General features: G+C 39.9%; 1 protein-coding gene and 1 non-coding gene across 2 annotated transcripts; one reads left to right on the top strand and one right to left on the bottom strand.

Moving 5' to 3' along the window:
- The first annotated feature begins 24,039 nt into the window (after positions 1-24,039).
- Positions 24,040-24,147, top strand: LOC145151762 (small nucleolar RNA R71). Its single transcript, XR_013732318.1, has one exon. It is a non-coding gene; the product is annotated as a small nucleolar RNA R71 (small nucleolar RNA).
- A 5,089-nt stretch (positions 24,148-29,236) lies between these two features.
- On the bottom strand, positions 29,237-49,204 carry LOC145126055 (uncharacterized). Its single transcript, XM_079061456.1, has 2 exons — positions 48,173-49,204; positions 29,237-30,292 (listed from the first exon to the last, which is right to left on the bottom strand). The coding sequence occupies exons 1-2, from the start codon at positions 49,202-49,204 to the stop codon at positions 29,237-29,239; spliced, it is 2,088 nt and encodes a 695-aa protein (XP_078917582.1).
- Between the last annotated feature and the right edge of the window lie 22,885 nt (positions 49,205-72,089).

The following is a 72,089-nucleotide window of genomic DNA, read 5'->3' on the forward strand; positions in this document are numbered from 1 at the left end:
TACCGTATTTACTGGACGAGTTCGAAAAAAAAGGAGGGGTTGGTCAAGCTAAGTTCTTAGTAACGAATTTTTGTGACATTATTCTTTAAAAATACGTTGTTTTCACAAATTTAATTCGGCGTAAAAATTATTTGCTCAAACTTCGTTTGACTTATTAAATATGAATTCTGAATATATAATAAAGGTATTAAGACTGTTGTCTAGGTAGTGATTTCATTGGAGCTTCCTCGTTGTTAAATCTGACCATGTGAGAAAAAAAAGAGTGAAGTATTTTTAGTTCAAGTTTTTAAGTTTTCTTTTATTTATTTTAGTTTTTGTTCTAGGTTCTGTTAGGTCATCTACATCTTTCTGTTTGTTTATAATGTTTAATCTTTTTATTACTTGAGGGCGAGATTTGATAGATATCATTTTATGCATCTTTTAGGGTAGTTTTTATTAGCATTTTGAATCATTTTTTATGCTTTTTCATGTGCATTAGTTTAAATAATGTTCAGCTCATGTATTTCACAATAATTTTTGTACTGCTCATGTATTGGTGTTTATTTTCAGGTAATTTGAAGTGGAGTGGGAGTTTGAAAGTCTTTGGAGCACATTTGGAGCTTATTTGGAGTCAAAATGCTAAAAAAGACCAAATATAGGCTATATCTCACCAAAAACGGGTCGTTCTTCACTTACGAAACATAAACGGAGGATTTTTGATTTTTTTGGGGGCATTTTAAAATTTCGGCCCTAAAGCACGGGTCGTGCCTACCTCCATATGCCATTATTTTGGGTATTTAATCCTGCGAAGCCCAAGCACGGGCCGTGCTTCCCCAGCTTTTGATTTTTTCTGATTTGTTTTGGATTTTAAAGTTGTGATGACCTGGCATGGGCGTGCCCCCAAGCATGGATCGTGCTTACCGCCAGATGCCTTAGTTTCTGCCCAGATTGCTATATAAATACCAGATACCCTCTAAGTCGATTGGAGAGACGATTCCAGACGATGAAAAACCCTTCTAAAGGCGATTTCTACACTTTTCATCACTTTCTGAATATCTGAAGGTTGTGGATCATCTCCCACGTTTAGTTTAGTAAGATTAAGTAGTTTAATGTTTCTTTTTATTGTTCTAGATCAGAGTTTAGCCATGTTTGACTAAAAGACTAGTTTTCAGTTCTACATAGACTAGTACTTTTCATGTGATTAGTTTTCATATCTGGTTTTCTTTTTGTGTTTCTATTTAGATTTTTCGGTTTTGAGCTTAATGAACGTTTGATTTTAATTCTTATTAGTTTGATCACCTAGTTAGGGTTTTATCATTCCATTTAATCAGTTAATAGAATCTGTAATTGTTCTTGTCAACTGGTAAACGTAACAAGTATCAGCTTGGTTTCGTGTTTGGGATTTAACTCTGGTATAAACTGTAAAAATGATATCTTTACGCTTCCGAGCTTGTGAGAAGTATTGGGTATTGTGGGAATTTTACACAAATCATAAAGCTGCTTTTCTGATTTAATTAAGAGCTTGTTTAATTGACTAGTAAAAAGTTATGGTTAATTCAAACAGCTTGTTTTGGTTAACTAATTAACATAAAAGAGATTATACTAGAGCTTGTTAGTTTTTATCAATACCAACTTTGATAGAACACATTCTGAATAATCAGATCTGAACTGATTGCATGATTAGGAAAGTCGTAGCAGAACTGAAATCGTTTTTATTATTGAATTTCGATTAGTTTATTTTCACTACAGTTTTTAGTTTTAGTTTAATTTAAAAACCCTCTTTTATATTTACTGTTTCTTTGACAAGAATGTGCTTGATGCTAAAAGGCATAGACCGTTAAGCTGTGTCCCTGAGGATTTCACCCTGCTTCCCTGTGCTACATTTTTAGTGCAACCAACAGTGAAATTTTATTTGCTTAATACGCCCGCGATAGCGTGTTAAAAAAGATCCGGGCCAATTGACTTTGCCTTGTGAATTTGGCAATTCTATTTCAATAAATGATTTAGTCGATTCGGGAGCTAGCATAATTCTCATATCATACTCTTTTTATGAGAAAATAGCTCTACCAAGGTTCCAAAACACATGAATGACACTTCGAATGGTGAATCACTCAATCACTCATCCACGCGAGATTGTTGAAGATTTGTTAGTGAAAGTTGGAAATTTTATGTTTCCAGTTGACTTTGTGATTCTTGACATGAAAGAAGACGAAGACCTTCCCATAATTTTGGGAAGACCATTCTTGAGCACCGCAAGAACCCTCGTCGAAATCCATGATTCAAAGCTAACATTTCGTGTAGAAGATGAAGAAATAACTTTTGAAACGAACCAAAAAGTGAGTTATGACAAGCCAATAGATGAGGTGTTAGGGGTGAATGATTTGGAAGAATAAAATATCAACGAGTTATATGAAATAGAGAAGCTAATGGAGAAAGAGTTGAAAGCTTGGGAGAAGCCTCAAGTGGAAGAAGTAAAGTGTTCCAAGCCAAAAGCTTCAGTTCATATGACCTTTGAAGTATTCGCGTTCACTACACACAAGGTTCAAGTAGATGAAGCAAGTGAAAAAGAAAGGCTTGATTCGGGTGATGAAGAAGAAATACGCGAGAAGGAGATTGAACAAGGGAATAGTGATCCAATCATTGATAAGATAGAAGTAGAAAAAGAAGATATGAAGACACAACTTTCTAGAAAAGGTAGTTGGGTAAAACGCAAGCATGAGGAAAGTAATAATAAAAAGAAGAAAGAAAACTCGAAAAAGGCATACATAAGGCGAGTTTAAGCATACAAGAAAGTATGGAAGGAGCAAAAGGAGAAAAGGGAGATTCCACTCCTAACCGCAACAACGTAGGGCGGGAAGGAGTCCGGCTCATGACTCCTATAAAAGAAGCACTTATCGGAAGGCAACCCGACGTTTTAAGAGTTTGCAGTTTCTTTTCATTTCTTTTTAATTTTTCTTTTTGTTATTAGTTTTATTTTTGCTTAACCGAATGATGATGTGTTTCTCTAGTCCTTCGATCTTATTTTTGTAGTGTTGAAAGAAAGTGAAGCAATGAAGAAGCTTACTTGAAAAATAAGTCATGAGATTTTGGAAGATTATAATCAAAGACCACATATTTGAATAAGTGTGGGGTGCCTACCAGATGACGAGAAGTGTTTGGAAGAATTTTATAGAAATAAAAGGTCAGGAATGGTCCTTAGCCATTAAGAAGTAAAGATGCATTATATTTTGGCTCTAAAATACATTCTGAGAAGCCTCCACAACGTGTCCATCACTTCCATGCCATGACGTTTATTTTATCACGATTGAATTCTGTCATACCTACCCCCATTACATGGCTATGACTTCCACGTTGTGGCCTATGTTCAGAACACTTTTTGAAGATGGTTCTTTGGTTTATTTTTATCCGGCACATTTACATTCATGAGAAGAGGGTCCACAAGCAATGTTTTCCGGCCAATATACGATATGTCAACCACACAAGTTTCAGATTCAATCTCGCCACTACAATCCAGGGGGTGTGTGGTCCAATTTCTCCTTTTTAATTTTATGTTCTTTAATTGTTTAAGTATGCAATGGGGACATTGCATCAATTAAGTATGGGGTAAGGGGTTAAATATAGGAATGCAGGCTTACTGATGATACAAAAATGACTAGGATTTAAAAAATTATTTTAGAAAGACTTGAAATAATGGTCTAAAATTGAATCTAGTTAAAAAATTGTTGTATTGTTGTGTTGAGACCTAGGTTGCTAGTGTTGCGTGGGATGATCCGATGCGAGCTTCGATGTTTATTTGAGCCAACATATGTTCTAGTATATATGTCGCTTCCCTCTCCTAGTGAAATCATGAGACAAAAACACGACCTTTCCCAGTTTGAGGGATGTAAAAAGTTTTGCTGTGAGAAAACCTAGACCTAATAAAAAACTTACCAGTGACTGATTTTATCTCTTGGGTCCTTTCTGTCAAAATAAAGCAACTCAATTTATCATTTTTATCTATTTACTTTTCTGCATTGTTGATTCTATTTATATATAAAAATAAGTAACCGTTCAGGAATGAGACCAATCTGTGGCCTTTGGAACTCGATGAGTATTCCCCCTGGGGCATTTTCTATCCACCTAATTATAAAATCTAGGATGTATGGGAAGAAATATTATTTAAATGGGTTTTGATAGAAAGTCATGGGTCTCATTAGTGACCTAAGGGATTCTGAGTATTCCAATGAATCTTTTAGAAAGTCACGAACTAAAGTTTTAGAAAAGTTTCAACTAAGATAAAGTTTATATGTGATAATTGGAAGCTGAAATATTAAGAAAAGAAAAAAATGAAAAAAGCTCCACAAAAAGATAAAGTTGCTACAATAAAAGTGTAGTTATATTTTTAGGATAATTATATTATATAATATTTTTCATTTTTTTTGAGTCACTTGACATTTGACGATAACTTTTGAGACGAAAGGGGGTAAATAAAAAGGTATAGGAGATAAGAATGCCAAAAATGAATGTTGTTAGAATTGACTGGGAAGTGTTTATGATAATTGTGAGTATTTATGATTGGGGAGGTTTTTAGGAATTTTAGACACAAATATATTCATTGTGGTCTTGATGTAATGGATGAGCTTAAAATGGATTGTCTTGTGCGATGTTGATGGCTAGGGTTTTGATGTGATGGTATGATAATGATAAAAATCAGTTTTGGTTGGGGCAAGGAAAACGTAAGTGTGGTGTATTTTGATATTGCCATATTTATACATATTTTAGGCATTATTAAAATACATTTTTAGCTATAATTTGGTAAAATGCAAAGATATTTGGTACTTATTGAGTTAAATTACATTTTGCAGTCAAATATGACATTCTTGAAGGAAAATGACCAAAAATGACAAAAGCTGGAAACTTGGAGGTCAAAGCTAGCGGCAACATGGAAGAAGAGAAAAAGTCGTGCATAAATTGCATGCCACGAAGTGGCCACCTGTCCTGACATAGAAGCTTCCAGTGAATTGGGGCATACGTGTTTTAAGTGTTGACCACAACGTGTCATATATTCCCCACGCCGTGGCAACCATATTTTTTGGTATCTATATAAACCAGACATTAGGTCAAATTTTACAGGTTGGCTTGAGGATTAAGCTAAGGTTTATGATTGAAAACCCTTAGAAAACCCTCAGTAGTGAAGAGTTCGAATTGCATTCAAGCTTTCAACATAATTGAAGGAAGATCATCATTGGATCATTTAGTTTGCTAGATTTTACCATGTATTTTCTAGTTAACTTCGATTTCATGTTTGTTTATGTTTTAGTTATGGGCTAATCACCCCATACTTATGTTTGGTGAAGATGAACCTGAATCTTCTGTGTTGATTTCAATTACTAGATTATGTTCATTTTACTTGTGTTTGACAATAAAAAATCCTAGCATGTTGTAGTTTTAGGTTTTATTTCTTATTAATCAAGTTCTGTGTGAATGATGATCATTCTAGTTGCATGAATTTGTTACCTAAGTGCTTATGATCATTAAATAATTAGAGCTAGTGATTAATCATATCCTATGGTTAAGTAATTAAAAGATAATAACTTTAGCTATGTTACAGAACTTAATTGATCATTAATGCATGCTTGAATTGCTTGTCTTGATCCACGATAGGTAATTTATCGATTTATCATTCATAATCCAATTCATACTCATATCAATTTTGTGTTTAACTTGTGCTTGATCATTTCATGGTAATTCGTAGATTGGTACATCTAGGTATTTAATCATAATAACTAGTACTTTAAAGAATTGGTAATTAATATAATCATCCACTAGAAATCAATCATAGGAAAGGGGGAAATCGAAACTAAACATAAGTACTCTTTAATCTTGAAGTAAAAATCAATTTCTTTGCTTGTTAGTTTTAATTAAGTGATAGTAGTTTGAATTAAGTTACTAAACTTGCAAATCAGTAAAACCCCCAATTTAAAGTTTGTTTTCTGAGCTTAATGCATTAAGTTGTTTCCATCGAATCTATGAACTCCAATTCTCAGATCTCCTTCAAAATGATGTCTAGAAGGGTAAAGTTTCCAACTTTACCTTTAGGAACCATCCAAGTTGAGTAAAACCTAAACCCTAGACTCATTAGAGTGATGCTTGACCCATTAAGCCCTTAAACTCTCAAAACAAAGTCCCAATATGCAGATCTGATCCCCAAAGGCTGGAAAATCACATAAAGTTTCCAACTTTACGTGCATGCATGCAAAAAGGAACCCTAGGGCTCAAAATGGGTTTAATAAAGGACTTAATGCATAAATGGGACCTAATACCTAGTAAAGTTTGCAACTTTAAGCCAAATGAGGCCATAAAAAGGCTAGATCTTGATGGGTTTTATGTACTCTAACATTCCTATGGTGCACATACAACCCTAATGCTTTGGATCTAAGTTTTCTCTAATTATACGTGCAATATTGGTTTCCAAAGCATGAAGCCTAAACTAGCATACAAAATTTGATATATGAATCATAAAACAAGTTAGAATATTACCTTTTGATGTAGCTAGTAGAACTTTGGCCTTAAGAGAACTTAGCACCCCAAGTGTTGTGCCTCAAACAAGTCACAAACACCAATAAACAACTAGATGGATATGAGAGAGGTTTAGGAGAGTCAAAAATCGGATTCTTCTTCTTGGAATGCAAGTAGTACACGATTTTAGGCTTAGGGTTACATATATATAGTGTAGAATTCCAAGAGTCATGAGTAACCCTAATTCTTACACTTAAGCTTATGATCCATGCATTTGATTTGGACTAACACTTCATGGACTAACCCATAAGCTTAACCCATCACAAATCAATCATGGATCATTAGCCCAATCCATATGTATCAATTTAATTAGTCTCTTTTGATCACTAAATTAATTCTAATTAACTCTTGATCAATACTAATTAAATAATATGATTTCTTAATAAATATATTATACTTATAATATATTAGTAAATCATAAATAACCTCTTACTCAAATATCCATCTATCAAATTGTTCTGGTGAAGGCACCCCGAAATGGACCATGCTACTATCGGGTGAAGTACATACCAATTATAGTTATGGGCTTAGACACCTAATCCAACAGTCTCCCACTTGGATAAGTCTAATAACTATAATTGCCAATGCAACTTAAAATCTGATTAGCAATCATAGCTCTCAGAAAGCCGTTGTCATACTCTGATGCGTCCATTAGATAAGTGATCATATAATCCTCTGTTCTTCAAGATATAGTGTGGACGAAGACATGGAATAAAGTCATACTCTTTGTCCAACAATTTGTTTCCCGATTTCTGATTTTTTTGACATAGAACTTAGTTGAACATATCAATTGCGTCCTGACTGCGCCTGACACATAAGTCAAAACAAAATCATTGAGGGGCCCAAGATATCACTTTTAATCATCTTAGGATAAAAGGAACAAATAAAATTCGAATTATATGCTTGTACTAACTACTCGTTAAATCATACACACCAACACGTTTTATAACATCAAGTTACTGATGCGTTTACACACTGTCAATGTACAACCAACTCATAATCAACAACTCATATATCTTGGTTTGAAGACTATATGATATTATCATCTCACAATCACTCATGATAAATTCCATGAAGTGATTCATGTGAGTGTGGGTTTAGTCCAATACTCAAATCTTAAGATGTCCCATGCATGTAGTAGGAAGGTCTTAATGGATTAAGACCTTAGGTTAAGATCTTTCTGGACGTCCAAAGTGTTAAAGTTCGAGACTTTATGAGTCCTAGGCACATTTGGTCACTGGATCTGAGGTTTGGGCTTAAGTGCTTAAGCCATTAAGCACTTATTAGAGTTTTGGCAAAACTCACATACGCCCTGCGTAAGGTTTTGTACGCCCAGCGTACTGGGTCAATGACCCCGTTTTCCAGTCAACGCGAGACTCACGTACGCCCCGCGTAGCCTTTGGGTACGCCCATCATACGCCTTCTGTGGGCTTTTGTGATTTGGGCTTCGGGCGTTGGGCTGTTCATGGACTAGTTGGGCTTGGGCCTTTGCTGGACTTTATGGATATGGTGTTTTGGGCCAAGTCTTGATAGTGGATCTTGGAGTTGGGCCCATTTAGGAAGTTGGGCCCAATTTGGTAAATTGGGCCAATATTAGGCCCTACACATATGGACTTGTAGATCATGGATTGGTATTGGGCCTTGGCCCAAATGAGAGAAAAGGAAAATTGAACTAATATTATTTGTGGGATTCTTGGTCAAGATTAATATTCCTGTTTTTGAATTATTGCTCGCTATTTTGGGTAGCTCGGGATTTTTGGCGAGTCGGTGATTCGGGAGTTTGATTCTTCATTTCAGATCGGCTTAGCAAGGTGAGTTATCCTCACTATATCAACAGGGTCTACGGCACCAAGGCCGGCCCTTATCGGATATATATCCGGGTATTCGCTTGATACGTTTATTGATCTGTTAGATCTGCATTCTGGTAGTTAGGATGGTATTATGCTAGTGACCTGGTTTAGGTCGGTATCCTGGTATATAGGATGATGTTATGTTAGTGACCGGTTAGGTCGGTATCCTGGTTATAAGATGGTTGTTGTGTTAGTGATCTGTTAGATCGGTATGATTATCTGTTATATACATGCTAGCGTATGATATTTATGAGCACATGATTGTTGATTGGTATGGGGGTTGGGTTGAGGCGGGTCCTGCTTTGTGCTGTAGGCCAACATACCCGGGGCGGACCGGATAGACTGTAGGCCCAGGAGGGCACATAGTCAGGCCGAAGGCCCGGATAGCGGTACGGATAGGCTGAAGGCCCCGAGAGAGTGGACCAGACGTTCTGAGGCTCGGGGAGTGGACCAGATAGACTGAAGGCCCGATGCGGGCGGACCAGTCACACTGTAGACTCGAGATGCATGGCTGTTTTGTGTTTGTTATATGATATGTTATGGTTGTATGAGGTAGGTATTTTGGGGGGTAAATCACTAAGATTTCGAGCTTACTGTAATAACTGAATGGTTTTATATGATTTAAAAAGTTTTAAATTGGCTCAATTTTTATGGATGTTACAGCTGGCCCATGCGAGGCTCTCTCTCTCTCCGTGAATAACCAGTTCTCCCCTACTTGGGGTTTGAACCCTCACTAACTGACGCTCGCAATCTATCATGGCCCCATTGGGGCCCAACCAATCCATCCCGATGATCACCTTCAATCCTCGCAAAGGAATCGGAACCAAATCGATAGGAAACCTCTCCCCGAACATATTCAGAACACTCCTCCGAAATTCCCTTGCAGCACTCATGGTGCGGTCATCCGTAATCTCCACCTCGAGTGGGGAATCCAAAGTCTGCGGAGCATCATGAAACTTCTTGCTGAGCGCAAGAGATACAAACGATCGGGTAGCCCCCGAATCAAAAAGAATCTGAGCTGACAAACCATTGACCAAAAAGGTCCCTATATAAAATCATAACAACATAAGCATAATAATAAAATAAACAAGACAGAAATAGATCACATACCAGTCACGACGTGAGGCGCTGCTCGGGCCTCCTCAGTAGTCAGCTGAAATGTGCGGCTCTTCACCGCAGGAGCTTCTGCCTTGATTGGGCGGCCATCTATAATCCTCATCATGGCAGGCGCAGGCACAACCATTGCTCCTCCTCCTCTAACCAACCTCAGAAAATCGACCTTTTTATGATATGTCTAGTTGCAGTGGAAACAAATCAAGCCCTTCTTGGGGCAATCCCGACTCATGTGACCTGGCTGGCTACATGCATAACACAGCGAGTCTGCTGCTCGACAGGCTCCACTGTGCGGCTTACCGCACTTGGCACACCGGCCACGACCCTGCTGGGAGGATCAGAGGTCTTATGTGACATCCCCATTTTTACGGCCAGAAAAGACCGATTTCGTTTATGCTTTTATAATAAAATCAAAGTAATCTTTCAAAGAAAAGTGTTGCGGAATTTGTTCCCAAAACAAAATATGATAAAAATTTATCAAAGCATTTCTTAAAGAAATGTATTTTCATTACATTACAAAACTCGGGATGTCATTGTCAATAAAGATCAAAACCATAAACAAAAGATCATAGGCCACAAAACAAAATTGGCCTCAAAACAATATAGGCCTTACAACATTCTATTTATTTTATACTGGCCTATGAATCCATAATCTCTCGTTAGATAATCCAACTATGCTTTTGTCACTACCTGTAATACAAGAAACTGAGTGGGTCAGGCTGGGGAGCTTGGTGAGCATATAGGGTTTTCAATCCACAATAATAAGTTCATTATTTATTTTCATCAAATCATTAACCCGATTACCCATTCCCGTTATCCTCACTTTACGTCCCTAATGCATCTACTCTAAGGGACCTAGCCTAAGGATTTTTTTCATGGTGACAACACTGCTTAGGGGATTCCTCAGCAATAAATGTGAATAAGGAAACCATGGGGGGATGGAGTACATCTGGTGAACACTTAGTTCAAAAACACCTACAGGTTGCGAGCCTGCTAGCGTTCCACTGGACTGCCTAGAATAGTTCGTGGTCGTCATCTATACTCCGCTAGATGACTAGATCATCGTAAACATCGAGGCCACTCATCATTTTATCACGCATCCACTATTTCGTTTACCCATGTTCTACCCAACATATTTGTAGATAAAAAAAATACATACATAGTTTAAATCTGAAGAAAAAGGCTCAGATCTGAAAACCAAATACATCTACAGTTTAGATCTGAAGAAAAGGCTCAGATCTGAAAGCAAAATACATCCACAGTTTAGATCTGAAGAAAAAGGCTCAGATCTGAAAACAAAATACATCTACAGTTTAGATCTGAAGAAAAAGTTTAGATCATAAAGAAAAATTTAGATCTGAAGGAAAAAGTCTAGATCTGAAGGAAAAAGTTCATATCTGAAAAGAAAGAGGTTCAAATCTTTCATCCAGTATACATCTCAAGTAAACAGATAATATATACACATAGCACATAATTTATATAAAATACTTCATATCTATGTGTAAGATGAAAGTGACTATACACTCACCTGATAAAGAGTGATTCGGACAGCACTTCGCTTCTTAAAACAATCTTCTTTGACGAAACCGAGAGGTTTGCTTGAAAACCGGGCTCTGTGCGGGCAGAGTTTTAAACCGAAAAACTCTTTTTCTCGGAGCGTTCGGGCTTTCTTCTACTGCTAGGGAGGTTTCCTAGGCTCTGGGGGTGTTTTGGAAGGCTAAAGAGAGAGTAGATAGAGAAAGATAGTTGAAAATGTGAGGAAAATGGGGCTGCACCTCGCACCCTTTTATAAGCCGAGGCCGAGGACTACATTGGGCGTACTTCCGAGGTATGTTGGGCGTACACCAAGGTTCGCACGTACGTGTTGGAGTCTCGGTGGTGTATCGTGGCTAATTTCGAACCGCAGGAGAAGTTGAACCGCTGAGCGTACCTTCGGTGTACGCGGGGCGTACTTGGTACGCGAGGCGTCTGAAGGTCAACGCGGGGCGTAGCCTCGCATCCAGCTTCGCAATTTGCACCTCCGACTTCTAAAATTCGTAACTTTCGCATATGAGCTCCTTTTTTGACGTTCTTTATATCCACGCGTAGGCGGGACCGTACTCTACAACTTTCGTTTAGACTCTGTCGTCTAATTTTGATTCTATTTTTAAAGTTATATTTTTAACAGGCCGGGACAATAAAGTGCGTTAAAAATTCATAACTTCTTCATCCGACATCCGTTTTTGTCTGTCTTTTTACCGCTAAGCTACTATTAACGAGACCTTCAATTCTCGTTTAGGTTGTGTCGGCTAAAAATCGCTCGGTCTAATATTCAAACTTCGGGCTGCATACTGCTAAGTCAGATTTGAGCGTTCTTTTTATGCACACTCTTGGTTTAACAAACCTACGACTTTCGTTTAGATCACTAAGGCTAAAAAGTCCTCTATCGTAAATTCACTATTTACGTCACGTAGAGTCGTGCCGGTTCTGTCGCGAAACTTTGACATGCAATAACTTCTTCGTTATAACTCGGATTTCGGCGTTGTTTATATCTTCGGAATCCTTGTCACGACCACTACAACTTTCTTTATCGATATCAAGCTTATCTAACATTTTATTTTTGACGCTTATTTTTTATCCTTTATTTATTATATTATTATAAACAAGTAATAAGCACACAAAAGCACATAATTGACATAATATTCAAATAATTCATCTTCATTACTTTGAAACGAGTTACAATGGGTGACCTAGACTATTACATCATCATTAATGCTTAGCCCAGAAACACGGGTGTTACAATTCTCTCCCCCTTATGATGATTCCGTCCCGGAATCATGCATCAGCAAACAAATGCGGATAGCGACTCATCATGTCACTCTCCGTTTCCCAGGTGAGATTTGGCCCATTCAAATGTTTCCATCGTACACGCACTAAGTCGACCATCTTACGTCGCAACTTCTTCGTCTTACGGTCAACAATCGCCTCGGGCTCTTCGATTAGCCTCTTTTTCTCACCCATCCTTAACTCTGAAATTGGAATTATGTCGGGAACTTCTCCCGTGAACTTCCTCAAATAACACACATGGAATGTGTTATGAATACCATCTAGTTCTTCTGGTAGTTCTAGCTTGTAAGCTTGGTTCCCAATCCTTTGAAGAACTTTGAACGGTCCAATGAACCTTAGACTCAACTTTCCTCTTTTCCCAAATCTTATAAGCCCCTTCCACGGTGAGACTTTAAGCAAAACCGAATCTCTAACTTAGAACGTCACCGGTCGTCTCTTCTTGTCAGCATAGGTCTTTTAACGACCCTAAGCTGCTAACGTCCTTTCTCTAATCACCTTCAACTTTTCAGCAGTCTGATGGACTATCTCGGGGCCCATAAACTGCTTTTCTCTGGCTTTAAGCCAACAAGACAGCATACGACACTTTTTTCCATACAAGGATTAATAAGGTGCCATCTTGATGCTCGAATGGTAACTATTGTTGTAGGAAAATTTCTACCAGAGGAAAATCTTCATCCCAGTTACCTTGAAATTCCAGGGTACATGCTCTCAGCATATCTTCAAGTGTTTGAATCGTTCTTTCGCTCTGACCATCGGTCTGTGGATGGTAAGCTTTACTTAAACACAATTTTGCACCCAATTCCTCTTGTAGACTTCTCCAAAATCTTGACATGAAACGGCTATCACGGTCTGATACTATCGTTAAAGGTACACCATGAAGTCTTACTACTTCCTTCACATAAGCATTTGCAAGCTTATCCATAGACCACCTCTCATTGGCTGCTATGAAGTGTGCACTCTTAGTGAACCGATCAACGACCACCCAATTCATGTCGTGACCGTCCTTTGTTCTGGGCAGTTTAGTGACGAAATCCATGGTAATGTTTTCCCATTTACCCATGGGTACAGGTAAAGGTTCCAAACTCCCATATGGTTTCTGATGTTGTGCCTTAACTCTTGCACATGTCACACACTCGGCCACATACTTCGCAACATCAAGCTTCATCGTCGGCCACCAGTAGTAGGGTTTCAGATCCCTATACATTTTTGTGTTGCCAGGATGAATCGAGTACATGGTCTTGTGAGCTTCTTTCATCAGGAGATCTCTTATTCCTCCTGTCTTAGGTACCCAAATAATATCTTGGAATACCTTAAATCCTTGATTATTCTTACCAAACACCAGCGTTTTGCCGAAACGCTCTTCCTTTCGGTCATTCTTTTCTGAAGCTTCTTCCTGAGCTTTCTTGATGCTTTCCACAATCATTGAGACAACTATAATTCTTAATGCTCTTGGCCTTTTCCTTTTAAGGTTCACTTTTCGGCTCAAAGCATCAGCCATGATCCCTTCTTGGTTAACCACATGACCCAAGAATTGGACTTCTCGAATCCAAAAATCGCATTTGGAGAACTTAGCGTACACCTTCTCCTTCTTCAGAACTTCTAACACTTCTCACAGGTGCTTGCCATGATCCTGCTGGCTCTTTGAGTAAACCAAAAATGTTATCTATGAACACTATTATGGATTTATCGAGAAACGGTTTACAAACCCTATTCATCAAATCCATGAATGTTGCTGGAGCATTGGTTAGTCCAAATTACATAACCAAGAACTCATAGTGTCCGTACCTCGTTCTGAATGTTGTTTTCTTAATGTCCTTCTCTCTCACCTTCAGTTCATGATATCCTGACCTAAGATCGATCTTGGAGAAATAGATCGAACCTTGCAGCTGATCGAATAGGTCATCAATCCTTGGCAATGGATACTTGTTCTTCACAGTTGCTTTGTTCAGCTCTCTGTAGTCTATACACATCCTCATTCTTCCGTCCTTCTTTTTCACGAATAACACCGGAGCTCCCCAGGGTGATGAACTAGGTCTATTGAAACCGTTGTCCAATAACTCCTGAAGTTGTGTCATAAGCTCCTTCATCTCTGTTGGTGCTAATCGGTATGGTGCTTTTGCTATTGGTGTTGTTCCTGGTAACAAGTCTATTCAAAACTCCACTTGTCTATCAGGGGGAAATCCAGAATGATCTTCGGGAAAGACTTCCGGATAGTCACACGCCACTGGCATTTGCTGTATCTCTTTCTTTTCTTTCTTTGCATCAATCACAAATGCCAAGTATGATGTGCATCCTTTCGAAAAAGATTTTATGGCTTTCATTAGGGAAATGATTCCAGAATTCACTCTACGTTTGTCCCCGTAGACCACAAATGACTTTTTTCCAAGCGGCTTCACTCTTACTATCTTCTTCTTGCATAGTATCTCGGCATCATTGACGTTAAGCAATCTCTAACAGGTATGAATTTGCCACTGTTAACTTCTACAACTAGGGCATCATCAAGTTTTTCTATAGGCAATGAAAGTCTTCCACCAAATTTATGTGATATAACAGAGTAATTTGGTCAAGAATCAAACAATAAATTGGCAGGCAATCAATTTACAAGAAATGTACCTGAAGCGACGTCCGCTGCTTCCTTTGTTGCTTCGAAGGTCATTTGGAAAGCTCTGGCTTTTGGCTTTGGTAGGACATTGGGCCTTGCTGCCTCCTTCTTAAGGCAACCCTTAGCAATGTGCCCTTCTTCATTGCATCCATAGCACACCCTCTTGTTGGATGTGCACTCGTTGGCGTAATGCCCTGTCCTTCCACATTTGTAGCAAGTCACCTCCTCGCTACATTTCCCCGAGTGTTTCTTTTTACACTTCTCGCACCGCTTTGCTTTGTTTCCTCCTCCTCCAGGTTTGTTTGAAAAAAACTTATTCTTCTTTTTGGACCTTGCAGATCCCTCAAACTTTCTCTTTTCGCCAACCTAAACCTTGGTGGCGGCTCTCCCCTTAATCATCTCCTCAACAGACTTGGCAGCCCAGATAGCTGCCTCCAGAGTAGGTGCTTGGCGGACTGGCATAGAGTACTCCCATGGAATTCCCTTTTCATATTTATCAACTTTTGTCAGCTCGTCTGGAACGATGCGCAAAGCAAACTCCATTTTGTCAGTGAAGGCATTGGTGTATTCATCAATGGACATGCTTCCTTTCTTCAATGTCATGAATTGGTTGTCTAGCTCAAGCAAATTTTGGGTCGAGCAGTATCCGCACTTGAAATGTACCAAAAACTCTGCCCAAGTCAGCTGTAGGGGCTCATTGGGGCTTAGGGTCTTCCCCAAGGTGTTCCACCAGCGAACAACGCCACTTCTGAACTGACGCACTGCAAATGTGGTCTGTAACTTGCCTTTGCAACCACATGTTATGAAAGCCAATTCCATCTCCGATATCCAGTCCATGACTCCAATTGGATCCTCCTTCCCCGTGAAAGTTGATGGCTTGCAAGTTGTGAAGTCCTTATACTTGCATTCGTTCCTCTCGACTCCTTCATGATGGTTGTTCCTCCTGATCACTGGGGGTTCCACCTGACTGACAGTGTGGCTATTATTCCCTTCTTTAGACTCTCTCTCATTCAGTTCTGGTTATTCAACATAAATTGAAGGTTCATCCCTGTTATTCAGCAATAGTTGTCTTATTTCTTCCCTCTGTTCAACCATCATAGCCCGCATCATGGCTTGAACTCCAACCATTGTGACTGGCTCAAGTGCAACTTCGACTATCGGCACCTGCTCAATCACTTGGGGATGAGGCTGCTGATTCCTATTTCCATTTGCGTTTCCAGCTCCACTTCGGGTTCATGCCATCTTGATCTATACACCAAATTAGGTGAATTTAGATCTTTATTCACGATAGATGTTTAAATTTTCCTTATCACTCCGAAACGTTACATGCTAGTTTTAATATCGTATTCGAACGCTTAGAATCCTGAACACATAAGGTTTCTAGATCCGGTCGGCAACTGACCATAGATCCGAACAAATAGTAGCACATAAGGAAACCATAAAGGATTTAGCACATAAAAGCATATTAGGCATCTTTCCTAAAATAAACTAGTGCTCGTGTCTAAAATATGGAAGACACTCATCTCACGATCATCACTTAGCATTCTAAGTTTAAGTCTAGAAATCCTACAAATTCCTAGTTCGCTTAAACTACTGCTCTGATACCAACTGTGACATCCCCATTTTTACGGCCAGAAAGGACCGATTTTGATGCGTGCAAATAGCTACACCTAATTTTAAATTATTAACCTAACTAACTTAACTAACTAAATTGCACCTAGGCAGTGTGCCTAGTCAAATTATAGGATCGTGTGGGTAAGTCGGGTGTCGATCACAGGGAACGATTTTAACTAATTAATATACCTACTACTAAGTTAACCTAAACTTCTAGCAAAGTATTGGTTTTTATCTAATTTTGCAAGTTTAGATGAACTTAACTCTTAACGCAAATTCAATCAATAAACAAACACTTCTGTTAGTTCGAATCCACTTTCCCTCAATGGTTTATAAATTAATTATGACTACTCTTGTTGGTTACCAATTAAAACATTATTAGCAATTCAGTTCTAAATTTACTAATATCAATTAATTCATGTAGATCTATGTATGTTCACACATAATTTAACACAGAATCAATTTTTGAATAATATTGGAGCTATGTAAGATTGGGTTGACAAACACAAATTATGGTCATAACATGAGTTCTCTAGCACATCCTAATTTAGTAATTTAATTACTTTTCTAAGACTGGTTCGATCTTAGCTCTAATAACCTAATGTTCACTAGATTACTAGGTATTCAAATTCATTCATATTAATGGTCATTAACTACACAAAATAAGACATTAAAGCAATCTAACATCAAATCAAGCATGCTAGGTATACCAATCAAACACAAGACATAACCAACAAGCAAAGTCTAAACTAATATATTAAAACCATGAGTTCCAACTTCATCTAGCTAACAGAAGCAACTACATTTAGTTGGACATTCTAACAAATAAGCTAACACAAGTCATAATTAAAAGCATGCTTAAAAGTACCAAACTAAATATCAAATTATGACTTTTTCTTTCTACTTGGTGTTAAGAACAATTCCCAGGTCTTCTTTTTCTTTACTTTCGACTTCTCGAACTTCTCTAAGCCAACCAACTTCTCCAAAGTCGTAGGGATCAAGGATATATATAGTTTTGGATTTTGCCCGATTCACGTCGTGAAATTTGAAGGCTCACCTCGTGAATCCAGTAGATATCCGTATTCAACACGGATTCCTGATCCGTGATGTTTATCTTCTAGAAGGCCTAACTCACGTCGTGAATCGTTTAATACTCACCTCATGAGTTCGTATTTTTCTGAATTTCTTGTATATCAAGCCTTTAACCTCCAAAGTTCCATTCTTTGACGCTTTTAGACCGTTTTCTTCAAAATGTCTTCTTTTTTGCTGCAAAACATAAGTTAGCCTTAAAACTACCATTATTCCATGAAAACAACCAAATACTAATTAAAATGTACTTAAATATTGCCTAAAAACATGTGTAAATATGATAATATCAAATACCCCACACTTATTCTTTGCTTGCCCTCAAGCAAATCTAATTATTTTTAAACTCAAACCCTCATCACTAACATCACATAAGAGAATCCATTTCAAGCTCAGCCATTATACCAAAACCTCAATGCGCATATTTGTGTCTAAAATCTTAATAACTTCCCATTCCTAAAAACTCACAATCCTTATGAACCTTCACCCCTTAGCTTATATGATACTCATTTCTGCAACCCTCCGAATCAATCCTCAGAAATCTTTCTTAACCTCAAGGTAGTTTTTGTAAAGCTACCCAAGCATACATAATCTAGAAATTACAACTTTTGTTACCACCATGGAGCTCTTGAATTCTTCACTTTCTTGAACATTTCATCTTTGATTTCTTTTAATTCACCACATTTTTATGAGATTTTTGGTATCTTCACTTTTTGATTCTTTAGAATTTTGATCTTTTGATCTTCATACATTGAAAGCTCCAAAATTCTTCAACTTTTTGGTAATTTCTCTCTTTTTTTTTTCACATGTAACTCACTTTTTTCACTCAAAAACCTACATGCTTAAGCAGGGGTGCTTAACTTCAACACTTATTTGTTAAAGGAATTAGTCTATGTGCAATGACTACATAAGCTCTCCTGGATAGATTTCAAGTTTATGCTGCAAAACATATTATGTCATATAAACTACCAGATTACCTTTCATACCTCATGACTTTTCACTAGGAAATAGGAAGCTACAAATATACTATAGCACGTATTAGCTCAATTAAACATTTAAGCTATCAACGGATCATCCCATATAATACAAGCAACTTAAGTTCAAATTATCATTACTAGATTAATTATTAGATTATTATTTCAAATCTATTTAAAATTTTAAAATTTTAAATTTTCTAAATTTTCTAGCAATTTACTTTTTTGACCCCCTACCCCACACTTATTACATACAATGCCCTCACTGTATGCATAAAATAAATTAAAAGCAATAAAAAAGAGAAAAAGGAACAGACTCCCCTGGGATAAAGGTGGCATGATCGAACTCCAAAAGCGTGGATTCTCATGCATCTTGAATATAGACTTCTTCAAATAAGGAACTTGGATCTTGAACACGTGAGATATGCAAATATGCCGACAGCATATAGAATCGAGCCTTCAATCTTCAACAAATGTGGTGCAAATCTCCAAAGCGTAAAGAACAATGTGGGAAAGCATACGCCACATTGCATGGTAGAGAAAATGAGTCATAATAATCTCCATAATAATGCCAAGAAGTATCGTGGTGAACCACATAATGAATATGCAACAATGATCTTCATTTTTGTGAAAATATAGATTCACGCCGTGAGGGTATAAAATTCACGAGGTGAAGTCGGGGTGAAGCGGATTCTGGAAAATCATCATTTACTGATTCACGAGGTGAATAATACATATTCACGCCGTGAAAACTGGAATCCTAGAAATAAATTTCCTCCAACCCTTGTTTCAATTCATGCACTCAACCCCATGTCTTAATGGATTAAGACTCTTCTAACCCTATTATTTTGGACTCTTTTCTCTAACTCTATCTTCTCTCTTGACTTACCCCACACTTATTTTAAATTGTGGGTCTCGACTCTCAACTTTAAACACTCCCGGCTAAACATACACGCACTCATATCTCGACATCCTTTTCATGCGACTCCTAGCAAATCTGAAAATAACAACCAAAGAGAAGAAAAATAACATAATATCTTAATAGTTTTACAATCCCAAAACACAACAAAAATAATAAAATAAAATAAAATAAAATAAAATAAACTAAAATAAAATAAAATAAACTAAAATAAACGAAACGATCAATCATCATCTTCATCCTCGTTCACTCCGCTTGTTCCAGCCCCGTCTCCTTTCGGCATCCAAAGCTCTTCCCACGTTGGGATATATGGGCATTGAGGTGGCACGGTAGGTGGTATCACCACATTCATGTGAGAATATATACCCTCGGGAAGTTGGGTATTGTTAGTCACACCCCCACGAAGGTTATCCAAGTAGGTACCCAACCGACTTTGGAACGGGTCTGTGGGTACACCGCCTTCATATCGTTGAAGTCTCCCTATCTCTCCCCGTGCTCTCATGTTCCTTCTTCGAGGCCTCGGTTGTTGTGCGGGCTCTTCGGTTAGTTGGTCATCACCCTCGTTATCGTTGTTCGGTATCCCCCAATGTGTCCCATAATTGACCACAACCCTCATGGTCTTAAGGTCTCCCATAGAAAACTCATTTCGTTGTTTACACGTAAGTGTCCGTGTTATCGCAGGAATAAGCACGCCATAAGACTTGGCTAAACGGGTGACAAAGAGGCCACCACAAATTGGGCTTCCAGGTCGGGAGCTCACCGCATATTCTGCTAAATAGCGGGCTAAAAAGTAAGGAAGATTGCAACAAAACCCCGTCTGTAGAATGGACAACAAGAAAATATAAATTGATCTTGGTGACCTTATCTCCATTTCTTTTATGGTGGATGGAGAATGTAATGAGTCTGTGGATCAAACGACGGATTGGTGATTTGATGTTGCTTTCCGGTGACACACCGGAATTGAACACACCTGAAGCGATATTCCAAACTTCATGTCCCGACATTCCCCCAGAATAAGTAAGGGTAGCTTCCCGTAACAACATAGCAAACTCCGGGGTCATGGCCTCGTGTGCCTCGTATAAACCCATCCTCCATGAAACTCTATCAAGCTACACTCCCAATATTCCCCACCTAAATGAAAGAACAATGCTTGTGGGTAAGTAGGATCTTGGACATTTTCGTGAAATGCCACGGTGGAAAAGAACTCAACACACAACTCTTTGTACACTCTTTCTTGGATGGAGAATAAATTGTTCCATCCCTTGCATGTAAACGAATACCCGTTCCCCACAAAAAGTCTAGTGAGAAATGGATTTAGCCTATCAACAAGTCCAATTTCCCTTAGCTTTTGCCAATTCATTGTCGGAGCAACCGCGAATTCTCGATTGTGCAACCAACCCAATCGGTTGTTATAGCGGGTGAGCACGTCCCTCGATATATTTGTTGGAAACACGTAAAATGGGTGCAAGTCAGCAAACCCGGCTGGAACATCCTGAACTTCGCGTCTAGGTGCAATGTCTTTTCTGCAAAAGAACAACCAAGAAGCAAAACCAACAACAAAAGCTATTAAATAATAAACAAAATCGAATTTTTTTCTGGAAATCAGGATTCGCCTCGTGAGTCTTGCGAACTCACGGCGTGAATTGGGTGTGAAGGCAGCAAATTGTTTTTCCAAAATCGAGCCATGCAATTTTAATTCAATACGTGCCAAGGGTTTTGTTTAATATCAGGTCCAAACAAAATGAGGCAACTTACTAGTCCATTTAACAGAAAATCATGACTGAAACACAGGACTCACGCCGTGAGTTTTCCGTACCCACCTCGTGAGTTCGTATTCCACAGTAAGCAGAATCCATCATGAAATCGGGACTAAATCTTGTTGGGGTTTACTAATAGGTCGTTTCTAAGCACATGTAAACAACATGCAACCAAGGAATCATACATTTAGGGCCATAATTTCGACACTCAACAAATAACAAACCCTAACCCCCAAATCAAAGCAACTAGTAAAAATAAAACCTTAAAAATAGAAGTTGTTTACCTTAAATGAGAGATTACGTAAGCACAAATGTGGATTGTGTTTGATGAAGGCCAAAATCGGATGGGGGGGCCAAGGGACAGATTTCACTTCGTGAGGATAAGAAAGTGGTTTGGTCAAAGTGGATTCTAATTCTTTAATCTAGTGGTCCCGTGTTTTTCAAAATTCACGCCGTGAATTTCTTATAGCTCACGAGGTGAATACGCATGGGCTGATAATTTGGGCTAATTTAATTAAAAATCAGTTGGGCCATAACAAAAATAGGATAATGAGCAGCCCAATTCGGAATTTATTATGTCTAAGCCAAATCTATTGTAAAATTTGTCCCATTAGTAATTCCATTTTATTTTTTTTTTAAAAACCCATTTTTTTTATTTTACCACTTAAATTTAAATTACCCCCATAATTAAATAAAATGATTAGATGATTAGATGATCAAATATCCTAAAAACTAAATATGCAAAAAAAAAAACTAAATAAAAGGCATAAATGAAAGGAAAATGCAAACCGAGCTCGGGTTGCCTCCCGAGAAGCGCTTTTTTTCTTGGAGTCATGAGCCGGACTCCGTGCCTCCTCACGTTGAGTTTTTCGAAGAGTCCATCACCAATTGAACCTTTTGCCCCTTCCATCGTCTTTTGTATGCTTGAACTCGTCAGATATATGCTTTTTTCGAATTCTCCTTTTTAGCTTTCATCCTATTTGCATCGAGCTTTCTTTTGGTCCCTTTATTCTCTTGCAATTTATTGGCTATTTTTTCCTCTTCCTTCAGCTCCACAGGAACCATCTTTTCATCCATATTCACGCTCCTTTCTTCGGAAGTAACCTCGTCTTCGTCCTCGTCACTCGATAATTCGTCACTTTCCTTGCTTACCCAAGAAGTTGGATATGTGTAGGCAATTACTTCAACTAAAAATGGAGGATGCTCTCGGTTTCGTGCGTTTGAATTGTTGAATTGTCTTTAGTTCTTCTTCCATTAGCTTCTCCAATTCTCCAAGTTCATCTTCTTCATTAATATTGAAAACCTCACCTTGAACATCACTCCATTGGAAACCATCTTCTACTCCAAAAGTTTCCTCTTCATCTCCAACTCTCAAAGTGAGCTTGGACTCGCGAATATCAACCAAGGCACCAGCAATATTTAGTAAAGGGTGGCCAAGAATAATTGGAACATCGGCATCTTCTTTCATGTCCATAACCATAAAATCAATTGGAAAAACAAATTTCCCAATTTTTACTAAAATGTCTTCTACAATGCCCCTGGGTTGTTTCATTGAACGGTTGGCCATGTGAATGGTCATTCTTGTACCCTTCAATTTCGGAATATTGAGCTTCTTATAAAACGAGAAAGGCATCATATTTATGCTAGCCCCATAATCGCCTAAAGCATAAGTCTTCAAATTATCTCTAAATTAACACGGAAGAGTGAGGCGTCCATGATCTCCCATCTTCTTTGGCAACTCTCCCAATGCAACTTTTGAACTTTGTTCACTAAGAATCACCTTGGAATTTTTCTTCAATTGTTGACGAGTATCTATTAAGTCTTGTATGAACTTTGCATATTCGGGCACCTTAGATAACGACTCAATAAAAGGAGTATTTATTGGAATAACCTTCACGTGCTTTATAAACTCCAGATGCTCTCGTTCCAGTGGATGAAGATTAGTTCGGGATGGAAACAGTAAAGGAGGACGATAAACCGGAATAGCTACTGAATTTTTCTGTTCAGACTGGGCCCACGTCGTGAGCATAGAAGGCTCATGTCGTGAGTTCAGTTGTTCAACAATATTTTTGTCTTCAAGCTTTGTCTTCTTCAGCTTTGGTTCGGACTGCTTTGGCTCCTCTTCTAATGCTTCTAGGAACTCAGAAATCGCCTCTTCTTCATTTGATCTTTCAATGTTGCATCAGTATCATCATGCCTTTTCTCAGAAGCTTCCATAAAAGGAACCAGCATGTTCTCCAAGTCAACTTTCTTCTCAACTGGTGGTTGCTCTTTTTGGTAGAAGCCTCGGCCAGTCTGCCTATCTTTTTCTTCCTTTTGCTTCTTGTATTCATCATATGCTAACCACTCCTTCTTGGGTTTTCTCCAGTCTTCATCATATTTACCCCCACTAGAGTAGCAAACTTGAGCTCTTCTGTTCCCAATATCATCCAAGTGGCAGTCTTTGGTCAAGTGTGGACCATTGCATCTTTCACATCCAACTCTAATGGCATTTATTGACTGGTCCATATTTGTCATTCTCCTGTCCATAGTATCAAGCATGACTAGTACAACAACCATTTCTTCAGAATGTCCTCCCCCAATGCCCTTAACGCATTTATTCCTTGGATTGTGGTACTCACGAGAACGCTTTGTGAACTCTTAAATTAACTACTTGACTTCACCCAGATTTTTCTTTGGAAGTGGTCCTTGAGAATCAAGGAGTTGCCTTGTCATGAAATTAATCCCTTCATAGAATATAAGCACTTTTTGTTGTATATTGAGGTCATTTTGAGGACAATTTCTTAGTAACCCTTTGTAGCGCTCCCATGCCTCATAAAGTGACTCAACCCGGATTTTTCTCAAAGTTGGCTATTGCCTTCTTGAGTTTAGATATCTTTGATGGTGGGCAAAATTGTTCTAGAAACTGTTCGCGCATTTGGGCCGAAGTAGTGATTGCACCTGGTGGAAGTGCTCTCAACCAGTCTTTTACAGCTCCTTTAAAAGTGACTGGTAGCATCCTTAGAAAGACTGTCTCTCTAGGAACATTTGGGACATTGAAATAGTTTGCTATGTCATTTACTTCATCTAAATGTTTGTAAGCATCCTCATGATCCTTTCCATAAAATGGTACATCCTTAAGTGCAGTAAGGATGTGTCCTTTCAGCTCGAATGTGGCAGTTGCAGGAATTGCAGGTTGTACTAGGCCAAGACTAGCATCATCTCTAATTCGCTTCTTGTAAGCTCCCATGGACATATCCGCAATGTTTGCCATCTCGTTTTTTGGCTCGTCTTCGGGTTCACTCCTTTCTACTGCAAATTCAGGCTCGGATTCGTACTCAGGTTCTTGTGGGTTAGTTATCTAATCAAAGCTCTCTTCCTTTCTTTTGTACTTTGATGAAGTACTTGACTCTCTCTTGTTCTTCCCTTTCTTCTTCCCAAAAACTGACTTTATATCTTTGAAAGGTGACTTCTTTGGTGGTTGGTCTTCTTTCGCATTTTTATCTGTCTTCTTGTGAAGGGCCGACTCTGGATCTTCCAACGGTGGCACCAAATGTGTGCTAGAGCCTTTGGTCATGAACTACTGCAAAATAAACACAAATAAAAACGTAAAACTGAACGAAAACAGAAAAAAAACAAAGAAAAAGAAAAATGACTGGATGCACGTCGTGAGCCTATACAGCTCACATCGTGAGTTCAGTTCTGAACAAAAAAAATACTAAGCTGATAAAAAAAATAACTTTTTGTAGGTTTTACCCCAAAAAAGGATCGATTAACCTAAAGCAAATAACTCAACAATCAAATAAGCCGTTCCCCGGAAACGGTGCCAAAAACTTGATGCGTGTAAATAGCTACACCTAATTTTAAATTATTAACCTAACTAACTAAATTGAACCTAGGAAGTGTACCTAGTCAAATTATAGGATAGTGTGGGTAAGTCGGGTGTTAATACGCTGTTGCGCGCGTATTAAACAAGTAAATTATCACTACTTGTTGCACTAAAATATAGCACAGGGAAGCAGGGTCGAATCCTCAGGGACACAGCCTAAAAGTCAATGTCTTTTTGCATCAGGCACATCTAGTCAAAACATAAATTATAAAAGGGGGTTTTAATTGTAAACTAAAAACTAAAATGCAGTGATATTAAATTAAATGAAAGTCAATAATAAAAACAATTCCAGTTCTGTTGCGACTTTCCTAACCTTGCAACTGATCCAGATCTGATTATTTGAGATGCGTTTTATCTAAGCTGGTACTGAGAAAAACTAACGAGCTCTAGTAATTTCTCTTTTACCTAAACTAGTTAATCAAAACAAGCTCTTCAATTAACCCTAACTTTTTACTGTTCAATTAAATAAGCTCTTAATTAAATCAGAAAAGTTGCATTAAGTTCTTTGTAAAATTCCCAGCAATACCCAATACTACTCACAAGCTCGGAAGCGTAAAGATATGATTTTTACAGTTTATACCAGAGTAAAATCCCAAATCGGAACCAATCTGATACTTTTTACTTTTACCAATTTATTAGAACAATTACAGATTCTATTAATTGATTAACTAGAATGATAAAACCCTAGCTAGGTGATCAGACTAACAAGAATTCAAATCAAACATTCATTAAGCTCAAAACTGAATAATCTAGATAGAAACACAAATAAAAAACCAGATTTAATGATCAATCACATGAAAAGTACTTGTCTTATGCATAACTGAAAACTAGGGTTTAGCCAGACATGGCCAAAATATGATGAAAACAGATGAAAAGAGACATCAAACAACTAATCTTACTAATCTACTTGAAGGAGATGATCCACAGTATTCAGATCTTCAGAAATCGTTGAAATCGGAGAAGAAATGCCTCCAAAATCGTATTTTCGTCGTCTGGTACCTCTAGAATCGCCAACTTAGGTTACTGGAATACTATCAAGGTCTATTTATACGTCCAGCAGCAAAAACGACGCGTTTGCGATCGCATGGGCACAACCTACGATCGCATGTATTACCGAAAACGCCTCACTGGCCTTTTTAATGAAGTAGGATGTTATTTTGGCACTTTTTGGCAAACCTGCGATCGCATGTACACAACCTGCGATCGCATGTATTGAGTTTTCACTCCCGGGTGAATTTTTGGCACAAAAAAACCTCGAAGACAAGTTGCGACCAAACTTGCGATCGCATAAAGGCCCCATGCGATCGCATAAAGGCAACATGTGATCGCATGTTGTGCCTAAGACGTCCAAAATTTCATCTACTTTCCAGATCATTTTGAATCGCGTCAATCGGAGTTACGGTTCTCGTGATATGGTCAAAATACTGACAGGGGGTCAAAGATGCCAACAACATCCTTTAAGTTTAGATTGTAGATTCTATCTTCATGCGATCAATTCAATTGAATGTTTATTGACCAAAACATCTTCCAAGCATTCCTCAACATACTCCATAAGTCCCAAGCTCCATTTTAAGCTCCAAACATGCATCCAGCTGCTCCCAAAGCACTGCTCCACTCGAACTATCTGAAATTGACATAAAAACATGAGCAGTACTGGAATTCTAACGAAATACATGAGCTGAACATTATTTAAATAAATGACATGCAATTGTACAAAATATGATGCTAAATGCTAGTGAAAACTACCCTATAAGATGAATAAAATGGCATCTAACAAATCTCCCCAAGCTTAAACCTTACTTGCCCTCAAGTAAGAAAAAGATAAAACATTATAAACAAATGGAAAGATGTAGATAACTTAAAAAGAAATTTAGAATAAAATAAAAGAAAATAAAAACTTAAGCTAAAGTACTTCACTCTTTTTTTGTTCACATGATCAGATTTCACAACGAGTAAGCTCCAAAGAAATCACTACCTAGACAAAAGTCTTAATATCTTATATTAATGATTCATAATTATATTTAATTAGTTAAACAATGCTTGAGCAAATAATTTTTACGCCGAATTAAATTTGTGAAGACAGTGTATTTTTAAAAATAATTTCACGAAAATTCATTTATAAAAGCTTAGCTTGACCAACCCTTCCTTTTTTTGCGAACTCGTCCAGTAAACGCGAGAAGCTCCATTATGGACAAAAAATCCAAGCTTATCCCTATGATTCCACTATCGAGGGATCAATCTCATTATACCGCACATCTTCTTCGTCTTGATCAACTCTTCAGATTTAACTTGTTTGCTTCTTGATTTCGACTTGAACTTGACTTGGATTTGACTTTGAATTGTAGATTTCTTCAAGTTGTTTGATGTACCATTTCTAACATATCTATTGACTAGGCGAGGATTTTACTTTGAGGCCCACCATATATTCAATATTTCAAAAATGATAACAGTTTTGTAGGTATAACAAGAGTTCCCTCCTAACCTCAAAAGGCGCAGAAACTATAGGGTTCAGTACTTCAAGGAATGATAAAGGTTATCCAATCTAGGTTCTTTTTAAGGCATTCAAGGAAATTATTTTCAAAACACTGCTCGTTTTCCATCCCACATTTCCATTGTAAAAATTATCTGACTCTTATGTTCGTTCATATTGAAAACATTTAAAGCACTTGAAAAGATAATTCTTAAAATTTAGTGTAATGAGACTGTTATTTTCGGTAACTATCACACTTCATCTTAACAGAGCTATCGAATGTAAAAAATATCCTCATCTCATATAAAGTTTTAAATTTTTTTTTTGGATTTTAAAAAATTTTTATATGCAAAAAATAAAAATAAAAATAACTAGAAATAAAATCTTTTTGGGTTTTTTTGTTCTCTTATTTATGAATGCAGAAAAATAAAATATTTTTTGGACTTTTTTTGAATTTTTTATATGCAAATGCAATGCAGAAAATAAAATGCAAAAAGAAAATTTTGAAAAATTTAACTAAAAAAAACTGAAAAATTAAAATTTTAAACAAAAATGCAAAATTTTACACTAATCCTCTCACCAAGCTTAAAATGATGCATTGTCGTCAATGCTTAGAGAGGAATGAACAACTCAATAAAGCAAATAAAAACAAAACTTTGTAGCTAGGAAAGAGTGTACCTGATAAGTTCGCAGAAATCTGATTTTAACGAAGATGTGGCGTAAAATCTGAATTTCAGCAACTCTGTCGATCCTCTGATTTCTCCAAGCTTGCTTGGAACTATGACCATCTCTTTAATGAAAGCATAAAAAATAAAAACTACTCATCGGGTTGCCTCCCAGAAAGCCGCCCATTTTTAAAGTCGTTGGCTCGACTTTGCCCAACCAAATTAACTAACTGGTGTGGTTGGGACTTCCTTGAAGCTCAACTCTTTTTCTTGTCACTCCAGATCCTTTCAAATATGGCAGAATTTTGGGATCTGAGAATTTTTCAACAGACTTGAAAGACTCGACATTGTCTTTAGATAAGTCTTCCAGATGGTTTGATTTCTTTGTCTTTCTGATCTTCTTCTTCCCAGAAATCTTCTCTTCAGATTCTTTTCGTTTCAGATTCATACCATAAATCACTTTTCCCTCTTTTTCTTCCAAAAGTTTGTTTCTTTTGAAATTTGTCTCTAATTTTTTCTTAGCATATTCCAGCTCAACCTCTTCTACCTCCCCAAGCTTATCTTCTGCCAGCTCCTTGGATATATTTTCAGATGAACTCCTGTCTAAATTTTTTTTGTTGCATAGAGACATTAGAAAACTCACAGGAGCCCTCAGACAAAAGTCTGTTGGTACCCATATAATTGACAAAAACATTTTCTGAAGGAAAATCATCATTATTAATTTGAAATTTAACCACTTCCTCATCAAACTCCATTAAAATCATTCCATTAAAAACATCAATTTTCGTTTCGCAGTTTTCATAAAAGGCCTTCCCAAAATAATAGATTTTGCATCAGAAGTGTCTAAGTTTCCCATGTCCAATATATAAAAATCAGCGGGAAAAATCAGATTATCCACTTGGACAAGAACATCCTCTAACGTACCTTTTGGGTGTACTGTTGAATGATCCGCCAACTAGATGATGGTCCCGGTCATTTGCAAAGATCCCAATTTTAATTTTTCAAAAATAGAAAAAGGGAGGACATTAACTGAAGCTCCTAGATCAAGCATGGCTTTTGGAAAATCAAGGTTCCCCAATTTACAAGGAACTGAGAAAATCCCCGGATCCCTACACTTTGGAGGAAAACCTTTTTGTAAAATAAAGGAGATATTTTCGCCAGCTTTTACAATCTCATTAAATTTCAATTTTTTCTTTGAGACACATAAAGTTTTAAGAAACTTAACATAGTGAGGGATATGTTGGATAATATCTAAAAGTGGTATATTTACCTCAATCTTGCGAAGAATTTCCATAATATCTTCATCATCTCTTTCGCGCTTCGTGCTCCTCAGTCGCGATGGGAAGGGCGGTAGTGGCTTGTATTCTTTCAGAATTGGCTTGGGTAGTGTTGGAGTTTCTTTTCCTTCCAGATTTTCAAATCCTTCTTCAACCAACACCTCTTCATATTCCTCCTCTTCTTTTTCAGGCTCTTTTAAATCTTCTTCTTCAACTAGAACTTCTTCAAATTCTTCCTCAGAATCGTTTTCTGGTTCAGATGCGCTTGGGCCTTCATATGTATTCCCGCTTCTCAAGGAAATGGCACTCACATTGTGCTTCATATTGTTTTCTGTGTGCCTTGGTAACTTTCCCTGAGACTCCAGACGACCCAAAAAAGTGGCAAGTTGAGACACCTGTTGCTCCAGGTTCTTGATACTGGCTCTGGTTTCTGTCTGGAATGTTTGGGTGCTCGTGGCCAGACTTTTAAAAATATCCTCCAACACTATGCTAGAGCTGCCAAAATGTTCTTGCAAAGGCTGCTGAAAATTTTGGTGCTGAAAATTCTGTTGATTCTGAAAATTTTGCTGAAAACCCGGCTGCTGAAAATTTCGATGCTGCTGAAATCCAGGTAAAGGCTGAAATTGTTGTTTCTGCTGATAATTATTCTGAAAATTATGGTCGTAGCCCCCAACAACTTTTACTGCAACTGTATCCTCTTGTAGTAATGGATAAATATCTGTTGGATGTTCCGTCTTCAAACAGATACCACATGGTTTCTTCGCAACTGCTTTTTCTTTCGTTAGGAGCAGAATAACTGTGACAACCCGAAACTTTTATCCTGTGCAATTGATCTGTATATCAATATTAAACTCGAATTTATCATCTTTTAACGAAATTGTGGGTCCATATAAGTGCTCTAGGCTTAGTATAACCTAGATATGAGTCTTAAGAAGGATTAGAAAATGTGTAGCATCACAAAATCAGGCCAAACACACCAAAGAAGGTGTGTGCGGCTGCACACGCAGCCAGCCGCACACCCAACCGCACACACCCTCCAACCTCACACCGACCCTATATATTGGAAGAGACCCCCTTCATTCACTCTTATCTTCTTTTGGCTGCACCCTACTCTCTCTCTCTCTCTACTTTCTCTCTCTAGATACATCATCCAAGAACACTCTAAGGGCCTCAAAAACGTGAATTACTCCATCATTCAGCTTGTTATATTGGTAAGACACCTAAATCTAAGCCCAAAAATCATAGTGTTCTTCGTGTTCTTCATCCTTTGAAGGTGTACGGCCGCACACCTTCATAAGGTGGTCGCACACCCCCCTTAAAGCTCTCCAAAGTGAAGAGTTTGGCCTTCTTTCACTAGTAGGACTTGGTATTAGCACAAGAACACCTCAAAATCGACATTTCAGGCACAAATGAGGAGTGTACGGCCACACACACAGCCTGGCCGCACACCATGGCCGCACACTCCTGTGTGCAACCGCACACACGGCCTGGCCACACACCCTGGCCGCACACCCACTCAAATGGCCGTACACCTCCCTTATTTGATCTTATAGGGTCCCGACAAGCATTTCCAAGTCTTTAGGGTGATTTCCCGCCATGTTTAGCCATGAAACACCCTAATTCTAACACACATACGTGTTCTCACATGCTAATAGGATCCACTTGCGTACGAAACATCGGTTGACACTCAACACTCGTAACCAATTGTGCTTTCGGACCCTACGATAAACTGTGAGTTCATGCCCCTACGCCTTTTTCCGAATTTTTAATGTTTTCAGGGGGGAATACAAGCAAAAGTACAAGGAAACTTGTGCTCAAATTATCTCATTTCGCATAGAATGATTTTATGTTCAGTATGCTTTTAACTCAGAAAACCGTTTTACCTATCGATTAAGAAATCAACTCGTAGAAACAGTTTTCAAATCTAAAGCAAGAAACTTGTGAATCATGTTATAATATGTATTATCTTATAAAGGATTCATGCAAATCATAAACAGGATTTTCGTACTATTACTTGTAAATTTGTTAGGCTAAGTTTGAGACATGTCCTTGGTAACACTCCCCCGGATTCGTGAGTGGAGGACTACGACTTATAACCAGAATCTTTTGGAGGGAGAGCGTGACTATGGTGTATAGATCTATATGGGATTGACTATCCCGCACCCTCGCTGCTAGCTACAGCGGAACCGTTAGGTTCACGGGTGACAAAGTCATAAAAGATACTGGACCCCGTTCGTGCCTTATCCAGTCTAAGTACGGTTATGGCACTCATAACTTAGGTAACGAGAATTTACTTTTGTAATAATGAAACGAGTGAACTAACCTCAGAGTAATAACCGATTCGATTACTAGAGGGCATCAGTAACGCCGTTAGGATCTAGTTCACTACCTATTTTATTAGTTTTATTTATGTAATAAGGCTAATACATCTCACAGCGAATATCCAGGGTTTTTCAAGGAAACTACGTCTATCGATACAAGTATGGTATATACTTGTACACCTCGTATCAGAATCGAAAACCAACTATCAACTTTTAAGGAAAATATAGGGTTTTCCTGGGATAATCTAACCTTTCATAAACAGGCTGTTTATCGTATAACTAATGGATAATCAAACCTCTTTCATAAGAAAATATAGGATTTTCTTGGGAAACAACTTTTCAAAGAATCAAAGAAACATTTCTTTCATCAGAATTAAAAGCTTATTAACTCACCAGCTTTATGCTGATATTTTAAAACTGCTTGTATTCTCAGGGCATCAATAGACAGGTACTCTTGCCAACTTTTGGAGAAGACGGAACATTCTGAAGTCACGTCTTTTACTTTTGCTATATGTTGTTATGTATAAATCACGTTTTTGAACAATGTAAATATTCATATTATAATGTAATGGTTGTGTTTATTTCGATTATTATGATACAACTGTTGTGATACTACGCGTGACGTCCTCCACCCCGGAACGTTTCCGCCATCGGTTTCGGGGTGTGACATATTGGTATCAGAGCTATTGTTTAAAGTGAACTAAGTATACCGAACCTTACATGGTATACAACTATAAACACAAAGGGGCTGAAGTGCTCTGAACTAAAAGTATACTTCTAAAATATAAGTATTTTTACAAAAAGTATACAAGTATACCCGAGTACCAGAATCCGTGTCTTAAGTGGAACAAAACAAAAGTATTTTGGATGTTGAACACTGCGGTTAAACCTGGGCAGTTATGTAATCATGTCTAGGGTCAATATAGCCTGATCAACTATATTCATTCGAGACATGACCAACATGTGCTTGGGAGTGACTTTGGTGTTGCAACGGGCCTAAAACTTACCCGGTATCCATACAACTTAAAATACTATAGGAGTATTTTAGCCAGAACCGAATACATTGTAGAAATTCGTTCCTAGTGTTGCTACCTATTCGTTTCTTAGCGATAACCTATTTGCATTAGTAACTTTCCTTTGCTTATCGCTTGGTAGAACACTTTACTATCAGGATGAGATATATTCTTGCTTCATATCTCTTTGTTCAATTCAGAGGACTTACCACCCTCTTCTTCCTGATTCTTTTTAGAACAAGATGCCTCCCCGAAAAAGACCTATCAGAAGAAACGACGACGTTCCACCACCACCATCGCCCCCTCAGTTCGATCTCGTTATGTTCCAAGCAGCTGTTACAGCTGTTGTGACTGCCGCGATGGCACAAGTTAATTGTGGCGGATCTAGTGGGCAAGGAAGTGGTACTCATCCCCAAAATCAGGAAGGTAGTCAAGGACACCAGAAGGAGTGCTCTTATAAGGACTTCATGAATGCGAAACCCACATCCTTCGACGGCACTGGAGGTGTTATCGCCCTAACTCGATGGTTCGAAAAGATTGAGTCCATATTCGAAATCTGCTCATGTTCTGAAGCTAACAAGGTGAAATTCTCCGCTTGCACTTTCGCCAACAAAGCATTGACCTGGTGGAATGGCTGGGTCAAGTCCCTAACCCTGCCAATAGCAAATGATATGGGTTGGGATAGCTTGAAAGAGCTCATGGCTGAGTACTGCCCACGGGGCGAAATGCAGAAACTGGAGCACGAACTCTGGAACCTAAAGATGAAGGGTTCCGACATTGCTGTTTACACGTCTAGGTTTGAAGACCTAGCACTTCTCTATCCGGGGATGGTCACCCCGGAAAACAAAAAGATTGAAAGATACATTTGGGGGCTGACCCAGCCGACCAAAAGAAATGTCTTGGCTGCTAGGCCAAACACTTTCGACGACACTAAGTGCCTGGCCCAGACTCTAATCGATCATGGAGTCGATCTCGATGAAGTGACCGCCACTCCTGAACCGGCTAAGGGGAGTGGTGAGAAGAGAAAATTCTGGAAACAGAGAAACGGTCAATCTTCGCAGGAACCCTCAAAGAAGCAACACATGGTAGCAGTTCACGCTGCTACTACCCCTGTCGCTGCTCCTGCTACTCAAGAGCCTACCAGTAGGTATACTGGTACCCTCCCTTGGTGCAATAAGTGCAGTTATCATCATCGCATCCCTGGTCCATGTTGTGAAATGCTCTGCAACAATTGTGGTAAAAAGGGCTACCTGGCCCGAGATTGCAGAAAACCAGTCCAACCAACCGATCAGGCCTCTGGAGCAGGTGTTGGTCAAGCCTGTTATGGCTGTGGGGAAGTCGGGCATTTCAAGAGGAACTGTCCCAAAGCAGCAACAACTGGCAACACCGGGAGAGTACTAACTATAGGACAAGAGGAAGTCGTGGCTGACCCTACCGTTGTGACGGGTACGTTCCTCCTCGATAACTCTTATGCATGCATTCTTTTCGATTCTGGTGCTGAAAGAAGTTTTGTTAGTCATGCATTCAAGCATTTTCTTAAACATAAATCCCAACCATTAACCGAAACGTTTACCGTTGAAATGGCTAACGGTGAGAAAGAGAGCACTAATGACATATTCATGGGTTGTACCCTTACTCTGAACGACCATTCATTTCCCATCGATCTTATGCCAGTTTCCATAAAGAGCTTCGATGTCATCATCGGCATGGATTGGTTGAGCCCCAATCATGCTGATATCCTTTGTTTTGAAAAATCCATCCGTCTCAACCTCTCCTCTGATGAAACTCTCGTAATTTATGGCGATAAACTTAGCACAAACATTCGCATCATTTCGTGCATCAAAGCCCAGAAACTCCTGCGGAAGGAGTGTTATGCATTCCTAGCCTACGTCATTAACGAGAAGCAGGAAGTTAAAGACCTCAAGAGCATCCCCGAAGTCTGCAACTTTACCGATGTTTTTCCCAAAGATCTTCTGGGAATCCCTCCTGAACGCCAAGTCAAGTTTCGTATCGACTTAGTCCCCGGAGCTACTCCCGTAGCTAAATCTCCATATCGCCTAGCACCAGCAGAAATGCAGGAGCTATCTAGTCAGCTCAATGAGCTGCTCAGCAAAGGATTCATCAGACCGAGTTCCTAACCATGGGGAGCCCCGATCTTGTTCGTGAAAAAGAAGGATGGATCCTTTCGGATGTGTATCGATTATCGAGAGCTGAACAAGCTCACAGTCAAAAACCGTTACCCTCTTCCTCGAATCGACGACCTCTTCGATCAACTTCAAGGAGCCAGCTACTTCTCGAAAAAAGATTTAAGATCAGGGTACCATCAGCTACGAGTCCATGAGGGTGATGTTCCTAAAACAGCATTTCGGACACGATATGGTCACTACGAGTTCGTAGTTATGCCCTTCGGTTTAACTAACGCACCGGCTGTGTTCATGGACCTGATGAACCGGGTATGCCGTCCTTTCCTGGATAAGTTCGTCATCATGTTCATCGACAATATACTTATTCTATTCCAGAAGTGAAGAAGATCATCGACAACATTTGATATCGGTGCTGGAAACCTTAAGGACGGAGAAACTTTACGCGAAATTCTACAAGTGTGAATTCTGGATTCGAAAAGTAACCTTCTTAGGTCACGTGGTAAGCGAGGAAGGCATACACGTGGACCCCTCCAAAATCAAAGCGATAGAGAACTGGTCAGCACCGAAGACGCCTACATAAATCCGTCAATTCTTGGGTCTTGTTGGCTACTATCGTAGATTTATCCAGAATTTCTCCAGAATTGCCAAACCCTTAACCACTCTGACTCAGAAAGACGTACCCTTTTGTTGGAGTGAGAAGCAAGACACTGTGTTCCAAACATTGAAGCGGGCACTATGCAACGCACCTATCTTGTCTCTACCCGAAGGGATGGATGACTTCGTCGTCTACTGCGATGCATCCAATCAGGGCCTGGGCTGTGTGCTGATGCAACGGGGAAAAGTCATTTCTTATTCCTCGAGACAGCTGAAAGCACATGAAGTCAACTACACAACGCACGACTTAGAATTGGGAGCAGTGGTCTTCGCATTGAAGATATGGAGACATTATCTCTACGGAACCAAGTGCACTATCTTCACTGACCATAAAAGTCTGCAACATATCTTCGACCAGAAGGAGTTGAACATGAGACAACGGTGATGGATTGAGTTACTCAGCGATTACGAGTGCGAAATCCGCTACCATCCCGGCAAGGCCAATGTGGTAGCAGATGCCCTCAGCCGGATGGAGTATTCAGGTCGTAGAGTGAAGGCACTAACCATGAATATCCATTCCCATTTATCCGCGCAAATCAAGGAGGCTCAGCTGGAAGCCTTGAAACCAGAGAACATGCCGGGTGAAGCCTTAAGAGGAATGGAAAAGAACCTAGTGATCAAGGGAGACGGAGTCTACTATTTTATAGACCGGATCTGGACCCCAAAGTTCGGGGGTTACAGAGAGGTTGTAATGAGCGAAGCTCACAAGACCAGATACTCCGTTCACCCAGGATCGGACAAGATGTACCTCGATCTAAAGAAACTATATTGGTGGCCGAACATGAAAGCGGAGATCGCTACCTTCGTGGGCAAGTGCCTGACTTGCGCCAAGGTGAAGGTCGAATATCAGAAGCCCTCAGGTCTACTCCACCAGCCGGAGATACCGGAGTGGAAGTGGGAGAGGATTTCTATGGATTTCATCACCAAATTACCCAAATCTCCGAGTGGGTACGACGCCATCTGGGTAATTGTCGACCGACTGACTAAATCCGCTCACTTCCTGCCAATCAAATAAAATTTCAAAATGGAGAGACTCACACGAATCTATATCCAAGAGATAGTTCGACTGCACGGTGTACCTGTGTCCATTATCTCTGATCGAGATAGCAGGTTCACTTCGAGGTTCTGGCAGTCACTTCAAAAGGCTCTTGGAACTAAGTTGGATATGAGCACAGCTTACCATCCTCAAACAGATGGACAGAGTGAGAGAACCATCCAAACCTTGGAAGACATGTTGAGAGCCTGCGTCATCGATTTCGGCGCGTCATGGGACACTCATCTCCCTTGGTTGAATTTTCCTACAACAACAGTTACCATACCAGCATCAAGGCTGCGCCTTTCGAAGCTCTCTATGCCCGCAAGTGCAGATCCCCTATATGCTGGGCCGAGGTGGGCGACACGCAGCTAGTCAAGGGACAAGTCCCCGATAGCACTCTCACTGGTCCAGAAATCATCCGCTAAACCACCGAAAAGATCGTACAAATCCGAGAACGACTTAAGGCCTCTCGTGATAGACAAAAGAGCTACGCCGATAAACGACGAAAACCCTTGGAATTCCAGGTTGGAGACCATGTCCTGCTAAAATTTTCACCCTAGAAAGGCATGATACACTTCGGAAAGTGTGGAAAGCTAAACCCGAGATACATAGTATCGTTCGAGATCCTCGCCAGGATCGGTCCTGTAGCCTACAAACTCCGATTACCTCAAGAGCTCAGTAACATTCATCTCGTCTTCCACGTCTCGAACCTTAAGAAGTGCTTATCCGACGAGACTCTTACTATCCCTCTCGATGAGATTGAAATCAACGAGAATCTAAACTTTGTGGAAGAACCAGTCGAAATCGTGGATAGAGAGATCAAACGAACGAAACAAAGTCACATCCCGATAGTGAAGGTTCGCTGGAATGCCAAGCGAGGACCGGAATTCACTTGGGAGTGCGAAGATCAGATGAACCAGAAATATCCTCATCTCTTTCCAGATTCATGATTTGTATTCTATGTTCGAATTTCGGGACGAAATTCCCTCTAACAGGGAGATGATGTGACAACCCGAAACTTCTATCCTGTGCAATTGATCTGTATATCAATATTAAACTCGAATTTATCATCTTTTAATGAAATTGTGGGTCCATATGAGTGCTCTAGGCTTAGTACAACCTAGATATGAGTCTTAAGAAGGATTAGAAAATGTGTAGCATCATAAAATCGGGCCAAACACACCAAAGAAGGTGTGTGCGGCCGCACACCCGCGTGTGCGGCCAGCCAGCCGCACACCCAGCCGCACACACCCTCCAGCCTCACACCCGACCCTATATATTGGAGGAGACCCCCTTCATTCACTCTTTTCTTCTTTTAGCTGCACCCTACTCTCTCTCTCTCTCTACTTTCTCTCTCTAGAAACATCATCCAAGAACACTCTAAGGGCCTCAAAAACGTGAATTACTCCATCATTCAGCTTGTTATATTGGTAAGACACCTAAATCTAAGCCCAAAAATCATAGTGTTCTTCGTGTTCTTCATCCTTTGAAGGTGTACGTCCGCACACCTTCATAAGGTGGCCGCACACCCCCTTAAAGTGTAACATCCGGGAATTTGGGTATATCTGTTTAACCCTTCCTCTTCTCCAAATTGTCAAGAGAAGCCCCTTAATGGAAATGTTGCAAAGGAGTATGCTGGGGGTACTGAAGAGTACGCTACGCGTACTCATTCGCTTTTAATAAACGCGGACTCCATGAAGTACGCTGGGCGTACTAAATTTACGCTGGGCGTAACCGGCCCAGATGCAAAACCCTAATTTAGACTTGAGCCCTATATAAAGAAGGTTATGGCCTTATCCTCAGCCACCATTTGAGTGAGTGAAACCCTAAAAGAGAGCCAACCTTCGTTCTAAGCTTGTGTGAGTGTTTTTGGAGCTAAAGTGCCTTTGTGTGTTAGTAAAGAAGAAGAGGAGATTATTGTGAAGGCTAGAAGTTGGAGTGCAAGCTTGGATCTGAGTTCTACAGAGGGAGAAGCTTCACTTGGAGGTAAAAAGCTCAGAACTTTCCTTGTTGTTATGGTTGTGTGCTTCTTGGACCAATTTTAGGGTTTTTGGTCCCAAGCTTGAGGCTTTATGAGTTGATGCACTCCAGAGCTTAATAACTTGTCCTTTTAAGTGTTTCTTGTGGTGGAGAACCATAAAAATAAGGCCTTGATCATGTGAATCTACCCATGCATGAGTTATGAGCACTTTGGGTTAAGAAAGCAAGAGTTTTCATGTGTTGTGGCCTTATCAGCCATGCAAAGGCTTAAAGTTGTTAACTTTATGGAGTAAGAGATGTTAGGAAGTCTAGATCCAAGAGTTGAGCTAAGGTCTTAACGGGTTAAGACCCATAAAATGGATTAAGCAAGCCTGATGGTACGCGCCGCGTAATTCTAGTACGCCCCGCGTACTGGGTTGAGGTCCCCGATCAGTTCCTTGAGTGTTTGGGTACGCTGAGCGTACCAAGGGGGGTACGCCCCGCGTAACTCCTTCTGGGGGTTTTCTGGCTAAGCATTTTGTTGGGCCGGGAGTTTGGACCTCATGTAATAGAGTCTTGGACTAGAGAAGTGTATGTATGTGCTTTGGGCCTTTGGTTTGGACTTGCCTTTTTGGTTGGGATTTGGGCCGTATGAGGGCCCATTTATTATTGGGCCTTGGTGGGCCCAATGGACTTAGGGCATTAATGGGCGGATAGGTAGTCTATCTTTAGACCCAATAAGTGAGAGGTTGGACTTAGCTCCTAATTGAGATTATTGTGGGTTTGGCACAGAGTTAGAGTCCGGTGCGTAGCAGCAGTGATTATAGGAGCTGTTCTTCATCCGAGGTGAGTCTTCTCATTATACTTTACCTTGAGTGGTAATTAGAGTTATGTGACAGAGTATCTTATATGCTATGTATGTGATGTGTTGTACTACATTATTTCCATGTGATTTATGTTGTATGTATTCCAGAGTTTACAGAGTTAGGACCGGAAGGTCCACAGAGTTAGGACCAGAGGGTCCACAGAGTTAGGACCAGAGGGTCCACAGAGTTAGGGCCAGTAGGCCCACATAGTTATAGCCTCGAGTGGCTAATATGTGTTATATGTGGTATTTTGGGGAACTCACTAAGCTTTGTGCTTACCGTGTTATGTGTTATGTGTTTCAGGTTTTCTCGAGATCGCGGGATGGCACCGGCTTGATTGTACACACCAGAGAAAGAGTTATATTTTGAGGATCCTGGATTATTAATGGAGTTGTGCTTTGTAATTTGAATAAACGAGATTTTATACAATTTGTTATGAAAAGTATGTGGTTTTAAAATGGAAAATCTGTTTGAAAATTTACGGCGTTACAAGTTGGTATCAGAACCTTGGTTTGAGGGATTCGGATGCATCTTCGGGTATATCTGGACTCAAACTGAGGAATTGAAGAAAATTTTCAAAATAAATGATTTTTCTAAAATGAGCAAGAGTTCCTAAGAGAAAACGAGAAAGAGCAGTGTGTACAATCAGCCAGAGCCCGAACGGTGATTTCCCAAAATACCCTTACCTTATGTGTTTATGAGATATTATAAGATATTATGCATGCTAGAGATAGGCTAGGTATTTCATATTTTAGGACTAGAGTGGCCTGATTTGTGATGCCTTAGCCTAGGAGTTGCTGTTATCTGCGACGCGTTTTCGAGTATGTGCTGAGTAAGAGTATCCAGCGGGAATCCTTGTGGAGAGGGATTGAGTAGAGGAGTAATCTAGGAAAGATACCTAGATGAGCATTTGTGGAGCCTACCGAGAGAGTAGCTAGATACCCGCAAGGGTAGAGTTTCAGAGTTCGGTGATGTCTGTTGAGTATGAGTAGAGCAGGTGGAGTTATCACCTAGAGCGGGATTTACGTGTTATTTCGATGCCTGAATGCTGCTTGCTTTGTGCTTTGTGGAATTCCCAATGATGGGAGTCAGCTACCAAGTGAATGTGACGATATCCAGGAGGTAGATGACTTGCATCATAAGGAGTTTCTCAGCAGCTGATGGCGGAGAAGTGTGAGAACCTAGGAAGAGCCTAGGAAGTGACCTTAGTCAGATGAGTACGCGGACATAGTAGAGCATTTCGCTGGGAAGCGAGCACACGTAAAGAGATTTATAATCGAGAAGGTTGAGCAGCTATTTAGGAACTCTGGGATGGTTTGTGTGGAAAGTATGGGTAGATGTGGCAGGTAGTATGGGCCCGTACTACTGAAAACATAGGACCTATACTCGATGCAGGGGGCATACCGGAGAATTTTAAGTAGCAGATTGAGAAGTGATGTCATGGTTCGAGTACCATGATTTGTAGCAGGTCGAGAGGTGATGTCATGGTTCGAGTACCATGATTCGTAGCGGATTGAGAAGAGGTAACGTGGTTCGGGTATCATGATTCATAGCCGATCGAGAGGTGGCCACATGGTTCGAGTACCATGACCCGTGGCGGTTAGTGTTACTGGTTCTACCAGTTATTCCGTTGTGATTATCTAGACTGAGATCAGATGTAAAAGAATAAGGGGGACGGAGGGCCATGATGAACGAGCATCCCTTAAAAGGTAAATCGAGTTAGCTCCAAGGGAGTGTTGGTGAGATGCCAGTTAGAGTCGCAAGACTCAGGGATGAGTAGAGATGGTGCGTTATAGGAGAATACGGTCTGGGCTGAGCAACCGGCCGATGGTGGAAATGTCATTTTCTGTGACATGAGCGGTGCTATTTCTGTTCCTGTGGGAAACATGAGAGGTATTGAGATTTTCGGTTTCCAAAGTTGGGGGCGAGCCCTGTGGGGTAGCTTTGGTTGCGATCTTTCATCAGAGTATTTGGGCAGTATGTCTGCCGAGAGGTGATGTTAGAGCCTGATCAGGTTGTCAGCGGGGACTGAGATGGTTAAGGACAAAGATACACCCTATTTGAGCATAGTAGGGCATGTATTAACTGCAGCGGCAGACGATCAAGAAGGGGACATTGGGGCGGTGGCTCTTATTGTATATGATGAGTATCGACTGTGGTAATGAGGACTCCACTCTTATTACAACCCACATGATGGAACGTTGGTTGAAGAGTCGAGGATGAGGAATATGATAGTTCGTTATTTTCAGACTGAGAGTCAGGGCTACGACTGGACAGTTGAGATGTCCGGTAGTGGGATGGTACGAGATTCTGAATGACTAGAGGTAGTCATGATGAGAAGTTTCTAAGGATTTCATCGGAGATTCGGGGTATTTGGAATTGCTTGACCTCCATCGGGGAGATCATCGAGCATTGCGTATCACCTTCCAAGAGTAGGTGCGATGTTGTTAGTAAAAACAGTCTGTGGGTTAGGTTGTTGGCGAACCAATTGGTGATGGTTCGAACCCTGAATGGGGGAGGACCGGGTACTTTTGAAGAGATTAGAGATTTTTTCAAGGGCGGTTAGAGAACTGGATAGAGAGGCCTGCGGTGTGGATTCTTGAGACCAGAGTTATTGGTGGTCAAGGGGAGGTGCAGAGTGAGATAGTGCATGTGGTACGTGTTTGAGAAAGAATGAGTGTCTCCATGGCAAGTGGCCATTGGTCGGAGACCTGATGGTGGTTAGGAATCCTTCAAGGTTAAAATGGTGAATTCGAGGTGGTTGGCTTGTGAGGTTAGTTCGGCGGTTGAGAATTTCTGGTTAAGAGTATGGGCTATTATATGCAGTATGGGAAGGGAAGAAGTTGATTGGGCAACCAACTTCAGGGTCGTTATAAGTATTCTTGCATGAGTTTTGAGCAATAGAGGAGGAAGTATCGGATTTTCATCTTCGTGTTCCGAGTCATTGGCAATTTCTCCATGTTTAAATTGGAGATGGAGTATCCGGGGTTACAAGTGGCATGAGAGAAAGACCGGTTGCGAGATTCCGAGGAAGCAATGCGGTATCTGAGTATGATGCCATGAGTATGAGATCAGTGGTAGAGTCAAGACAGTGCAAGGCATTGTGATGGTATTCCGGGGTGTCCGAGTTTAATGTCCTAAAATCTCGGATTATTTTGAGTTTGAGTTGAGATGTCGAGTGGTGTATCAAGTGTCTATGGTTCCGGTGGGGGCCCTTCAGTTAATTGACATCAAATGGCTTTATTTGAGAATGTGAATTACAGTGAGAAAAAGAGGTTTTATCACGACGGTGGTCGTCCGAGGTAGTGATTCTTAGCCTGGATGGGTGTGTGTGTACCTATCTATGCTGGGCCACAAAGCATGAGTTAATGATCGCAGTGTGATGTCAACCTGAGGATGAGATTGTGAAGTGGTAAGAGTTAGTGGGGTGGGACTGCGAAGAGCTATAGTTCAATGAGTTAGTGCAAGAGGGTGTTGTGACGCTACGGGGAGCCGTAGTACTCAATAGTCAGAGGAGGGTGTTGTGATGCTACGGGAAGCCGTAGTACTCACTAGTCAGAGAGAGGGTGTTGTGATGCTACGGGGAGCCGTAGTACTCACTAGTCAGAGAGAGGGTGTTGTGATGCAGAGAGAGGGTGTTGTGATGCTACGGGAAGCCGTAGTACTCACTAGTCAGAGAGAGGGTGTTGTGATGCTACGGGGAGCCGTAGTACTCACTAGTCAGAGAGAGGGTGTTGCGATGCTACAGGGAGCCGTAGTACTCACTAATCAGAGGAGGGTGTTGTGATGCTACGGGGAGCCGTAGTACTCACTAGTCAGAGAGAGGATGTTGTGATGCTACGGGGAGCCGTAGTACTCACTAGTCAGAAGAGGGTGTTGTGATGCTACGGGAAGCCGTAGTACTCACTAGTCAGAGAAGGGGTGTTGTGATGCTACGGGGAGCCATAGTACTCACTAGTCAGTAGGAGGTTGTTGTGATGCTGTGGGGAACCGTAGTACGCACTAGTTAGCAAGAGGTTGTTATGATGAAGCATTCTTGATCAGAGCATGACACAAAAGAGTTTTAGGCTTGAGTAGCCCTAATCTATGAGTTTTTGGGAGCCTGGTGGTCGGACCAGGGGCGAGACCGAGGTCTCCTCAATGATCGGGAATCATTATATTCTGAGTAAGGTGTGGACATCGCAATCCGAAGGGATTGGATAAGTGAAGTACGCATGGGTTACGGGTCACGAGTCATGAGTTGAGTGAGTCTTGGGGACGACTGGTTACAACTACGGGTCGGACCAAACTCTCGAGTTGAGTTGAGTCCTGGTGGTGTGTTGGATAGGTGAGATGAGATTCTGGAATCGGAGGTGGGATTCCATATGAGGGGTATTGTTCGTCATCTGATATCTTAGACCTGAGTAGGTCAGGGCCTTGGTTCGGGAGGTGCAGCGGGATGCACGAAACTATTGAGCAGTAATCGACATAGTTCAGGGGTGATCCGATCTTCAATAGAGTGTAGTGTTCGCTTGAGGGAAGCGAACTGCGTGACTTGTGCGTCACTAAGATTCGAGACAGTTACTATGAGATGGGAATCGGTGAAACCTTTTTGGTTATGGGATGGGTGAGCATAAGGTTCATCTATTGGGTTATTAAAGTAAGAGAATATTCCCAGGCGAGCATGATCAATTTCTGGTGTCCAAGATTAGAGTTTTGGGTTCATCCCCTCTGATGAATCCTGATGTTGGTGCTTGCAGTAGGTCCTGGAGAAAGGGGGGAGATTATGATCTTTCTGTCCTTTTGAGTTGAGATCGGGTTTGATCAGGGAATCAGGGTTGGTAGAGTGTTCTTAGAGTCTGTTAGTCGGCAGGCGGTTAACATGATGATGATTCGAGTGTGATCTGGCCAGGAGATAGACCGCAATAGTTTTCAAGCTCTGAAGATTCAGATTGGGTACCGCAGCGACAGTTGGGTCTGCCCTTTTGGGTCAGGAGACCCTGGTGGGATCGAGTATCTGTAGAAGCGATTGTTGTATGATTTAAGGACCTTCGGTCTCGGGTAATTGGGTTCGATCTATGTATGGTAAGGAGCTATTTCGAGGGCAAAATCTAATTCAAGTGGGGGAGAATTGTAACATCCGGGAATTTGGGTATATCTGTTTAACCCTTCCTCTTCTCCAAATTGTCAAGAGAAGCCCCTTAATGGAAATGTTGCAAAGGAGTATGCTGGGGGTACTGAAGAGTACGCTACGCGTACTCATTCGCTTTTAATAAACGCGGACTCCATGAAGTACGCTGGGCGTACTAAATTTACGCTGGGCGTAACCGGCCCAGATGCAAAACCCTAATTTAGACTTGAGCCCTATATAAAGAAGGTTATGGCCTTATCCTCAGCCACCATTTGAGTGAGTGAAACCCTAAAAGAGAGCCAACCTTCGTTCTAAGCTTGTGTGAGTGTTTTTGGAGCTAAAGTGCCTTTGTGTGTTAGTAAAGAAGAAGAGGAGATTATTGTGAAGGCTAGAAGTTGGAGTGCAAGCTTGGATCTGAGTTCTACAGAGGGAGAAGCTTCACTTGGAGGTAAAAAGCTCAGAACTTTCCTTGTTGTTATGGTTGTGTGCTTCTTGGACCAATTTTAGGGTTTTTGGTCCCAAGCTTGAGGCTTTATGAGTTGATGCACTCCAGAGCTTAATAACCTGTCCTTTTAAGTGTTTCTTGTGGTGGAGAACCATAAAAATAAGGCCTTGATCATGTGAATCTACCCATGCATGAGTTATGAGCACTTTGGGTTAAGAAAGCAAGAGTTTTCATGTGTTGTGGCCTTATCAGCCATGCAAAGGCTTAAAGTTGTTAACTTTATGGAGTAAGAGATGTTAGGAAGTCCAGATCCAAGAGTTGAGCTAAGGTCTTAACGGGTTAAGACCCATAAAATGGATTAAGCAAGCCTGATGGTACGCGCCGCGTAATTCTAGTACGCCCCGCGTACTGGGTTGAGGTCCCCGATCAGTTCCTTGAGTGTTTGGGTACGCTGAGCGTACCAAGGGGGGTACGCCCCGCGTAACTCCTTCTGGGGGTTTTCTGGCTAAGCATTTTGTTGGGCCTTTAGTGTTGGGCCGGGAGTTTGGACCTCATGTAATATAGTCTTGGACTAGAGAAGTGTATGTATGTGCTTTGGGCCTTTGGTTTGGACTTGCCTTTTTGGTTGGGATTTGGGCCGTATGAGGGCCCATTTATTATTGGGCCTTGGTGGGCCCAATGGACTTAGGGCATTAATGGGCGGATAGGTAGTCTATCTTTAGACCCAATAAGTGAGAGGTTGGACTTAGCTCCTAATTGAGATTATTGTGGGTTTGGCACAGAGTTAGAGTCCGGTGCGTAGCAGCAGTGATTATAGGAGCTGTTCTTCATCCGAGGTGAGTCTTCTCACTATACTTTACCTTGAGTGGTAATTAGAGTTATGTGACAGAGTATCTTATATGCTATGTATGTGATGTGTTGCACTGTATTATTTCCATGTGATTTATGTTGTGTGTATTCCAGAGTTTACAGAGTTAGGACCGGAAGGTCCACAGAGTTAGGACCAGAGGGTCCACAGAGTTAGGACTAGAGGGTCCACAGAGTTAGGGCCATTAGGCCCACAGAGTTATAGCCTCGAGTGGCTAATATGTGTTATATGTGGTATTTTGGGGAACTCACTAAGCTTTGTGCTTACCGTGTTATGTGTTATGTGTTTCAGGTTTTCTCGAGATCGCGGGACGGCACCGGCTTGATTGTACACACCAGAGAAAGAGTTATATTTTGAGGATCCTGGATTATTAATGGAGTTGTGCTTTGTAATTTGAATAAACGAGATTTTATACAATTTGTTATGAAAAGTATGCGGTTTTAAAATGGAAAATCTGTTTGAAAATTTATAGCGTTACATAAAGCTCTCCAAAGTGAAGAGTTTGGCCTTCTTTCACTAGTAGGCCTTGGTATTAGCACAAGAACACCTCAAAATCGACATTTCGGGCACAAATGAGGAGTGTACGGCCGCACACTCCTATGTACGGCCGTACACACCCTCTGTACGGCCGCACACGCAGCCTGGCCGCACACCCTGGCCGCACACTCCTGTGTGCAACCGCACACATGGCCTGGCCGGACACCCTGGCCGCACACCCACTCAAATGGCCGTACACCTCCCTTATTTGATCTTATAGGGTCCCGACAAGCATTTCCAAGTCTTTAGGGTGATTTCCCGCCATGTTTAGCCATGAAACACCCTAATTCTAACACACATACGTGTTATCACATGCTAATAGGATCCACTTGCGTACGAAACATCGGTTGACACTCAACACTCGTAACCAATTGTGCTTTCGGATCCTACGATAAACTGTGAGTTCATACCCCTACGCTATTTTCCGAGTTTATAATGTTTTCAGGGGGAAATACAAGCAAAAGTACAAGGAAACTTGTGCTCAAATTATCTCATTTCGCATAGAATGATTTTATGTTCAGTATGCTTTTAACTCAGAAAACCGTTTTACCAATCAATTAAGAAATCAACTCGTAGAAACAGTTTTCAAATCTAAAGCAAGAAACTTGTAAATCATGTTATAATATGTATTATCTTAAAAGGATTCATGCAAATCATAAACAGGATTTTCATACTATTACTTGTAAATTTGTTAGGCTAAGTTTGAGACATGTCCTTGGTAACACTCCCCCGGATTCGTGAGTGGAGGACTACGACTTATAACCAGAATCTCTTGGAGGGAGAGCGTGACTATTATGTATAGATCTATATGGGATTGACTATCCCACACCCTCGCTGCTAGCTACAGCGGAACCGTTAGGTTCAGGGGTGACAAAGTCATAAACGATACTGGACCCCGTTCGTGCCTTATCCAGTCTAAGTACGGTTATGGCACTCATAACTTAGGTAACGAGAATTTACTTTTGTAATAATAAAACGAGTGAACTAACCTCAGAGTAATAACCGATTCGATTACTAGAGGTCATCAGTAACGCCCTTAGGATCTAGTTCACTACATATTTTATTAGTTTTATTTATGTAATAAGGCTAATACATCTTACAGCGAATATCCAGGGTTTTTCAAGGAAACTACGTCTATCGATACAAGTATGGTAGATACTTGTACACCTCGTATCAGAATCGAAAACCAACTATCAACTTTTAAGGAAAATATAGGGTTTTCCTGGGATAACCTAACCTTTCATAAACAGGCTGTTTATCGTATAACTAATGGATAATCAAACCTCTTTCATAAGAAAATATAGGATTTTCTTGGGAAACAACTTTTCAAAGAATAAAAGAAACATTTCTTTCATCAGAATTAAACGCTTATGAACTCACCAGCTTTATGCTGATATTTTAAAACTGCTTGTATTCTCAGGGCATCAATAGACAGGTACTCTTGCCAACTTTTGGAGAAGACGGAACATTCTGAAGTCACGTCTTTTACTTTTGCTATATGTTGTTATGTATAAATCACGTTTTTGAACAATGTAAATATTCATATTCTAATGTAACGGTTGTGTTTACTTCGCTTACTATGATACCACTGTTGTGATACTACGCGTGACGTCCTCCACCCCGGAACGTTTCCGCCATCGGTTTCGGGGTGTGACAACAACTTTCGTCAATTCAGATATCTGAGCTTCAAGATGAACATTGCTGACTTCCTTTACTCCCCTTAGCTGATCTGGATACCACTCGTCTTCATTTCCAGAATGTTTAGACTCGATCGCCAGCTTTTCAATAAGCTCTCTGATTTCAGTTGGTGTCATATCTTCTAGAGATCCTCCACTTGAAGCATTTACCAGGCGCATCTCCATGGGTGTCAGACCTTCACAGAAACAGTTATAGAGCTGGTAATCACTAATTCCATGTTGGGGGAAACGAACCAACAACTTCTTTAATCTCTCCCAGTAGGTATGTAGAGCTTCTCGTCTTCCTTGTTTGATCCCAAGGATTTCTCTTCTAAGAGTGGAGACTCGCGTTTCTAGAAAGTATTTCCCTAAAAACAGTTTCGCAAGCTCAGTCCAAGTGGTGATGGAACCAGATGGGAGTTCATATAACCATTCCCTTGTTGAATCTTGAAGCAAAAAAGGGAATGCCCTTAGTTTGATATGGTCTTCTGTGACAGCATGAGGCTTCATTCCTGAACAAACCACATGAAATTCCTTGAGGAATTTATGTGGGTCTTCGTTTTCCAGTCCGCAGAATGTGGGAAGAAGATGAATCAGCCCAGATTTGAGTTCGAAGTTCTGGGCTTCTGGAAATGTAATGCAAAGGAGCTGTTGGTTGACCTCTTGAGTGACCCACTCTCTAAGGGTCTTTTCTGCTTCGTCTCCACTCATGTCTGATTCTTCAGATTCGGTTTTTGAAGAGTCTGTGGTTTCAGATTTAACGGAGGAAGGTGGGGAATAAGTTTTATAAGGACTGTTTTGAGGAGAAGATGGGGGTACTTTCGAAAAAATCGGATCTGGTTCGTTCCACAAGGGAGTGCCTTGTGGTGTGGAGGTTTCTGGGGGTATAGAAGATGATGAACGAAAGAGACCAGCTGATTGTTTCTTTCTTGCTGCCTCTTTTTTCAGTCTCCTTGCGGTTCGCTCGATTTTTGGATCAAAAACTAAAGGTGTACCTAAACGAAAAATTCTTGGCATAAAATTATTAGAAAGCACCGTGTCCCCGGCAACGGCGCCAATTTGTTAACACGCTGTCGCGCGCGTATTAAACAAGTAAATTATCACTGCTTGTTGCACTAAAAATATAGCACAGGGAAGCAAGGTCGAATCCTGAGGGACACAGCCTAAAAGTCAATGCCTTTTTGCATCAGGCACATCTAGTCAAAACAAAAATTATAAAAGGGGGTTTTAATTGTAAACTAAAAACTAAAATGCAGTGATATTAAATTAAATGAAAGTCAATAATAAAAACAATTCCAGTTCTTCTGCGACTTTCCTAATCTTGCAACTGATCCAGATCTGATTATTTGAGATGCTTTCTATCTAAGCTGGTACTGAGAAAAACTAACAAGCTCTAGGAATTTCTCTTTTACCTAAACTAGTTAATCAAAACAAGCTCTTCAATTAACCCTAACTTTTTACTCTTCAATTAAATAAGCTCTTAATTAAATCAGAAAAGTTGCATTAAGTTCTTTGTAAAATTCCCAGCAATACCCAATACTTCTCACAAGCTCAGAAGCGTAAAGATATGATTTTTACAGTTTATACCAGAGTTAAATCCCAAAACGGAACCAATCTGATACTTTTTACTTTTACCAATTTATTAGAACAATTACAGATTCTATTAATTGATTAACTAGAATGATAAAACCCTAGCTAGGTGATCAGACTAACAAGAATTCAAATCAAACATTCATTAAGCTCAAAACTGAATAATCTAGATAGAAACACAAATAAAAAACCAGATTTAATGATCAATCACATGAAAAGTACTTGTCTTATGCATAACTGAAAACTAGGGTTTAGCCAGACATGGCCAAAATCTGATGAAAACAGATGAAAAGAGACATCAAACAACTAATCTTAGTAATCTACTTGAAGGAGATGATCAACAGTCTTCAGATCTTCAGAAATCGTTGAAATCGGAGAAGAAATGCCTCCAAAATCGTATTTACGTTGTCTGGTACCTCTAGAATCTCCAACTTAGGTTACTGGAATACTATCAGGGTCTATTTATACGTCCAACAACAAAAACGACGCGTATGCGATCGCATGGGCACAACCTGCGATCGCATGTATTACCGAAAACGCCTCACAGACCTTTTTAATGAAGTAGGATGCTATTTTGGCACTTTTTGGCAAACCTGCGATCGCATGTGCACAACCTGCGATCGCATGTATTGAGTTTTCACTCCCGGATGAATTTTTGGCACAAAAAAACCTCGAAGACAAGTTGCGACCAAACATGCGATCGCATAAAGGCCCCATGCGATCGCATTAAGGCAACATGTGATCTCATGTTGTGCCTAAAACGTCCGAAATTTCGTCTACTTTCCAGATCATTTTGAATCGCGTCAATCGGAGTTACGGTTCTCGAGATATGGTCAAAATACTAACAGGGGGTCAAAGCTGCCAACAACATCCTTTAACTTTAGATTGTAGATTCTATCTTCATGCGATCAATTCAATTGAATGTTTCTTGACCAAAACATCTTCCAAGCATTCCTCAACATACTCCATAAGTCCCAAGCTCCATTTTAAGCTCCAAACATGCATCCAGCTGCTCCCAAAGCACTGCTCCACTCGAACTATCTAAAATTGACATAAAAACATGAGCAGTACGGGAATTCTAACGAAATACATGAGCTGAACATTATTTAAATAAATGACATGCAATTGTAAAAAATATGATGCTAAATGCTAATGAAAACTACCCTATAAGATGAATAAAATGGCATCTAACATCGGATGTCGATCACATGGAACAGTTTTAACTAATTAATTTACCTACTACTAAGTTAACCTAAAGTTCTAGCAAACTATTAGTTTTTATCTAATTTTTCAAGTTTATATGAACTTAACTCTTAACACAAATTCAATCAATAAACAAACACTTCTGTTAGTTCGAATCCACTTTCCTTCAATGGTTTATAAATTAATTATGATACTCTTGTTGGTTACCAATTAAAACATTATTAGTATTTCAGTTCTAAATTTACTAATATCAATTAATTCATGTAGATCTATGTATGTTCACACATAATTTAACACATAATCAATTCTTGAATAATATTGGAGCTATGTAAGATTGGGTTAACAAACACAAATTATGGTCATAACATGAGTTCTCTAGCACAACCTAATTTAATAATTTAATTACTTTTCTAAGACTGGTTCGATCTTAGCTCTAATAACCTAATGTTCACTAGATTACTAGGTATTCAAATTCATGCAGATTAATGGTCATTAACTACACAAAATAAGATATTAAAGCAATCTAACATCAAATCAAGCATGCTAGGTATACCAATCAAACACAAGACATAACCAACAAGCAAAGTCTAAACTAATATATTAAAACCATGAGTTCCAGCTTCATGTAGCTAACAGAAACAACTAGATTTAGGTGGATATTCTAAAAAATAAGCTAACACAAGTCATAATTAAAAGCATGCTTAAAAGTACCAAACTAAATATCGAATTATGACTTCTTCTTTCTCCTTGGTGTTAAGAACAATTCCCAGGTCTTCTTTTTCTGTTACTTTCGAATTCTCGAACTTCTCTAAGCCAACCAACTTCTCCAAAGTCGTAGGGATCAAGGATATATATAGTTTTGGATTTTTCCCGATTCACATCGTGAACTTTGAAGTCTCACCTCGTGAATCCAGTTGATATCTGTATTTAACACAGATTCCTGATCCGCGATGTTTATCTTCTAGAAGGCCTAACTCACGCCGTGAATCGTTTAATACTCACCTCGTGAGTTCGTATTTTTCTGAATTTCTTGTCTTTCAAGCCTTTAACCTCCAAAGTTCCATTCTTTGACGCTTTTAGTCCCTTTTCTTCAAAATGTCTTCTTTTTTGCTGCAAAACATAATATAGCTTTATAAGTACCATTATTCCATGCAAACAACCAAATACTAATTAAAATGTACTTATATATTGCCTTAAAACATGTGTAAATACGGCAATATCACATTTCGTTTATGCTTTTATAATAAAATCAGAGTAACCTTTCAAAGAAAAGTGTTGCGGAATTTGTTCCCAAAACAAAATATGATAAAAATTTATCAAAGCATTTCTTAAATAAATGTATTTTCATTACATTACGAAAACCGGGATGTCATCGTCAATACACATCAAAAGCATAAACAAAACATCATAGGCCACAAAACAAAATTGGCCTAAAAAAAATATAGGCCTTACAACATTTTGTTTATTTTATACTGGCCTATAAATCCATAATCTCTCGTCAGATCATCCAACTATGTTTTGCCACTACCTGTAATACAAGAAACTGAGTGGGTCAGGCTGGGGAGCCTGGTGAGAATATAGGGTTTTCAACCCACAATAATAAGTTCATTATTTATTTTCATCACATCATTAACCCGATTACCCATTCCCGTTATCCTCACTTTACGTCCCTAAAGCATCTATTCTAAGGGACCTAGCTTAAGGATTTTTCTTCTGGGTGACAACACTGCTTAGGGGATTCCTCAGCAATACATGTCAATAAGGCAACCATGGCCGGGGGGGGGGGGGATGAAGTACATCTGGAGGACACTTAGTTTAAAAACACCTACAGGTTGCGAGCCTGCTAGCGTTCCACTGGAGTGCCTAGAATAGTCTGTGGTCGTCATCTATACTCCGCTAGATGACTAGATCATCGTAAACATTGAGGCCTCTCATCATTTTATCACACATCCACTATTTCATATATCCATGTTCTACCCAACATATATGTAGATAAAAAAAATACATACATAGTTTAAATCTGAAGAAAAAGGCTCAGATCTGAAAACCAAATACATCTACAATTTACATCTGAAGAAAACGCTCAGATCTGAAAACCAAATACATCTACAATTTACATCTGAAGAAAACGCTCAGATCTGCAAGCAAAATACATCCATAGTTTAGATCTAAAGAAAAAGGCTCAGATCTGAAAACAAAATAAATCTACAGTTTAGATCTGAAGAAAAAGTTTAGATCTGAAAGAAAATTTTACATCTGAAGGAAAAAGTCTAGATCTGAAGGAAAAAGTTCAGATCTGAAAAGAAAGAGGTTCAGATCTTTCATCCAGCATACATCTCAAGTAAACAGATAATATATATTCACATAGCACGTAATTTATTTAAAATACTTCATATCTATGTGTAAGATGAAAGTGACTAGACACTCACCTGATAAAGAGTGATTCAGACAACACTTCGCTTCTTAAAACAATCTTCTTTGACGAAACCCGGAGGTTTTGCTTGAAAACCGGGCTCTACGCGGGCAGAGTTTCAAACCGAAAAACTCTTTTTTCGGAGCCTTCGGGCGCTCTGTGGCTTTCTTCTAATGCTAGGGAGGTTTCCTAGGCTTCGGGGGTGTTTTGGAAGGCTAGAGAGAGAGAGAGTAGAGAGAGAGAAAGATAGTTGAAAATGTGAGGAAAATGGGGCTGCACCTCGCACCCTTTTATAGGCCTAGGCCGAGGACTACGCTGGGTGTAGTTCCGATGTAAACAAGTAATAAGCACACAAAAGCACATAATTCACACAATATTCAAATAATTCATCTTCATTACTTCGAAACGAGTTACAATGGTTGACCTAGACTATTACATCATTATTAATGCTTAGCCCAGAAACACGGGCGTTACATCTTAGGCTTCTTGGCCTGACCCGCTGCTGCCTAAACCTGCTTCGGCTTTCGCTTCGTGCGAAGCTCTAACTCAATTTCCCATTCCTGGGCCTTCTCTACCATCTCATTCAGGGTCTTGTACCCCGAAAAGCTCACAAAATCACGGATATCATCCCTCAACATGGAATGATACATCGTCTTCTTCATCTCCTCGCATACTGCGGGACCAATAGTGCTCTCTCCTGGAAGTTGGCGGTAATCTCCGCCACAGTCTGGGTAGTCTGCTTCAAATCCTGGAACTCTCTCACCAAACGATGCACCTCAATGGACGGGTCAAACTCCTTATCAAACTTCCTCACAAACTCCTCCCAAGACATCTCAGCCACACCCGTGCATCCCACCTCGTGGGTCACCTCCTCCCACCAATCTCGTGCTCGATCCCTCAACATGAAAGATGCAAATCCCACCTTTTCAGCCTCAGGGCAAAAGCTCGTACGTTGGGCATTCTCTATGCCTGCCACCCAGCGTCGACTAGTGATGGGATCCCTGACCCGGAAGAACTCAGGCGCTCCACACGCCTTAAATTCCCTGAACAAGGGGCCCTAATCTTGCCTGCAACAATCTCGGCTCGAAAAGACCTGAGTCGCTCCTCCATGATCTCCATGATGCCCTCCTTGATGGTACCGAAAATCACGGGGGTAGCGTCAAGGATGCCACGAGTAACCTCGACTACGATAAGATCGCCCAACCTCTCATCAATGGGCTCTGCACCCGAGCCTGAACCTGATCCTGATCGTGAACCTAAACCTCGCGTGATCATCACCATCCTCAACTGAAAATATCACAAATAACAAAGATAAGGAATTTGAAAGAGATTCCTCCTCACCGGACTTCTAAGAATTATCAGGTCTGTCATTGATTCGGGTACAGGTCCTGTGCTTTCAGTAGTACGGGTCCAATACTACCTTCTATACCTACCCGTACCTTCCCCAAGGCCATACCTGATATCCCTAAATCATCTAATCACAAATCATGACTCATAAACACAACACTAACTTAGATCTTAGACTTCTCTAGGATTCTCAACCCTCACCAAACCAGAAACTTAGATTAATCATAGCAGGTTGCCCTATGCATGCAAGTTATACACAAAGAGAATCACATAGACTGTCAAATAAAGCTTCTACCCTAAACCACAACCAAACAAGGAACATGAATATGGCAGATTCCCTCATTCTAGGGCTTTGCAATCCTAACCATGTACAACTTTGAATGCATACACTTAGAAAATAATCCATTCAACATTAATTTCCATATATACTTATAGCATGGCTAAACATTGGGAACACTTACTTGAGCTCGGCTGATTACGCACATTGCATTCTCCCTTTTTTCTTACAAAATCGTTTTCAGGAAATTTAACTTTGGTTTCTTTTTGAAAAGCAATTTGTTGCCATTTCGTTAGTTTGAGTTCTGACACACCCAAAAGTGTACCCAAATCCCTCAAACCAAGGCTCTGATACCAACTTGTAACAACCCAAATTTAATAGAAAATTTTGACTTTAAATTTCATAAACATCCATTCACAAGAAGTCCAAAAATCTCATTACATATCCATATTATTTTAAAATTCAGAGTACGAAAATTAAATATGAAAACACCGGGGGAATGCACACCGCGCCATTAAGTCGGGCTCTTGCCCTTATCAAAAGAAGTACCTGAAACATGCAATAAATCTGTAAGCACAAACTTAGTGAGTTTCCCAAAACACTCGAATCATATAATCACATAATACCATGCACACATATACACATAAAAGTTGCCATGGACTCCCTCCATGGTCTTCATTAGAATGCCATAGGCTACCCCCATGGTCTTATATCCTTGAGCCATGGGCTCCTCCCATGATCTAATGTCCACATATAAATACAATAACAAATAATTACATATTCATATACAAATCATTTCATAACCATTAATGGGCCGACCTTGGTGCCTTCGACCCATAAGTGTGGTGAAAAGACTCACCTCAAATACCGAACGATAGCTGACTAGGTCCCGACTCCGAATATCAGCTCTACTCAACCCCTAAACATAAATAAATCCTTAAATACAACTCAAAATGCCCTAAAACCCCTTAAAAGTCAAACTTGGTCAAAGACTAAAGTCAAAGGTCAAAGTCAACGGTACGAGTTGACCCAACTCGCCGAGTTGTCCTTCAACTCGTTGAGTTTCTCCTTTAACTGTACAGATCGGGAAAACTCTCATCAACTCACCGAGTTCACTAATAAACTCGTCGAGTTAGCTAGAAATCCAACAGCTTAATGCATTAAGCTGTTTCCATCGAATCTATGAACTCCAATTCTTAGATCTCCTTCAAAATGATGTGTAGAAGGGTAAAGTTTCCAAATTTACCTTTAGGAATCATCCAAGTTGAGTCAAACCCAAACCCTAGATTCATTAGAGTGATGCTTGACCCATTAAGCCCTTAAACTCTCAAAACAAAGTCCTAATATGCAGATCTGATCCCCAACGGCTGGAAAATCAGGTAAAGTTTCCAACTTTACGTCCATGCATGCAAAAAGGAACCCTAGGGCTCAAAATGGGTTTAATAAAGGACTTAATGAATAAATGGGACCTAAGACCTAGTAAAGTTTGCAACTTTAAGCCAAATGAGGCCATAACATGGCTGGATCTAACATGACAACCCCTGGAATACTTAACTTCTTGGACAACTCAACCATGAGCCCAAAATCAAGATAAGACCCCCAAAATAATAGATCTAAACAATAACAAAGCAAGGCATAAAATTTATACCTCCAAATGACTGAAATGGGTGGGGATATTTTGGATCTAGGTCTTCTCTCCAAGTTATGCACCTTCAACTTCAAAGATCCTCCAAAAGTGAGCAAAATATCAACTCTTACGGCCCTCCACAAGCTCACACGCTCACAAGGACAATGACACACTCTTTTAGGGTTTTCTGGACAGAGGAGGCTGGTAAGGAGGCCAGCCAAGAGGCTTAAGGCCTTTAAATAGGGTGCAACACCCCAAAATTAAGGTTTCCTTCCTAGCCGCCAACTCGTCGAGTTGAGGCACCCCAACTCGTTGAGTTGGTTCATTAATTCCCGTGGCCAACTTCCACTCAACACGTCGAGTTGAAGCTTTCAACTCGATGAGTTCAACAGGAAAAATCAATAATTAAGAGGAATAAATTAATACCAGAATCAAACGTTACATCTAGTCTCGAAAGAATGCCAGGTTTTTGTAAATTCAATGTTAGAGAATTTAATATTCATATTTGAAATCAAAATCAGCGAACATTGTAACTAATTAGAAAAAAAAAATTCCGACGATCGGCGGGATTGACGTTTTGCTTCCTAATGTTTGGAGGATATGAATTTTGGGTGTTTCCAAAGTCTAGAGCCTTGTAAATCCGCTGTTGTATGGATAAAATAAAATAAAAAGAAACCAAAAATTGAAATTAACAATGCATGAAATTGGAAAATTTTAGCAAAAAAAAAACAATCAATGATTGAATCAAATGAAATTCATGCATAACCTGGGTCTGAAAAGTTGCACACAGACTAAAGAAAACGTAAACGATGGAAGGAAAGAGGCGCATAGAGGCAGTAGAAAGGGAGGGAACCGGTCGTTGTGAAGCTTCGACCCATTTTTGAAAGGGGTTTAGAAAGACCACGGTGAAAGGTGAAGTAAAACCATTGCAAAGGCGGTGTAAGATCAGAGAATCCCCAAAAGTGGAACTCCATATAATTATAGAACAGGTAGAAGATGTTTCAATTGGTAGATGATGGCGGTGGAGGGAGAAAATTTTGTAAAAAAGCAACTTAACACGTGTACAAAAGGGCAAAAAGGTCCGGACGGAGGACGATTAAAGGAGGCCACATACTGAATTTGGCAAGCCTCATAAACCGGTGTGGCCAAAGTTTTAAATCCTAAAAAGGTGTGGCCAAAGTCTAACTCCTAAAAAGTGACTGTACATAAGTGTAATGAAAATTAATACTATATATAATATATTAAAATCGGATACAAAAAATGGGGTCCACCAATTTTAATGAAATCCACTCCTAAACGGCCATTTAGATTAATCGGTTTTCTATGAACCGCTTATTTATTTATTTATTTATTTATTTATTTTAAAACCAGGTCAACGTTTTTCAATTTAGGAAAAAAAAAACCTAATTACAATGTTTATTTGGAACTTTGGATCAGAACTTTTAGTATAGGGTAGGGATAGATTGAAATGGTACTAAACTATAATGGACATATGAATTATGAAGTAAAATTGGCTTGGTCCTTTATCTCATCCATTATATGTTAATCAAATACTACATGGATCGTGACATATGCGCCCAACTCTACCAAGCCGAAGCCCACTTATACACCCATTGATGATTGATGGATCATGGGTCTCCTTTCCACCTTTTATTATTATTATTATTATTATTATTATTATTATTATTATTTTTTGAAACGTTAAACGAATTAACCGGAAACCTACTCACAATATTTCAGCGAACAACCCGGATTCAAACTCTTTTACAAGGCAAACTCATATTCCATAGAGATTTTCAGGGACAAATTCTCCACATGTAAGTCCTAATTCTACATTGGAGCTGTACACAGTCGGTTTCGGTTTCAGACGAGTCTTGTCAGTCTAAAAAAGGTTCAGTTTAGGAATGGTCCGGTCTCGCGGTCTTTCTACGAGTCTTTTTCGGTTTGGTTTCCGGGGTTTTCGGTTCGATTTCGATAAAAAAAAATTATATCATTAACAAAAAAAATGATATTTTTATAATTTTATAAGACTTGTTTCACAATTTTGTATCAGTCTCAGAACATGTCTTTTTTAGGACCGATCTCAGAGGGGTCTGGTGTTTTGTTGGATCTGTCTCTATTTCTATTTTAGGGCCGGTTGTTTTTCGTCCGGTCTCGGTTTTTTTTTTCGGTCCAGTTTGAGACCGATCTTTTTGTGCAGCTCTATTCTTCACATGGAAGAAATTCAAAGTGCAAAGTTTAGGGCACGTTAAACATGCAACTTTTGAGGGTTTCTAATTTTTAACTTTTAGTAAAAAGCTCGAAAAACTTTATTCGACGACATCAACTTCTAGCTATTAGCTTAAATAACAAGCTTCAAATCCAAAAGTTATTTCAAGTAGCGTTTAACAAAGAGTTCTTTTATATTTTCGTAATCATAATTACATATTTTTTAAAACATTATGTTTTACTAAGACGTCTTTTTATATAACTTTATATGTTTTAAAAGTTTCCAACTACTTTTGTCAAACACTCATATACAAATAAAAGCTACAACTACTACTTAGTAGTGCTACCACTCAGTAGTTACCAACTAATAGTTTCTAGCAATCATCAAGTAGTTTTTCGGTTACAACACCCCTAAACAATCACAACTTAATTTCAAAACTTTATTACCTTAACAAAATCATGAGAAAATTTTTTAATTATAAAAACTTGTTTTTTCGGTTATCCGACCTTGTAAGTGTACAATATATAATAAAAGAAACAAAATTTAGTAGGTTGAAGGATATGGTGTCACCGCAAAAATACCAATAGTGATGTATGAAGAACACCACCTCCTCCCCTTTTCACTACAATATCAAATTCATTATGCTGCACTTCCACATCTCCTCTTTTCATATTTCAAGAAACTAGTCGTTCGGTGCATCATATATAAGACTAATATTAGGCTGTAAATGAACCGAACGAACACGAACGAGGCTTGTTCATGTTCGTTCGTTTAAGTTAACTGAACAAATGAACGAACACGAACGGTTAAGCGAACGAGTTTTCTTGTTCATGTTCGTTCGTTTAACAAATTATATTGTTCATGTTCGTTCGTTTATGTTCGTGAACATGCTAAACGAACATAAACAAACGAACAAAGATAAACGAACATATATGAACATAAATAAACATATAATATAGTAATGTAATCAAACACAATTAAACATATATGAAGATAAAAGGAACTTATATGAACGAACATATACAAACGTAAATGAACAACATAAACGAACGTTCATGAACATAATTGAACGAACGAGACCATTGTTCATGTTTGTTCGTTTAACTAAACGAACGAGAATTTATGTTCATGTTCGCTCGTTTATTAAATAAACGTACATAAACGAACTTCCCGCCGAACGGTTCACGAATAGTTCGTTTACAGCCCTAGCTAATATCATAAAAACCACTATATTTTGTGAATTTTGCATGTTTAACCTTCCAATTGTAATTTGTACTAAAAAGCTACTCATTTTAGGATAAAAAGTCATATCACAACAATTATGATCTGTAATATTCCCATTTTTTGTTCTAAACGACCAACCATATTTTAAAAAATTTCCATCACGACCACTATTTATTTTATGTTTTCTTTTTTTTTCTTTTTTTAATTTTAAGGTTTTTTAATCGAAAAGTTTAATACTTCCTCCATCCCATATTTATTATCTACTTTTGACTTTTAAAATCTTTATTCTTCAATTTTGACCTTAAATATTTTTGTTTTTGATATATAATACTTAATGCAACATATATGAATGAATTGTATTTTAAATGTCTTTTCATTGTTATAAGTTTCTTCAAGTAATTTATAACACAAATAAAAATATTTAAGCCCAAAGTTGAAGAATAAAGACTTGAAAAGTCAAAAATTAACAAAAAATATATGACGGAGGTAGTATATCAGAATTTGTTATATTTTATTCTCTATAAGTATATATCCATAGAGATAAGAAAGAGCAATTACCAAATGTACGTTGTATTCCGACACTTTGAAGAAAAATGGAATTTCATTAAGTTAGAAGTTGACTATGGTTAATCAATTAGTTGACATCTACATATAATCAGTTCACTCTGATTTTTATATGAACAACCTTGAAGTGTCCATGAAGGAGTTGCATGGCATTAAGGTATCCATTTTAGAACTAACATGACCAATCATAGAATCTCCAACTTCAAATGCTCCTATAATCATTATCATGAATAGAAGTATGAAGGAGAAGAAAGCATGTTGTCCATAGGTTAAAAGGCGATTAGTGTTGGTATACCTAATCTTGCCCCAAATGCCAAATAAAATAAGAAGGCTTATTCTATGACATGTTCTGATAGGCTATTCGTGTAAAAAACAAGAGAAAGACCAATAAAACATAAATGCCCAATATATTTGAAGGAAAGTAAAAGACTAAAATATGGAGAAGATAATTTGATCACAGACTACGAGTCCATGCTACTATCCATAGGATAAAAAGACAACTCGTTCCCAAATGTTTAGACTACAATCAAATATATGAATTTATGATACCATTGGAGTATTATTTCTAATTCTTTGAGTATTTTACTATCGATTAAGTACTGATATTTCAAGAATATGCAGTGAATGAAATGAAGCAAGAAGAATGAAACATGGAGAAGATAATTTGATCATAAATATTTGTCACAAATGGGAAATTTTAGATCTAGCCAATCCTAAACCCTAACCTAGGACAAGTGAAACCATATTGCAATCCTTGTTGCATTGTATCCTCTATTGCCTTAAGGGCATGCTTATAAGATAATAACTAAGTTTATATTGAAACCTAAGTCAATTTATGTTAGTATAATTTAATATAAGTCAAGGGATTAAAGTTTAAACCATAAAATAACACCCCATATTGGAGTTTTCGGCCTAGAATTCAAGAAGAAAAAGAGTTTACGGTCCAAAGATTCTAGTAACATAGAGTTTTCGGCCTTAGGAATCTAAGACATGTGGTTTTCGGTTGTGAATAAAGATCAAAAAGGGGTATACGGTTGTGGTGTGACCGAAATCTCAATCTTAAATAGGGCTAGACCGAAATCAACTCTAAAGCCCATCATAGGACCGAAATCTCCAAGTTTGAGGCCCATCTTGGACCGAAAACACAATGCTATTTATATATGTTCAACCGCAAACCATTCTCATATCCCATTCTTCACACCGAAATCCCTCTCATTTTGCTCTCAAGTATCATCCGAAAACCCTTTAATCTTCAAGAGATTTCTACCCAGATCTTATTATTTCCACCAAGAACACCAAGAACATTCATCAATATCTTCAAATCTTCAAGCATCCAACCGAAAACACTCAAGCCCTCACCGAAAACTCCATTTGTGCACCGAAAACATCTAGCAACACTCCAAATAATTCCAAATAATATTGTAAGCATTTCTTACATAATTAGGGTGTTGTCTAACACTTTTATTATTATTTAAACCACTACTTAATTTATTATTTAAGTTATATCTTATTAATTTAAATACAATTTCGCGGATAAATATTATTAGGATACAACTACTAGCACGTGTTCTAACTCGAGGATCTTTCGCAATCACTTCGCGTCCGAACTAGCACACATTCGAGGTGAGTTCATACCCCTACGTTTTCACTCTTTTTCAATGTTTTTAGGGGGGGGGGGGGGGAATACAAGTAAAACACAAGAAATCTTGTGTAAATATTCAAATGATTTCAAACGATTTCGAACCATGTCAAACTATTACAACTTATTCAAACTATTTCAAAACGATTTCAAACTACTTCAACTATTTTATACCTTGGTTTTCTAAGATACAAGTTTATACAACTATGCTTTATATATATATATATATATATATATATATATATATATATATATGTGTGTGTGTGAATATAAAACTCGTTAGATAAAACTTTAACCCTTTTGTAACATGTCAAGCAAAAGGGTATCTTTCTCAAATATTTTATTGTACAATACGAACTGTTAACTTCTGAGATTTTCATTGCTTACGGAACATACATATAAACTATAATAGGTGTAGTTTATGGAACTTATATACTACTTTTACTAAGTCGGATAACAATATTAAAACAAACATATAAATTATAATAGGTATAATTTATGAGTCTTTTCACAGTATTTGTCATCATAGATCCTTCTAGGGAAATGTTACATGTTATCTACAAAAAGGTTTTTCATGCTATTACTCGTAAATTAATTGAAGCAATTTGTGAGACACGTCTTCGCGTACTTACCTAAGTACCAATGGAAGTCCCGACTTATTAACCATAGTCTCCTGGAGGGAGAGCATGAGTTTGTGTATAGATCTATACAAGACTGACAATCCCGCACCTGAGCTGCTTGCAACAGTGAGGCCGGCAGGCCTGAGGTGACAAACGTCATTAACGATAGCGACATCCGAAGAACGTCGTATCAGGATATCCACCATATTAGTATGGTTATAAGAACTCACATGTAGAAAACAACGATATGTTTACGTGGTAATATACTTTTCAAACATTCTTAAGGGGTAGTAACTCTATGATTCCTTAGTATATACATTAGGGTTATATAAAATTAATGTCCGACAGACAATGGAATGTGTGATTTCCACCTTATTTCCTGTTCCTTGTTTGGTTGCGAGCTTAGGGCATATTCACCCATTCGACTATCTGTTCGATCTCGATTATATACGACTCGTATGTACTAAGTGATCATAGGAGGGTATTAACATCACATTCAGTTTGTAGGACAAACTCATCTTTAGCTAATTTTACTTATAAATAAAACTAGGTATCATCAAATCAAGTATGGCAATTATACTTGTACTTTTAAGTCTTGGAAAGACCCCTTGCAAATCTCAAATCTATGCAATCTATTTTAAAGAACACTCTCACATATATCGTATGCACTAGTGGGATAAAGGTCACTTAACCGCTTAGTGTTATCTTCTGATGGTTGGGGTGTATTCACGATTTCTATAACCAAGTTATAGGCTGATTACAATTTTTTTTTCAAATTGGATGATTTGATCGGGAATCATTTGCAAGAAAAGTCACCTAAGCAAGAGAGTTTTGAGGCATAGATGGAATCAAACATTTCTAATTAAATTTTGTTATTAGTGATCCCATTAATCTAGGAATTATATAGTAGAATATAATTGACAATCAATATCTACCGGGTTGGATTCAAATGAATGGGATTCAAACATTTCAAAAATATGGTCCAAAATTTTCGTTTTAAAGCATTAAATAAAACCATAATTATCAAATCATTTCATCAAAGCATAGTCAAAATATCTCAAAACATTATTATTGGAGTATCAAAACATCAGAGTAAAACATCCCATGTTAAAACACCTTGGTGTGTGCAATGCAGTCATCCCGAGCTCTTCTCTCTGCAACTGCAAGTAGCTGAAACCAAAACTGAAAACAGTAAGCACGAAGCTTAGTGAGTTCCCTAACCTACCACATACCATACACATAATCGCATATACCGGGCCCCCACCCCTACATTGGGCCCCGCCCGACATCGGATAGTGTCCGGCATCGGACCCCGTCTGGCATTAAGCCCCACTTGCTATACATATATGTTTTTTCTAGGCCCCGCCCGCTATACACATACAAACAATATCTTATAATCATACTAGCACATAAACGATCATACACAATACTACATGCTCCAGTTCTAAGGACTCGCCTATCATGGGCCCCGCCCCTACTCCGCTAATGATGAGATATGGAACCCCGTCCATACTTGGCTAGTGATGAGATACGGGACCCCGCCCACACTCACCTCCCTACCAGGCACATACGAGTATCAGAAAGACAACAAGTATAACTAAACATGCATACCTTCCTCGGGCACTGCCCAACATCGGACCGTAGTTCAGAAACATACATATAAAGACCCCGCCCGACATCGGACCGAAGTCCGGAAACATTCCTTAGGCTTGCCCCGACATCGAACCGAAGTCCGGAAACATACAAAACAAGCACATGCAAGAATCACAAAGACATCAAGCATACAAACATTCCTTGGGCTTTCCCCAGCATCGGACCGTAGTCCAGAACATATAATCATACATGCATACATATACGGGCCGAAATTGAAGCCTTAGACCCATTCACACAAAGGGAAACTCACCTCGCAAGGCTGAATCTCACGAATAATCCCCTGGCTGCTAGCTGACAAATCCCCGAACTGCTGATCCTTCGGCTCCCCGAGCTGCTAGTCATCATATAAGCTAATTAAGTTCGGGATTCTCATAACTTAACCATAAGTCCTCACTGGGGTAAAAGACCATTCTACCCCTCACATACTCTAGTCCAAAGATGGACTCTACTCAACCCTTGGCCCAAAAAGGTAACACTCTTACAAGGCCCAATATATGGCCCAATTTCCAATTGGGTCCAATCCCTTCACATGGGCCTTAGCCAAAGGCCCACTAATGCTTCTCTAGTCCAAATGTTCAATTCCAGATTGCCCAGTAAGGCCCAAAGTAAAAAAGTCCAACGAATGGCCCACACTGAGGCCCATTTGAGCGAAACCGACTCGGACTGAGTTCGAGGGGCGTACTCAGCTGTACGTAGGGCATATTGGGCTCGTGACCTGTACGCTGCGCGTACAAGCTTGTACGCCTAACGTACTCCCCTGTGAAGCTCTTTTTGCTATTAATCACTTAATGCATCTAGCTAATGGTCCAAATCACAGATCCTAGTTCCTCTAAACGTCTAAATCCATAAAGTCATGGACTTGGTGACTTTGCATGTCCCACATAAGCTCAAACTCCAAAAATGGTAATCTACTTCCATGAAAATGGTGGTAAGGCCTGCATGAACCCATTAAGACCTCAAAGATGACAAATTTCTGTCTTAGGGACCCATTTAGCACTGAGAGTGGCAACTATAAGCCTAGGAATCGGATTTGAACCATAAAGCTCCATCCTTGGGACCAAAAAAGTCCAAAAACTCAACATAATAGATCTAAGCATTCAAGAGGCAAGTTCAAGACTTTATACCTCTAAATGGTCTGAAATGAAGCAACAATCTCGGATCTACATCTTCTCTTTGGAACCACCACCTTGCTTTGCTCTTCACTTGCTTGGAAAATGGATCAACAACACCAAGATGCTCTCTAATGACCTTCTAAGCTCCAAGAACACTCAAAGAAGGATTAGGGTTTCATGGTGGCTGTCTAAGGGTGAGAGGGAGGCTGATATCTAGGGCATTATGTTCTTTATATAGTGCTTAGCCCTAAAATTAGGGTTTTGGTGTGAAGGGAGTACGCCCCTCGTACCTCTTTGTACGCCCGACGTACTCACAAACCACCCGCGACACCTTTATCCTTATACACTGGGCGTAACCCAGCTTACGCTAGGCGTTCCCAGCCAGACACATGCATGCATTTCCTAGCATGCATGAGACTTAACCGTCAAACTTCTCCATTAGGGGCTAATTCTGCCAAAACCTTTAAAATGCTATAACTTCTTCGTTCTAAGTCCGTTTCCGACGAACTTTATATCCACGAAAAGGTGGTGAAAAGCCCTACCCTCCTAGCTACATCCCCAAGCCTAAAAACCGTCCGAATAAAAACGAAGACCCATAAAAGACCGAATCGTCAGATTTCGCGTGTACCCTTGGCCTCCGAAGACACAATAAAACACTTTCAAAATCGGGTGTTACAACTCTCTCGCACTTAAATTAGATTTCGTCCTCGAAATCTCTCCTTTTAACACCCGTATCTAACAATGGATCTTAGGAACGCAACCACTAATTCTGCACGTGAAACAATCTCTGCGACACATCAGAAAACCAACCAAACTTCCTTCCCGAAGAAAACCAACCCTAGCCTCCGGAAGAAGTCACTTTTACCTCGCTAAAACCGAGAATCCACATTGGTCTGACTTCCTGACAGACCACCGCTCTGAGTTTGCCATGCTTAATCTTCCTCGAATGACCGACCAAACGGACACTTCCAATCCTGATTATCTCAATGATCCAACAGAAGCAAAATCCATGTCCATAACCAGCTATAGAATACTTATACTTGACAGAAGGCTCAGATAATCCTTTGAGTAGAAGACTCATCCCCGAGACGGTTAGACTCAGACAAGAGTTGCGCAACAGGGTAAAATCCATTACTCTGAGATTATTCAATCCAACTGTAAGTGACTTAGCACCTTCGGTCGGCAAGCTACTCCCCACACAAGAACCCCCACATCACTACTTCTGCCCGAACATCATGCTGCCTCTTGCCCACTTTCCGAACAAACCGTGACCACCCTGGTCCAAATCTATATGCCGCTATCTGGAGTACCGGATTCCCACTCGGTTGCTGAACCAAGGAACACCCTCTCAGTCGCTCCCAGTGACTTCCGAAGAAAACTTTGGCCATCAAAAACTACTCTATCCACATTGCTACTCATGACTCTATAACTAGGAGATACGGGCCTCGCCCACACTCTGATAACTAGGAGCTACGTGCTCCTGCCCACACTCTGCTAACTAGGAGATACGAGCCTCCGCCTATACTCCGCTGACTAGGAGATACGGGCCTCGCCCATACTCCGCTAGCTAGGACTACATAGGTCCAACTCCACCTCGAATCCTATCGACCTATCCCTTCCTGATTCCAACCACGCTAACTAGGAGATACGAGCCTCACCCACACTCCACTAACTAGGGGATACGAGTCTCCGCCCACACTCTGCTAACTAGCCGCTAATGAATGCTATGACTATCCCACAGTATTACAACACTTTCCACACTGTCTCAACCGCTGGTTACCAACCCAAACACATCCATCATCGAGCATGCATATGGCCTAACATCCTGGGTGAACTCGCGTCCTGACGGGAATTCCCCAACCTGGTTTCCCAAAAACCAGCTATCAAACACCAAAAAGACGCGAATCCTATGTTGGGAAGTTTCCCGAACTCCTAACTCACATATTTCTGAATCCAATCAGCCACTTGGGCCACCTTCCATCCTGATGGAAAGGCGAACTCATCCTACTTTCGCACTTACTTATGTTCCTGAACACCTGGGGGATTCTCCCCCACTTTGATTCAACTACATCTTACATTACACAAGACTGGAAGGAACCCCGATCCCTCTTACCATCCAATGATCGATCTGCTGGCAGTCTACCTATACCATTGTTAGTGTTCCAAAACTAAGCAATACTAAAACAATACTACCTCTCAAAGACTAGCAGAACACTTCCCGGGTTCCAATTACACTTGCTACAGCTACCGCATCCAGGGAACCCACTATATAAGGAGACAACCTCACACTACTACTCTAAGATTCATGGTATGCAAATGACATATAATCCGAACATAAGAAAATAATGTAACTCCAAGATACATTTACTCATACTGATGCAAGACAATAGCAATAAAATCATAAATAAAATAAAAACTGACAAGAAAGTAAAAGACACACACCTGCAACATTGGAGGCTGGTCGCGCCTCCTCTATAGTCATCTGGAAAGCCCTGCTCCTCACCGCAGGCGCCTCTGCCCGACCCTGACAGCCATCGGTGATCCTCAATGTCGCAGGAGCAGGTGCCAACACCTGTCCCACCACTGTCAAACTTGAACATTGGGCCTTCTTGTGGCCCCACTGACTGCAATGAAAGCAGACCAGGTCTGATCCCTGGGTGGTGGTAGTAGTACAATCCCTGCTATAATAACCAATCCAGCCGCACTTGAAGCAACCAGAATCACCACCACTACCACTGCTACACGCACCCTCGTGTGTCCTGCCGCACTTGCCACAACGGCTACGATCCTCATGACCCCTCGATCTAGAATCTAATGTCTTGGGCCTCTTTCCCGATCCCGTTGATGTCTGAACCTCGTCTGGATTTCTCTTCCACTCGACCTCCAAGTCGATCTCCCTCTCCCTGACTCGAGCGATCATATCCTCCAACGTCTTACAGCTGGACCGACTCACAAACTATCTGATGTCACTCCTCAACATCTCATGGTACCGAGCCTTCTTTATCTCCTCATCCGTCACATACTGCGAAATAAGAAGGGCCCTCTCCCTGAACTTACCGGTGATCTCCGCCACCGTCTCAGTAGTCTGCTGGAGGTCCTAGAACTCTCGTGCCAGCTGCTGCACCTCAATCAATGGTGTAAATTCGGCCCTGAACCTGGCCGAGAAGTCACTCCATTTCATCGCATCCAACGCGACATCATCCCCAATAGCATGTCCGACCTCCTCCCACCAGTCACATGCTCTTTCCTTTAGAAGACAGGAGGCGAGTTGGACATTGTCCCACTCGGGACACCGGCTAGAACGAAAGGCGTTGGCGACATCTGCCAACCACCGGCTGCTAGCAATGGGGTCCTTAGCTCCATGATAGTCTAGAGCTCCACAAGCTCTGAACTCCCTGAACGTCAATTTGCGTGCCCCCATCATGGCCGCCATCTCGGTGCGGAACGCACCCATCCTCTCATCCAGAATCTCCAAAATACCCTCCTTGACCGTACCGAAGATCACAGGAGTCTGGTCCATGATACTACATGTAACCTCAACCGAAATAAACTCTCTCATCTGCTCATCGAGCTGCCCGGCTCCTGAGCCCGAGCCTGATCCCTCGCTGGTGCCAGAACTACCAACTGGTCTAGTAAGTAGCGTCACCATGCTGCAACATATCATAATAACCATCAGAATGCTTATCATTACTAAGGGATCACAGACATACACTACAAGTTTCGTAGTTTTATCTCAGCCCTTCTTGATTCGAGTACATATCCTATACTTTCAGTAGTACGGGCCCATACTACCTTCCACATCTATCCGTACTTTCCTCAAGAATTGCCTTGACTCCACCAAGTCCCTTTCACTACTACTGCTCCCAGCATTAATCTCATACTAGGCTTGCCCTAGGGTAATCCCTGACCCACTCTCCGCCATCAGCTGCATAAGAAGTCCCTGCTATCTCTCCCTAACTAGCTCGCGAATACCATTGCATATCACTAAGACCAAATAATTCTTTGAATGAGAGGTCTCTCCCTGCAATGGTTAGACTCAAACGAGAGCTGCGAAATAGGGCTAAACCTAACCTTCTGAAATTATTTAGTCCGCATAATATGTAACTTAACATATTCGTTTACTAGTTAGTTAAAGATAACTAAAACTCCTAAAAGCACAAAGCAAGCAACATTCGAGCATTGAGTATCTATAATCAAGCATATCCTACTCAGGCCATCATATTACTGACTAATCAGTACTAGCATACAGTTCAATAGGCTCATACAGCTGGCATATAAGGCATCATTCATAGATCCTTAGCCCTAAACTAGCATGCCGTTCTCATACACATATAACAGGCATACAAGGCATCATTCCTAGATCCTTAACCCTAATCTAGCATGTAGTTCTCATAATCATATCATAAGATAAACTTGTATGGGTAATTTGGGAGAACTTACTTGAGCTCGGCTGATTGCATGCACCACACCCTTTTCTCTTTTCAAAATGTCTTTTTGTAGAAATGGTTTTTCTTTTAAAAAATTTATACCAAGTCCTCAGTTTGAGTTCAGACAGAACCGAGAGTGTGCCCAAATACCTCACACCAAGGCTCTGATACCAACTTGAAACATCCCAAAAACACGGTCCAAAAATTTCGTTTAAACCATTAAATAAAACCATAATTATAAAAATCATTTCATCAAATCATAGTCAAAATATCTCAAAACATTATTCTCGGAGTATCAAAACATCAGAGTAAAACATCCCATGCTAAAACATCTTGGTCTGTGCAATGCAGTCATCCCGAGCTCTTCTCTCTGCAATTGCAACTACCTGAAACCAAAACTGCAAATCGTAAGCACGAAGCTTAGTGAGTTCCCTAACCTACCACATACTATACACATAATCGCATATACCGGGCCCCCGCCCCTACATTGGGACCCGCCTGGCATCAAGCCCCACTTGGTATACATATCTGTTTTTTTCTAGGCCCCGTCTGTCTCTGGGCCCCGTCCGCTATACACATACAAACAATATCATATAATCATACTAGCACATAAACGATCATACACAACACTACATGCTCCAGTTCTAAGGACTCGCCTATCATGGGCCCCGCCCCTTCTCCACTAATGATGAGATATGGAACCCCGTCCATACTTGGCTAGTGATGAGATACAGGACCCCGCCCACACTCACCTCCCTACCAGGCACATACGAGTATCACAAAGACAATAAGTATAACTAAACAAGCATACCCTCCTCGGGCACTGCCTGTACGCAGGGCATACTGGGCTCGTGACCTGTACGCTGCGCATACAAGCTTGTACGCCCAACATACACCCATGTTAAGCTCTTTTTGCTATTAAGCACTTAATGCTTCCAACTAATGGTCCAAATCACAGATCCTAGTTCCTCTAAGCGTCTAAATCCATAAAGTCATGGACTTGGTGACATTGCATGTCCCACATAAGCTCAAACTCCAAAAATGGTAATCTACTTCCATGAAAATGGTCTTAACTCTTGCATGAACCCATTAAGACATCAAAGATGACAAATTTCTGTCTTAGGGACCCATTTAGCACTGAGAGTGGCAACTCTAAGCCTAGGAATCGGATTTGAACCATAAAGCTCCATCCTTGGGACCAAAAAAGTCCAAAAACTCAACATAATAGATCTAAGCATTCAAGAGGCAAGTTCAAGACTTTGTACCTCAAAATGGTCTGAAATGAAGCAACAATCTCGGATCTACATCTTCTCCTTGGAACCACCACCTTGCTTTGCTCTTCACTTACTTGGAAAATAGATCAACAACACCAGGATGCACTCTAATGGCCTTCTAAGCTCCAAGAACACTCAAAGAAGGATTAGGGTTTCGTAGTGACTGTCTAAGGGTGAGAGGGAGGCTGATATCTAGGGCATTATGTTCTTTATATAGTGCTTAGCCCTATAATTAGGGTTTTGGTCTGAAGGGAGTATGCCCCGCGTACCTCTTTGTACGCCCGACGTACTCACAAACCACCCGCGACACCTTTATCCTTTACACCTTTATCTTTATATAGTGCTTAGCCCTATAATTAGCTTATGCTAGGCGTTCCCAGCCAGACACATGCATGCATTTCCTAGCATGCATGGGACTTATCCGTCAAACTTCTCCATTAGGGGCTAATTCTGCCAAAACCTTTAAAATGCAATAACTTCTTCGTTCTAAGTCCGTTTCCGACGAAGTTTATATCCACGAAAAGGTGGGGAGACGCCCTACACTCCTAGCTACACCCCCAAGCCTAAAAACCGCCCGAATAAAAACCAAGACCCATAAAAGACCAAATCGTCAGATTTCGCTTGTACCCTTGGCCTCCGAAGACACAATCAAACACTTTCAAAATCGGATGTTACAACTCTCCCGCACTTAAATTAGATTTCGTCCTTGAAAACTCTCCTTTT

Source organism: Lactuca virosa, chromosome 1 (assembly GCF_052849685.1).
Source record: "Lactuca virosa cultivar CGN04683 chromosome 1, Lactuca_virosa_CGN04683_v6, whole genome shotgun sequence".
NCBI lineage: Eukaryota > Viridiplantae > Streptophyta > Magnoliopsida > Asterales > Asteraceae > Lactuca > Lactuca virosa.

Bases quoted from the DNA above. Each gene is read 5' to 3' on its own strand.
- LOC145126055 (XM_079061456.1), bottom strand. From the start codon at position 49,204: ATGCCAAGAATTTTTCGTTTAGGTACACCTTTAGTTTTTGATCCAAAA. The intron at 30,293-48,172 runs GTTGTTGTCACA...ATCTGTTTGAAG, and splicing joins AGATATCTGAATTGACGAAA to ACGGAACATCCAACAGATAT.